Source organism: Saccopteryx leptura, chromosome 3 (assembly GCF_036850995.1).
Source record: "Saccopteryx leptura isolate mSacLep1 chromosome 3, mSacLep1_pri_phased_curated, whole genome shotgun sequence".
NCBI lineage: Eukaryota > Metazoa > Chordata > Mammalia > Chiroptera > Emballonuridae > Saccopteryx > Saccopteryx leptura.
This window is the reverse complement of record NC_089505.1, coordinates 248,901,793-248,973,881: the sequence shown is the minus strand read 5'-3', so window position 1 is coordinate 248,973,881 and position 72,089 is coordinate 248,901,793. Positions and strand designations below refer to the sequence as shown.

The window sequence follows — 72,089 nt, the reverse complement described above, 5'->3', positions numbered from 1 at the left end:
CGCCCTTCCAGTCCCTGTGGCTTCACTGTGCTGAGTTCAGTCTGTCAGGAGAAGCAGACGCTGCACAGAGCTGGGAATTTCAGAGCCCATTTCCAGGAAAGGTTTGTCCTGAATAAGATGGGCAAAAGCTGAAATGTGTGGCTACATCATAAGGGACCACTACTATCTCTCCTGCAAGCTCAGGCCTCACTATTCTCCCAATGGGAGACTTATTTGGCCTATCTCTCTCACAGCTAGTGGCCCTGCCTTGCTGAGCTAAGTCCCACGAAGATATTAGAAAGCTGCTCAGAACAGGACCTTTCTTGAAGGCAGAAAGATTTTGCTTGGGAAGAGAAAGAAGTGCCCAACACCCCCTTACAGACCTGCTGGTTCTGCCACAAATGGTAGACTAAATATGCCTTCCAACATCTCATCTCTGCAGGGATCAGTATTACACAGAGTTGAGACATTCTCAGTGTGTATCTCTCAGAAGCTATTGTCTGAGACCAGGACAAAGTGCTTAGCCCTTTCCTGTGGGGTCCTTTAGTACCACCCTCAATAGGAGACTCTTTTGATATCTTCTCCCTAGTCCCAGGTGGTATCACTCTTTTGAACTTGCTCCTGCAGAGGGGATGGCGAGTGGCACCCAGTTTTTCTTCAGAACGTTCTGGAGGAAGACCAGGAAACCCTGAGGGGTGGCAGTGTAGCTGTCAGGTATCAGGTAGAGGTGGACCTCAAATACCCTTGGAACTTTCATAAATCTGTTCCCAGATCTATGCTGGAGGAAGTCGACCCTCCTAAACACACCCAGGCTCAGCAGATGCCACAAATAGTGAATAGCATGATAATTCCTGACAGGTAGCTCAAAGCCAGTTACACCAAACACCTGACACAGATCTGTCCCTGAACCCTACATAAGCACACCCAAAAACCAACACAATCAGTGTTGGGCTACAGGAAATACCAGACCTTGACCCAACTGGCCATACAAGTGGCACACCCAAAGAAAGAGACTGGCAAGCACCATTCCCTCCTGGGAACAACGCTGCCTCGGGGGGCAGTCCCTGCACAGGGACCCAACACAGTGATTGAGGTTTATCCTTATTATTAAACAGCCTAAAGGGTTAACTCCTCCCAAGAAATGGCCAACAGCATTCAAGAATAACTACAACAGCACGTACACAAAACCCAGAAGAATCATTCCTGGAACAATGTGCTCAGGTGATCTGGAAGACAGCAGCACTGAGCCCACCAAGACATCAAATTCATAAACCCATCATAACAAGTCTGAGAGCCATAGCTGATCTACCTATTACACAGAGACAAAATGGGGGAGACAAAGAAACATACCTCAAAATAAAGAACAAGAGAAATCTTGAGAAAAAGAATGAAATGAAATAGAAGTAATTAAAATATCAGAAGTAGGGCTTAAAACAGTAGTTATAAGAATGCTTAAAGACCTCAGGGGAAGAATAGGTGATCTCAGTGAAAACTTAAACAAAGAAACACTAATTTTTAAAAAGGACATAAAAACCATAAAAAGAAGCCAATCAGAAATAAAGAACACAGGATCTGAAACAAAGAATACTCTAGAAGGAATCAGTAACAAGTTAGATGAGGCAGAGAATCGAATCAGCTATTTATCGAAAAGATGAAAGCAAGCACCCGAGCAGAGCATCCAAAAGAAAAGAATATTAAAACAAAGAAAGTCTGCCTGACCAGGTGGTGGTACAATGGATACAGTATCGGATTGGGACATGGAGGATCCTGATTAGAAACGCAGAGGTCGCCGGTTTGAGCTTGGGCTTATCTGGTTTGAGCAAGGCTCACCAGCTTGAGCCCAAGGCCGCTGGCTTGAGCACGGGGTCACTTGATCTGCTTCCCAACCCCCCATGAAGGCACATATGAGAAAGTAATCAATGAACAACTATGGTGCTCCAATGAAGAATTGATGTTTCTCATCTATCTCTTCCTGTCTGTATGTCCCTATCTGTCCCTCTCTCTGTTTCTGTCACACACACACACACACACACACACACACACAAACACACACACACACATAAAAAAGAAAGGAAAGAAAAACACCAAAGAACGTCAAAGGGATCTTTATAACAACATCAAGTGTAATAACATCCATACCATGGCAGTACCAGAAAAAGAAGGAATGAGGAGGGGATCAAAACCTGTTTGAAGAAATAATGACTGTAAAATTACTTAAGCTGGTATAGGAAAATGTTACACAAATTCAGGAAACACAGAATTGCAATTAACAAAAATGTAAAGGCCTTGGCTCTTGGCTCAGTGAATAAAGTGTTCATCCAAGTCCAGATATCATAGTTCGATTCTCAGTTAGGGCACACATGAGAAGCGACAATCTGCATCTCTTCCCCTCTCTCTTCCCTTTCTCTCTCTCTTCCCCCTTAGAGCCAGTAGCTCAATTGCTTTGAGCGTTGTCCCTGGGTGCTGAAGATAGCTCAGTTGGTCCGAGTGCTAGCCTCAGGCAATGAGGATAGCTTGTTTGGTTTAAGCATCAGCCCAGACAAACGTTGTCAGTAGATCCCAGTTGGGGTACATGTGGGAGTTTATCTATCTCCCCTCCTTTCACTAAAATATAAATCAATAAAAAATAAATAAAGATAAATAAAGAGACCCACACTTCAGAGGCCCTGGTCAGAGGCTCAATGAATAGAGTGTTGGCCTGCTGTATAGATGTCCCAGGTTCAATTCCTGGTCAGGGCATACAGGAGAAAGACCATCTGCTTCTCCCCTCTCCCTCTTCCCCTTCTCTCCTTCTTCCCCTCTGGCAGCCAGTGGCTCAATAGGTGCGAGCATGGCCCAAGGCGCTGAGGATAGTTCAGTTAGTCACAGCTCGTCAGCCTCACATGCTAAAAACAGCTCAGTACTTGAGCAGCGGCTCCAGATGGGGTTGCTGGGTGGATTTCATTTGGGGCAATTGCAACAGTCAACTTCACTATCTCCCCGCTCCTTACCCAAAAAATAAAAATAAACACATCATAATTGCAATGGCAAAGGATAAAGACAAAGAGAATCATAAAAGCAGCAAGAGGGACAAAGTTAGTTACCTACAGTGGAGCTCTCATAAGTCTGTCGGCTGATTTCTCAACAGAAACAAACTCTTCATACCTGAAGGGATTGGCAAAAAATAGTCAAAGTGATGAAAATCAAGTACCTATAACCAAGACTACTCTTTCCAACAAGGCTATCATTTTAAATTGGAGGCCAAATAAGGAACTTCCCAAGCCAAATAACCTCAAAAAGCAAACGTAGTTCATTACCACCAAAGTAGCACTGCCGGAAATGTTAAAGGATCTGCTTACAGCAGAAGAGGAGGAGGAGTAGGAGGAGAAGCAGGAAGATAAACAAGAGGAAGAAGATGAAGAAGTAGGAGAAAAAGTAGAAGAAGAAGAACAACAACAACAACAATAACAAAGAGGAACATATATATATATAAAGAATAAAATAGCAGTAAATATTAATAATAACTATTAAGCTAGGCCCTCGTTGGTTGGCTCAGTGCTAGAGCATCAGCCCAGCGTGTGGATGTTCCAAGTTTGTTTCTCAGCTAGGACACACTGGAGAAGCACCCATCTGCTTCTCCACCCTTCCCCCTCTCCTTCCTCTCTATCTCTCTCTTCGCCTCCTGCAGCCAAGGCTCCACTGTAGCAGAGTTAGCCCCCGCACTGAGAATAGCTCCATGGCCTCCACTTCAGGTGATAGAATGGCTCCCATAGCAGCAGAGCAAGGCCCCAGAGTAGCCGAGCATCGCCCCCTGGTGGGCATGCAAGATTGATTCCCCCCCCCCCTGCTTCTCACTTTGGAAAATACAAAAAAAATAATAATAAGAAGAAGCATTAATGCAAGTGAATTAAATCATCCAATTAAAAGACACAGGGTAGCTAAATGGGTAAGAAAACATGACCCATGTATATACTGTCTACAAGAAACCCACCTAAGAAGAAAAGATATACACAGACTGAAAGTGAAGTTATGCAAAAGAATATTCCATGAAAATGGAAAAAAATAAAAGCTGGCATAGCAATGCTTGTATTCCTACAAAATAGAGTTCAAAACAAAGGTTGCAACAAGGAACAAAGAAGGTCACTACATAATACTAACAGGATTGATCCAACAAGAGAATATAACCCTTGTAAACATACGTAACCCAACACAGGAACATCTAAATATACAAAGAAAATATTAGTGGAAATTAAGTGACAGACAGACAACATTAGAACCATAACAGGGGATTTTAGCACTCCAATGAATTCAGTGGCTAGATCTTCCAGACAAAAAAATCAACAATGCAACATTGACCTTAAATGATGCACTGGATCAGATGGATTTAATTGATCTTCACAGAACATTTCACAACAAAGCAGCAGAACATATATTCTTCTCAAGTGCACACGAAGCATACTCAAAGACAGATGACATGTTAGGACACAAAATAAGCCTTTTTTTTTTTTAAGAGAGAGGAGGGGAGATAAAGAGCTTGAGTCCCACATGCACCCTGACCACGATCCACCCAGCAAACCCTATACCAAGGCTAAGCTCAAATCAATGAGCTATCCCTAATGGCTCAGGTCAAACTCAAAGCAATTGAGCCACCGGCTCGAAGAGGGGGAGATAGAGAAGGGGGAAGGGAAGGGAACAGAAGCAGAAGGTCGCTTCTTATGTGTGCCCTGACCAGGTACAGAACCTGGGAAATCCACACACCAGGCCAACATTCTATCCACTGAGCCAACTGGCCAGGGAAGGACACAGAATAAGTTTTAATTAATTCAAGACAATGCAATAAGCCTTAGCCGCATAGCTCGGGTGATTGGAGCATTTTTCTGAAGTATAGAAATTGCCAGTTCAATTCTTGTTCAGGGCACATACAGAAACAGATTGTTACTGTCTGTCTCCTACTCTCTCGCTTTCTCTCTCTAAAATCAATAAAATATTCATTAGAAAATGTATAAAAATCATATCAAGCATCTTCTCTGACCACAATGTTGTGTATAAAACTAGATATCAATTACAATAAAAACATGACATTCAAACACACAGTGATGAAATAACATGTTATTAAACAATAATTTGGTTAACGATATAAACAAAAGAAATCAAAAGTCACCTGGAGACAAAATAAAATAAACACACAACCATCCAAAATATATGGGATAGAGCAAAAGCAGTCCTGAGAGGGAAGTTCATAGCATTACAAGGCCTACCTCAAGAAGAAAAATCTCCAAAATACAATCTAAGTTTATACTAAAGGAACTAGAAAAAGAACACCAACAGAGCCCAGGGTAAGTTGAAGGAAAAAACATAATAAAATCAGAAAAAAGCCTTGACCCATGCAGTTGCAGTGCATTGAGCATCAGCTGGCACACTGAGGGTCCAAGATCAGAATCCCGAGGTTGCTAGCAACAGGAAGGGCTCGATGGCTTGAGCGTAGGCTGCCAGCTTGAGCATGGACAGGCCAGCCTGAGACCTGGGTTGCCAGCTTGAGCACAGGATCATTACTGTCATTTTAAGGTTTTTGTCTAGAGCAGGTGTCGTAAACCTACAGCTCGCGAGCCAGTTGTGGCTCTTTTGATGGCTGCACATGGCTCGCAGACAAATCTTTAATAAAAAAAATAATGTTAAAACTATACAACATTCTCATGTACTAGGATCCATCATTTCCTACCGCTCATGTTAATCGTTGAGGGTGGCTGGAGACAATCACAGCTGTCCTCTGGGACAACACCAAAGTTTATTGCATAATGCATAACATACATGAGTCGTTGTGAGGTCAGGAAGTAAACTTCCCTCCTTTTAATCAAGTAGTTAGCTAGCTAATTGCAAAAACCCTTTTAACAAAGAAGGTGGTTAAAAGAAAAAAGATGAGAAGTATAGTACTTTTCAGCAGGAATGGACAGAGGAATTCACCTTTGTGGAGAGAGCACGTTCTGTAGTGTGTCTAATATGCAATGATAAAATGCATCGATGAAACGGTCAAATATAAAGCGGTACTTCGACACCCATCATACTACATTTGCATTGAAATAACCAGTGGGGAACAGCAGGAAGAAAGCATGTCAAGAGCTACTGTGCACACTGCACGCTAGTCAGCAGCAACTCCGTGTTTGGACCCAACAACTTTTTTTGGACCTAACAACTTTATCTTTTCGGATAAAGACAAGATAATAAAATGAAATATGTAGGACATGCCTCTGTCTGGCAAAGAAACTGTTCAACCGATCGTATAACATCATTGATGGCAAATCAAGATTGAGGGCAACACAAGTGAAGGATATAAATGCAGGACATTCTTTCTCTTGCTTTAGTTGAGGTCCACAGACGTAAGCCATTTATCCCAAGTTCAGCTGTGATTGCAAGGTATGCTGTCGTGACCACACTATGTGAGGAAGGTCTTGCTGTTTTGCCTATGAAAATACAACAACAGAGGAGGAATTTTTTCAAGTCTTTCACTGAGTTCGCTAAAAAAAAAAATCTACCGATGGGATAAACTTATTTCGGTGTGTCCCTGATGGTGCTCTTCTTGCATGGTGGGAATAAACAGGGGAGGATTTCATTAGTGGCTCTCTTATGAGAACATGAAAAGAGTCCCATCCTAAGTTTTCACTGCACTCCTATATCAGGAGGCGCTTTGTGCTCAGAATGTGCGTTGTGAGACAGCTTGGTGAGGTGCTTGTCACTGGTCATTCAGGTGGTCCACTTTATTGTTGCCCCTGCGTTTCAAATGCTCGCCAGTTTAAAACACTGCTGCATGAATGTTGAGAATAATATCCTGGTCCTGCTTCTGCACAGCAATGTGCGTTGGTTGTCAAGAGGAAGGGTGCTCAAGACTGTTTCGCGGTTTTTGTGCTGAGTCGAAATCAGCACTTTTATTGAAATGAAAAACGTCAAGCAACCTGAAGTTAGCTTACGTCAAGCTACTGATTTAGCTTACACTGATGGTGGCTCTTAACATTCTCTCTCATGACTGACTCGAACCTCCTGAACCAGCTCAATGTGAAAATACAAGACGTTGGAAATTCAGTCATATCGAATTCAACAAGGCACGTGTTTGCATTTGAAGCAAGCTGGAACTCTTCATGCCTGACATTGAAACAGTTCGTTTACTAAACTTTGAAAAACTAGGAGAGTTTAAAGATGCCATGCACAGCAAGTGACCCTGCTCAACATCTTGATCTCCAGCAGCTAGCAGCTTCACTTCTAATCTCCTACAGTCATTCAAAGCTCGCTTTGGAGAATTTCGTGAGGCACCTCGTCTTTTTAAGTTCATCACCCATCCACTCGAGGTGTGCAGTGGACAGCGCCGACCTGAGTTACATCCCTGCTGTCTCCGTCCAGATAATTAGAGCTACAAACTGCTGACCTGAAGGCCTCAGACATATGGTTGAATAAGCTCAAGTCACTGAATGAAGATTTGAAAGACTATGCACGACAGCAAGCAGGAGTTGGCGAGCAAACACAAGTAGGGAGAAATGAAAAAACTTCAACCCATGGACGGCCTGATTGTCAAAACTTGGAATGTGCTTCTGTCACATACCACACCTGCAGCCTGTGAGTACTGCTGTACTGGACGAATGTTTGGCTCTACGTATGCATGTGAGCAGTCTTTTTCACAGCTGAAGAACTGTTTAGACCAACCTATTATCACGTTTAATGGAGTAGAAGTCTCAAACGCCTGCATGAAGCTTAAACCTCACCCACTTATCAAGCAGACCTACAAAGTAATCCTGCAAAAACCACGCAGTAGTATCAGAAGTCGCTATACATGGTAAGAGAATACTTCATTCATCATTGGTTAAAAACAGCATAACAATGTTATTAAAAAGAATTCGAAGACTTATTCTACTTTAAAAGTGTTGATCTTACATTAAATGAACACATTTACTTGTATTTAGTGTTAAACACATTGTATGGCTCTCACAGAATCACATTTTAAAATATTTGGCATTCATGGCCAAAAAGGTTCCCAACCCCTGCTTTAACAATACTCCTAAGGAAAAAAGGACAAAGCATTCAAATGAAACAGAAAAACTGACACCACAGAAACACAAAGGATTGTAAGAAAATACTAGGAACAACTATATGCCAACAAAATGAATAAAATACTAGAAACATGCAATCCTCCAAAATTCAATTACACAGAATAAGAAATCTGAACTGACCAATTACAACTTAAAACACTAAAGCAGGAATCAAAGAAGTCCCAGGAAATAAAAGTCTTACACTGGAGGGCTTCGCAAGCAAATTTTACCAAACATTCAAAGAACGAATACATACCCTTTTCAAACTACACCAAAAATTTCAAAAGGAGAAAAGGCTTTCTGTCTAGGAGGCCAGCATATTCCTATTTCCAAAACCAGATAAAAACACTACAAAATACAAAAATTATACGCCAAGAATATGTGTGATTAACATAAGTGATAAAATTCTTTTTTATTTCCTCTTTTTAACAGAGACAGAGAGTCAGAGAGAGGGGTAGGTAGGGTCAGACAGACAGGAAGGGAGAGAGATGAGAAGCATCAATTCTTTGTTGCGGCACTTAATTTGTTCATTGATTGCTTTCTCATATCTACCTTGACCTGGGTACTATAGCAGAGCGATTGACCCCTTGTTCAGCCAGCAATCCTGGGCTCAAGCCAGTGCCTGTGGACTTCAAACCAGTGACCTTTGGCCTAAAGCCAGTGACCATGAATCATGTCTATTATCCATCTCAAGGCAGCGACCCCACACTCAAGCCAGTGAGCCCGCACTCAAGCGGTGACCTCAGGATTTTGAACCTGGTCTTCTGCATCCAGTCCGACATGCCTTATCCACTGCACCACTGCCTGGTCAGGCAGATGCTAAAATCTTAACAAAATAAGAGCAAACTGGATCCAGAAATATATTAAAAAGTTCAGACACATAATCTACTAAAATTATTGTGGTGATTCAAGGTTGGAACAATATTTGCAAATCAATAAACATGATATATCACATAGACAAAACAAAGGATAAAAATCACATGGTCTTATCAAGAGAGTCAGAGAAAAAGCATTTGTAAAATCCCAGCACCCAGCTTAAGATAAAACATCTCTCAGCAAAGTGAGAGCTTAGAGGAATCATAGCTTAATAAAGGACATATAAAAGAAACCCGCAGCCACCCTCATACTCAATGGGAAAAAACTAAGAGCAATTCTCATAAGATCAGAAAAAATACAAGGATGTCCACATTCACCATCTTATTCAACATAGCCCTGGAAGTCGTAGCCACAGGGATCAGACAAGAGGAATAAAAAGCATCCTACAGAATAGGAGAAAGTAAAACTCATCATTTCCACAGGGCATTATATTGTACACAGAAAACCCTAAAGACTCTACCAGAAAAGTAGATATAATAAATAAATTTGGCACAGTACAGAATACAAAACTAATATTCAGAAATTGGTGGCATTTTTATACACCAATAATGAACGATCAGAAAGAGAACTAAGAAAACAATCCCATTTACTATTGCAATCACAACAATAATAACAAAAAATAAGGTACCTAGGAATAAATTTAACCAATGAGGTAAAAGGCGTGTACATGGAAAATCATAAGATGCTCAGGAAATAAACTGAAGAAGAGACAAATAAGTGGAAGCATATTCTGTGTTCATGAATAGCAAAATTGACATAGTAAAGCCCATACTACACAAAGTAATGTACAGGTTCAACATAATTCCTATTATAAATACCAAAGGCGTATCTCACAAATCCAGAACAAATATTCCAAAAAATTTATGACACCACAACAGATCTCAAATATTCTCAGCAATATTAAGAACAAAGTTGGAGGTATCATATTACTTGTTATTAAATTATATGAAAAGGCCTAGGGTTCCATACAGCATGGTATTGACACAAGAAATGGCATATAAATCACTGGAACAGAATAGAGAGCACAGAAATAAAGCCAAGCCTTTACAGACTATTAATATTTGACACACCAGGCAAAAACGTACAATGGGTAAAGAAAGTATCTTTAATCAATGGTGTTAGGAAAATTGAACAGATACATGTAAAACAAAACAAGAAATTAGACTACCAACTCATACCATACACATGAATATACTCAAAATGAATTTAAGAATTCAATTTAGTCCAAGAAGAAAAAATACGCAGTAACATTTCAGATATTTCTCATTGTAATATTTTTGCCAATATATCTCCTTGGGGAAGAAAAACAGGAAAAAATAAACAAATGGAACTACATCAGACTAAAAAGCTCTTACACAGCAAAAGAAACCATAAATAAAATAGACAGGGAACCCACTGAATGGGAGAACATATTTGCCAATAATATATATAATAACGGGTTAGTGTCTAAACTACATAAAAAACATATAAATAAACAGTAAGAAGACAAACAACTCAATTAATGGGCCAAGGACCTAAGAGATACTTCTCCAAAGAGCACATACAGGTGGCCAACTGGCCTATGAGAAAATGCTCAACATCAGTAATCATCAGAGATGCTAATTAAAACCTCAATCAGATACCATCTAATGCCTGTCAGAATGGCTGTCATCAAGAAATCAACAAACAAGTGCTGAGGAGGATATGGAGAAAACATTCTCACACAGTTAGTGGGAATGTAGACTGATGCAGCCACTATAAAAAGCACTATGAAGTTTCTTCAAAAAATAAAAATGGAACTGTGTTTTCATTCATCAATCCCACTTCTGGGAATGTATGTGGAGAAAACTGCAGTACTAAATTCCAAGGAACATACGCACCCCTATGTTTACTGCAGCATTATTTGCAACTGCCAAAGTACCCATCAGTAAGGAGAGTGGATAACAAGGCTGTCATATGTTTAAACAATGAAATACTACTTGAAAGCAGTACGTGCTGGAAACAGCAGGATGAGATTCACTAATAGAAAATGTTTAGGCTCTCAGAACAAAGATTAGAAGCCAGCATGTTGCTTGTCCTTTACTTCACCCCCTGAAAACTTGTGCAGTTTCCAAGAGTTATTTGTACCGGCTAATAAATATCTGAGTAAGGCTAGGGACTGGACTTCCGTCCTTCATTCTGCTGACCGAGGCTGTTGTTTCCCCTCCACCCCTGGAGCATGTGCTCTGGTCTCCAAGTAACTTGTTGTCCCTGCGGCAGGAGAGTATTTTGTTAAGTGAAATAAGCCAGGCAGAGAAGAACAAATACCATACAGTCTCCGCATATGTGGAACGAACAATCTAATGAACTTACCAACAAAATAGAAATGGAGTCAAGATTACTTAGAATGAGAGCTGTCAGAGGGAAGGTGGTTTGGGGGGGAACTGGATGAAATATGAAGATACCAAGCAAAAAAACGATATCTAAATAATGCATAGACATAGACGATAGTGTGGTGATAGCAGGAGGGAAATGGGTGGGGGCAGGTGCACATGGGCACAGCTGGGATAAATGGGGACAGAACTTTCCCTTGGGCATTGGGTGCAAATGCATGTGGAGATGTTTTATTGACTTGTACACTTTAAACCTGTATGGTTTTGTGAACCGTCACCCTGATAAATTCAAGAAAATAAAAAAAGGCAAAACACAACAACCCCCTCTTTAGAGCTCATGGAGAGAGGACATCTGGCCACCATGAGAGGATGAAAAAGCCTGTGGGCAGGTGAAGTCTACAGGAAGGCTCTGCTCAGGAATATATATTATTTCCTTCCCCTCTGCCTCTACCTTTACCTTCTTTCCTAAAATTTAGAAAACAAAATCTCCCCCATCTGTCACCTTCCCAGCAAAACAACATGGAGCACATATTGCACAGAAGCCTTGAGCAGACTGGGTCCCTGAGTCACAGCAATGAATCGTCCCACTGACTCACACTGGCCCTGGAGAGTGAGCAAGACAAACTTTTGTCACATGAAGTCAGTCAGCTTCAGGGTCCAGGACTGCAGCCTAATCAACCCCAGAACTTCACACACATGGCCCTTGGGTCATTCCTGACACTCATCATTTATGTATTGTGTGGATACTTCTGCACTACAACAGCAAGAGATGAGTAAATGCAAAACAGAGCACACAGAGAACAGCCAGTCCTTCATAAAAAGATTTGCTCAACCCTAACCTAGTTCACCTTGATTGACACAATAATAACAAAGTGAGAAAAAACCCAAAGCATTCAGCAAACAGGATTTGACACTAGCAGTAAGACCTTGAGCAAGTTACTGTTATTTTAGTCTCTGTGTGCAAAATTCGGGTATTAACAGTATCTATTCCCTAATGTGTTGTGAGATGAAATTAGTTCTTTCATGTAAAACAGAACCAGGAGGCCTTGGAAGAGGGATGCTGGAGTATCTGAACTAAGGGCAGGGATATGAGCTGGTGCATGGAAAATCACTAAGGCAAAACCTAGCACCATCTAGACATCTAGTAAATGTTTGTAATTACTATTCCGATTATATAAAAGCAAAATACAATTTAATGGAAATAGACTAGAAGTAAAATAACACATAATATTGACAGTGATTATGTTTTTTTGTTTTGTTTTGTTTTGTTTTTAATAATTTTATTTTTTTAATGGGGTGACATCAATAAATCAGGATACATATGTTCGAAGATAACAAGTCCAGGTTATCTTGTCCTTCAATTATGTTGCATACCCACCACCCAAAGTCAGATTGTTCTCTGTCACCTTCTAACAGTGATTATGTTTAAAACTATGAACAGCCTGACCAGGTGGTGGCGCAGTGGATAGAGCATTTGAATGGGATGCTGAGGACCTAGGTTTGAGACCCCGAAATCGCCAGCTTGAGCGCGGGCTCATCTGGTTTGAGCAAAAGCTCACCAGCTTGGACCCAAGGTCGCTGGCTCGATCAAGGGGTTACTTGGTCTGCTGAAGGCCCACAATCAAGGCACATATGAGAAAGCAATCAATGAACAACTAAGGTGTTGCAATGCTCAATGAAAAACTAATAACTGATGCTTCTCATCTCTCCATTCCTGTCTGTCTGTCCCTGTCTATCCCTCTCTCTGATCTCTGTCTCTGAAAAAAACAGACAAAAAAAAACAAAAACCTAAGAACAGGTAGGATATGAAGGTTTTTTCTATTTTTTTATGGCATTTTGTGTCATAAATTTTTCTATGATGAACATATATACACTTTATAATCAGAAAAAAATCAGTTTTTTATAAATGCTAAAAAATTTTAGTATTTGTCATTTCACAAAACATCTTTAGTTGACATTCTACAAATGACACCATCCAATATTGTCCCAATATTTACTTCTTGTGAAAATAAAAGATAAAATATGCTAATTATCCATGAACTACTAAGTTTTATTATACAAACATATGTAAGTGAAATTTAATATCCTTCAATTATTGGGATAATGGCATGAAATTACAAATGTGATGAAAATAATGCACAGTAGATGGCAATTGGTCACTTAGGCCAAAAGTGCCCTTTAAATTGCAGTTATGGTGGTAACTCTCTAAACAAAGAAATCAAATCTGTACCTATTTTAAAAGCATGCATCTAGACATTAACTTCATACTTCATTTATTTATATTACAAATGTACTCTGTAAGATTGATATTTAATTCTCAGTTCATTCTTAGAGAATGCTTTTTATCAAATAAGTTTTTTCCTTTTTTATGTTTACTGAGGTGACAGTGGATAACAAAATCATACAGGTTTCAGGTGTACAAATAATTCTCCAAGACAATACCCAAAATATCTGTCCATCAACATTTATCCCAATCCCCTCCACATAAGCCTGCATCTTCCAATTTTGTGTATGTGATATTATTTATGAAATAATTTTTATTATATTAATCTTTCCTAAAAGTTAAAAAAATAGCAGCATTGGTGACAACAGCATCACATTACTACTAGACCTCATCTATCCCACTCTACAAATGTGGCCTTACTAACCTTTTTGCACCTGTAATATTTATTTCCAGAAGACTTTTCAGAGAAACTGGATGACCCTCTACTTGAGATATTAGGTCTACTTGATCTATTTGTTTTTTTCCATCTTCAATGTATACAATCAGAATTGAGTGTCATTTGCTGAGATACCAAATGATTTCAAAGCTCATGAAATCTAGGGAAACAAAAGACAAAAATCAGTAGTTTTATTTTAGAAGCACCTTCCCATTTGCTGTCTTCCCTGCTGGGGTTCTTATTTTCATATCCCAAGGGTCTCTGCCTACCGTTTATATCTTACGACTCCTTCCTAACACCACCAGTTCCCCTCTAGAGCACTCTGCTCTAAGGGGCACCTCATTCCTATGGAGTCAAGCTCAGACTTCCAGCTTGACACACAAACAACCCCTGCCTCTGGCCACAGAGCACCCTCAGCCACATACTCCCGAGTCCCAGCCAGTCAGGACTATTTGGAGATCCCATCACCATTTCACACTTCTCTGCCTCTGCTCACACTCTGTTCTCTGCCTGGAATGTCCTCATTCTTCAAAGTCCAGTTCAAATGTCACTCCCCACAGCACCCTCCTTACAGAATCAGTTGTTCTTTGCTGTTCCCAGAGATGTGATGTTCTTCGCTGTTCCCAGAGATGTGAATTATTATTCCCATTAACCATTTATCATTATCAACTGAACTTCTATCTTGTTCATCTGCCTATCTCAGAAATACACTTGTTTCTTCTCTTTCTGACACTGTAAGTGCAATGGGAACAAACTCAATAGATGTTTATTAAGTTAGTTTATTTCAAATGATATAAAAAAAAACAGTAACTACCTGAAGAATTCTATTACCATGCATTTTGTAACTATTTCAAATATCTATATTTTAAACCGTACTACACATTTCCAATTTTTTCTTTTGATGATATCTGTACCTAATGGTGTGAATAAGAGTAGATTAGAAATATGAAAACTTTATCAGCAAAGTTTATTTTTTATTTTCATGTGCCACAAAAGAACAGTCTTTAGCTCAATAACTGATTACTATCAGTATCTCAACCACAAACTTCTTGTGCACTGAGTGTGTGAATAAGCATGTGATAAGGGCTGTTCTATGTACCAGGCTGGCTTCTGTTATATGGAAAAGACATGAATTCTATCCTTAAAGAGATTAAAGGATGCATATGACAGCACAGAAATATCCACACCTACTGTTTTATCAGTTTTATTTCAGTATCATTTAGAGAAATCTTTCTGTTCCTATTTACATAAAATTATCCACACTTCACTTAGTGAAACTTTTATCATATGTGTAGTGACTCCAAAGCTTATTTTTCTAATAAAGGCAGTGCTAAACTTCAACTCTATGTCAACCTCTCTTCACTATTATTCTGTTTTGTTATTAACAATAGGCTTATGGGAATTTAGCCCACCACTCAACGCTGAAGAACTCACGCCTTATTATGACAAGGTCAAGAAAAGTCAAAATGAGTAAAAATCCATATTAATTACATTGTTATTGGGGACAGGTTGAAAATAATTTCAGTAGCTAGAGCTCTCGTCTTCATTTTTCCTAGTTTGTAGAGATGAACTGCTTTGTTTGTTGCCACAAGTATCTGAAATTGATCGATGATCTACTGAAGAGAACACAGAGAATTAGTTACACACAGAATCTGGGGTACTCTGCAGATGCACACCCCTCATTCCGATGGTAAACTCCGTGGTCAGGCTGTTATAACCTCATCAACAATTCCTATAAAACTCATAAAATTCAAAACAGATCGCAACACCTGGGTTTCAGAAAATCATAGAATTTTAAAGCTTCAAAACTCTTAAACAGTTAAAAATTTAAATATAACATTTACCAAGGCCTAGTATTATCACAAAGATTACATTCTAAACATTTCATACTTGCAATGTCTTTTTAAAATCTTAAATTAACCCTATGAAATCTGTATTCTTACTCATCAGCAGTGGATGAGGAAATGAAGGCGACGGATCTCTGGGTATGAATGCCAGTTCTGACACTCACCAACAAGAGAACTCGGGCAAATTCTTTAGTGTTTCATCTGTCAGATGCAGGTAATCAGCACACACTCCATGGATTTAGGTGATCAGTACATCTAAAGCCCTTAGGATGATGCCGGGAACAGAGTAAACACTGTATATATAAAGGTGGCTACCATCTGGGCAAAGTCATATAATCGGCAGAGTGGAGATGAAGTCTGTGTAAGCTGACTCCACAGTGTGTGCTCTCGGCACCATGCAATGCCTTCTTTGCAGAGATGGGCACCTGTCATTCTGAAGCCAGGCCACTACCTTTCCTATTTCCTAGCGTAGGGGCCTGACCCTTCAGCTTCTATTCAGTTTAATTCAAGGCTGCCTCAAATCTGACTCCACTCCACAGCTTGGACAAAAGGACAAGACTTCTGTGAAAAATAACCTCATGAAAAACTAACATGTTCTGAAATGTCCCGAATCAATAGTACTTACCATTGTAGGGTTTATTAATGAACCATCAATAGAACCTTCCATGGCCTTTCACCTCGAGTCTCCAGCATTTTTCACATCTTTAAATAACAGAACAGTCACCCTGCATCCTGGAAAGAGGTCCAGCTGATGTGTTGACTGCATTTCATAGGTAAGCAGGATTCTAAGACACACAACCAAAAACTGAAACACTTCTCTTGGTTAAGTTAACACTACCGTTTATAACAAAACATCCCTGTTAACAAATAAATGGAAATAACTTTAATACTGGCACGACACAAATGTTATCTAGAAAAATTTATCCTCATAGCACATCTGGCAGCTTCATGAGATATTATCTTTCTAACACTGCTGAGCTTTCTGTAGCTTCCTCTCCTTGGCAAAGGATCAAGGTTGCTGCCTGATCCCCGGTTGGACAGATGAGGCGAGCTCAGAGACACCTCTGAGGAGCAGCTTCCCTGTGCACAACAGGGAGAACACCAGAAATTCTTAGACCACAGTTTACCTACAGTATTAACGAAACCGCACTTCCACTCAGCCTTTTCACCTTTGGAGCTCATCATTTTACTTGTATTTTAGCATAACCTCCACACACATATAAAGGAAGAAAATTACTTTACACAAAAGGTATGGCACGACCCAACGATCAGTATTTCACACATGGATTTTAGCACAGAGGGCAGACTATTAAAGAATCAATAATATTAGACTTAAAAGAAGCATAAGACACAACTAAAATACTAGAGAGACATAACTATAACCTTGGATGGAAAAACAAAGCACAGAAAAATTTGAATTCTAAAAAAATTTCAATCAAAGTCTTAATAAGTTTGAGTGAAGCAATTTGATAGGTTCATATAATCAATCGATTTCGATAGTTCCCTTTCTAGAACTCTTTCTCAGTAATCAATTAGAAATTGAGAATTTATGTAATAAGATATCCTTATTCTAACAGAAAAATATTGAAAAACTATTATCTAATAACAGGGGACAGTTTGTGTCTAAACAACCACTGAAAACTGTAGTCTATTAAAATGCTTGACCTGTGGTGGCACAGTGGATAACACATCAACCTAGAACACAGAGGTTGCCAATTCAAAAGCCTGGGCTTGCCTGGTCCAGGCACAAAAGGAATTGATGCTTTCTGCTCATCCCCCTTCTTTCTCCCTACCTCCTTCTCTTTTCTAAAAAGTATTAATAAAGTCTTGAAAAAAAAAAACTGTAGTCTATTAAAGTAATTAAAGATGTGTCAAAACAGCAAGAAATAACAAAACAGCTCCAGGAGAGGAGTAATCCCATAAATTTAAGGCTGTATTATTCAATTAAATACAGCATTCCAGGCAACAAAGGGAATTTAAAGAGACTAAAGAGACATAAGGCCTTAGCCTATTTAAGGACTTGCAAAGAGAAACATGTGACTAGAACACGGTATGTAGTGTTTGGCATAAGTTTGGTATGTAGATTATATAAAGAACTCCTAGAACGCAAAAAATAAAATAGGAGAAAACCTAATTCAGAATGTTTCAAGCCCTAGCTGGTTTGCTCAAACAGCGCATCCTCTGGAACTGCCAAGGTTGCATATGGCATCCTGGTCAAGGCACATACAGGAAGCAAATGAACACACAAATAAGTAGAAAATGAACTGAGTGTTTCTCTTTCTCTCAGTCTAAAATCAGTCAATAAAATATACATATAAACAAATTTCAAAAAAACGACTGAGTGACATTTGAACAGACACTTCAACAAAAGATATATGAAAGGTCAATAAACACATGAAAAGATGACAATCATGCCTGACCAGGCTGTAGTGCAGAGAATAGAGTGTGGGACTGGGATGCAGAAGATCCAGGTTCAAAACCCCAAGGTCACCAGCTTGAGCACAGACTCATCTGGCCTGAGCACAGGGTCACTGGCTTGAGAAAGGGGTCACTTGCTCTGCGAGTAGCCCCCAGTCATGGTACATATGAGAAAGCAATCAATGAAAAAGAAAAAGAGCCACAAAGAAGAACTGATACTTGTCATCACTCTCCCTTCCTGTCTCTCTGTCCCTATCTGTCCTTCTCTTTATCTTTCTCTGTCTCTGTCTCACAGACAAAAAATTATGCTGATCGTCATTAGTCTCAGAAAAATGCAAATTCCAAAAACCAATGGGATACTATTATACACCCATATGATGACTTTTTTAAAAAAGCAAGACTTTAAAATCATGTTACTGTATCATCCTAACTTTACAAAACTCTCAAAATTACTAATTTATTCTAGAATGAATAAAAGCAAATCAGTACTTGTTACGAAAGGGGGAGTGGGAGACAGTGACAGGAAAGGACCCCGTATCAATCTCTTCATTGAATCCAATATTCTGTATCTTGTTATTGTGTTACTGGGGAGTATGAATTTGTCGAAAAGTATCAAATCATGTACTTTATTATTTACTTGTGGGGTTTTTTTTAGGTGAGAAGATGGGAGATAGTGAGGCAGATTCTTGCGTGCTTCCCGACGGCGATTCACCTGGCCAACCACATCCAGGGGGATACTCGAGTACTGATTAGTACCTGAGGCTGATGTGCTCCAACAGAGCTATCCTCAATGCCCAGGGATATGCTCAAGTACTCGAGCCACTGGCTGTGGGAGGTGATGAGGGTGAGAAAAAGGGGAGAAGGGGCAGAGGGAGGGAAGGGAGAAGCAGATGGTCATTTCTCCTGTGTGCCCAGACAGGGAATTAAACCTAGGAACACCATACACCAGGCTGATGCTCTATCCACTGAGAAACCAGCCAGGGCCAAATTATTATTTTTAAAAGAACATTTTACAGACTAAATTATATATCTATTAAATATAATCTATTCAATAAACTGGATTTAAAACAGACATTAAAAACATTCTCTCAGTTCATAGCAGCTTGTTCATAAGTGCCAAAGCTGGAAGCAGCCCAAATATTCATCAAATAAATGGATAAACAAGTCCTGGCCCGGTAGCTCAGTTGATCATCCCAACCTGCACAGCTTTTTGATTCAAAGCTAAGTGACGGCACATACAAGAGTTGACCAATGAATGCATAAATAAGTATAACAACACTGTTTCTCTTGTTCTAAAAATTAATACATAAAACGCAAAGGAAAAGTAAATGTATAAGTTAATTGTAGGTCCATACAATGCACTTCACTTGACAATAAAAAGGATCAACTGTTGCTAAATACAATAATGGAGAAGAATTTCAAAATATGTAATATGCTGATTAGAAAAGGCCAGACATAAAAATAGTGCATGTTGTGTGGTTCACTATAAATCTATTCTATAGAGAAACAAAGCAGATCAGTGGTTACTTGGGTAATAGGTCTGGAGTGGGAAAGGGGAATACTTGGGGGGAGGATAATAGCATCTTTGTAAAAGTCAGTAACCGCTGCCTGACCTGTGGTGGTGCAGTGGATAAAGCATTGACCTGGAATGCTGATGTCCCTTGTTCGAAACCCTGGGCTTGCCTGGTCAAGGCACATATGACAAGCAATCAATAAACAAAAAGGGTGAAGCAACTATGGGTTGATGCTTCTCCTTCTCCCCCCCACACCTGTAAAATCAATAAACAAAATCTTTAAAAAAACAGTCAAAGTCAGTAAGTGAAAATAATCCAATCCTTCAACTAGTAAATGGATAAACAAATAGTGATATAACCATAGAAGAATTCTAACTCAGCATTAAAAGCAGTGCCATACTGATCCACTCAGTGACATGAATCTTAAATTAATTATGCTAAACAAACTGTCATGTTCAAATGACTATAAGTACTGTCTGGTTCCATTTACATGACATTCTAGGAAAGGTAAACACATTGCGAATGAAAGTAGATCAGTTGTTGCAAGGGTCTGAGGTTGGTGGGAGCAGTTGGTTACAAAGTGACGTGACAGAGTGATGAAACTGGTAACTGTACTACAAACCTGAATGCAATGGACAAAACTCACAGAACTATACACTAAAAGAGGAGGAATTTGGCTGATGCTGCAGTGGTGCAGTGGATAAGAGCATTGGACCGGGACGCAGAGGAACCAGGTTCTAAACCCTGAGGTCGCTGGCTTGAGCATAGGTCATCCGGCTTGAACTTGGGCTCACCAAGTGAGCACAGGGTTGCTGGCTTGAGCGTGGGATCGTAGACATGACCCCACGGTCGCTGGCTTGAACCCAAAGTTTGCTGGCTTGAAGCCCAAAATTGCTGACGTAAGCCCACGGTCTCTGGCTTGAGCAAGGGGTCACTTGCTCTGTTGTAGCCCCCCCCAGTCAAGGCACATATGAGAAAGCAATCGATGAACAACTAAAGAGCTGCAACAAAGAGCCACAACGAAGAACTGATGCTTCTCATCTCTCCCTACATGTCTGTCTGTCCCTATTGTCCCTCTTTCTGTCTCTGACACACATACACACAAAAGAGGATAAATTTTATCATTTTTCAGAAAGTTATCTCAGAAGTAAAAATGATTTTTTTTTACCTACAAATGCAGAGGAACAGAGATTATGCATCATAAAATTAATTTAAAAACTGATCTGAAGTGTTAACTGAGAACTTTCATAAGAATATCAACCTTGTTTTCCTTGGCCATATATAGACTTTCTTGGAAGTGCTAGCTGAACAAACGAGTCATGAAAGACATTCAGGTTCCAAAAACTATTCCCATGCCATTTGAAAATAACTTGTACTTCTTAAAAAACTGTTACTTTGGATGTAACTGATATGTCTGTATTTGAAGAGGTATATAAATCAGGGGTCGGGAACATTTTTGGCTGGAAGAGCCATGAACACCACATTTTAGAATGTAATTTCGTGAGAGCCAATACAACAACCAGTGTACGTTACACATTATCCAATAAAAATTTGGCGTTGCCCCTGAGGACAGCTGTGATTGGCTCCAGCCACCTGCAACCATGAACATAAGTGGTAGGAAATGAATGGATTGTAATACATGAGAATGTTTTATATTTTTAACGTTATTATTTTTTTATTAAAGATTTGTCTGCGAGCCAGATGCAGCCATCAAAAGAGCCACATCTGGCTTGCGAGCCATAGGTTCTTCACCCCTGGTATAAATATTGGTAGGATCTCAATGTCTAATCAGTGGGAGAGCTCTAATACTTTCCACTCTCTTACGCATAGGTCAAATGAATAAAACTATGACTGCCATATTTATTAAGAAATAATCTAGAGGGCAGAGCCTGAAGCAATAAATTGCCGGGTTTTTATTTGGGTGGTTAGGGTGAGGAAAAAAGAGAAGAAAAGTAAGAAAAGATGCAAACCATTATGGCATAATTGGGTTATCTCGCGGCAGACTTCACACTGAGCCAGAGCCAAGACACTCAGCAGGTGGACTCACCCTGGAAAGGAAAACCATCCTGAGTGGTCCACAGAAGGGGGGAAGGGTGAAAACTAGCCTGCCAAGCTCCTCCTATTATTGGGATCCATTAACAAAGTCGACTACACACACTCCTACTCCTCCACTCTGGGAACTGACTCCTCCACACTACTGATCATCTCCCTCTTGGGCAGCAGCTCAGAGAGCCAGATTCTGTGGCCTGTAGTGTGACATTTACCTCTAAAGTGAAGGTGTGACTGAGAAGAGAGGGTTTGATGTGGGATTTCAAGGCAATGCAGGTCCAGTTTAACCTAGGCTCTAGTCAATTCAGGGAGTGCTATATGCTTTGCTGCTAAGGCAAAAAAAAAAGAGTGTCATCAGGTGGTAGAAGACACCTTCAGGGAGGAGGAGAGTGTTGAAGGAATCTGAGACCACACTAAGAACCTCTTTCATGTAACAGGAGATAAATGAGATAAATGCTAAGCAGTGACACAGGTATTTTTTAGAAAAAGAAAGAAACCTGTGGGGAAGCATTGCTGGGGAGTAATCTTTCCTGGAAAGGTGGGGCTTCAAAAGCGAGCATGATTTGCTCAGAGACAGCACAGGGAGCCATTTCAGCCAAGCAAGCAACCTGAACGTTGAGGACACAGCAGCATAAATGCGCACAACACAATGGACTCAGGAAATAGCTGGCAGAATGAAGAATGTAGTGGAATATAGCAGAGGCTTTTAAGAAATCAGCTTGAAAGCATTCACTGAAGCCTCGATGATTTGTTAGAGGTGGATTCTTAAGGCCCTTAGCCATTCAAGATTTCCAAAAGGGAAATAACATGAAAGCTCGTTACTAGGACCTAATTCTGGGGCATTCCTAGAAGTATATGACAAAGGTGGTTCGACAGAATCCTGGATGGGTTTCGCCTCCACAGTAGGAGTGTGTGTGGTCGACATTGTAGGACCAAATAATGACTCAGGGTACTCAACAGTTACACAACCCAGGAAAAATCAGCCGGAGAGTCACGGCTGCCCCCAGATTTCCTCTGGGTCCCTGGGGGCTCTGCCCAGCCCTACTCTCACCCTGACATAGGTGGTGAAGATCATTCAGCTCAGTGAAAATGCAGGCAGGTACATTATTTACCAGCTGATATGGTAGTCACCTTTTGGCTCAAAAGCCTCCAGAAGACAGACAAACGGACTGTGACCACCCTATCTGGACAGTTGGGGTTTTGGAGTCCTGCACTGAAGGAATCTGCTCAACCCATTAACCTGCCTGATGCCCTTCCAATCCCAAGGCAGACTGTGTTTCCCTATTCTGGGCCGAGGGCCCTTGTGGCCTCACCTTGACACAGAGCCCCACCTGGAATCTCACGGAATGGTGCGTCAGGAATGAACATGAAGCCTAGGGCACGCCAGTGGTCCAAGCAGGGACCAAGACAATCCTAGGCAATGCCTGTACCCCCAGCCACCTCGAGGGGCTCACTACAATGGGCCTGGGTCTGAGTCTCCTGTCAGCCTACACTTCCTCCCATCTTTCTGTGTCTATGTCCCTCCCACAGTGGCCCTCTCCCTGACCCACTGTGAGCACTGTGTGCACTGTAGGCAGGGAGATTAAAATGCATCTGAATTTTGAGTTGAGAGTGAATGCTGGATATTTTAAAATTAAAACACATTTTGAGTAAACAATAATTAAAAAAGAAAAAGCTGTTGGAAATCAGATCACAGATGGCCTGGACAAGGAGTTGTAAGTGGATTCTGAAAGCCCAGACCCATTCAAGATTTCCAAGAGGAGAATAACATGAACAAGCTTGTTTCTAGGATTTAATTACAGGGCAGTTATTGGAAGTATATGAGAAAAGCGGTTCAACAAGATCCTAGATGGGGTCTGCCTCAACAATAGGAGTGTGTGTGGTTGAGACTGTAGGACCAAATTATGACTCAGGGTATTCAATGGTTACACACCCAGGAAATGACGCATAAAAATCAAGCTTAACGCCTGACCAGGCGGTGGTGCAGTATATACAGCATCGGTCTGGGATGTGGAAGACCCAGGTTCGAGAACCCGAGGTCGCCAGCTTGAGCCCGGGCTCATGTGGTTTGAGCAAGGCTCACCAGCTTGAGCCCAAGGTCGCTGGCTTGAGCAAAGGGTCACTCAGTCTGCTGTAGCCCCCCGGTCAAGGCACATATAAGAAAGCAATCAGTGAACAACTAAGGAGTCACACAAAGAATTGATGTTTCTCACCTCTCTCCCTTCCTGTCTCTCTGTCCCTCTCAGTCCCTCTCTCTGACTCTGTCTCTGTCACCGAAGGAAAAAAAATGATGGTAATGGAATTTCTTCTTTCCTTTTAGAGAGAAGCTGTTCCTCAGCTGTTCCTTTATATGACCTGAGCAAGGATTGAATTGGCAACATATGCGCTTTAGGATGACGCTCCAACCAACTGAACTATTCAGCCAGGATTTATAAGGAATTTTTACAGATTAAAAACTCACGCCTGACCAGGCGGTGGTGCAGTGGATAGAGCATCAGACTGGGATGCAGAGGACCCAGGTTCAAGACCCTGAGGTCACCAGCTTGAGCGCGGGCTCATCTAGTTTGAGCAAAGCTCATCAGCTTGGACCCAAGGTCACTGAATCGAACAAGGGGTTACTCAGTCTGCTGAAGGCCCACGGTCAAGGCACATATGAGAAATCAATCAATGAAAAACTGATGATTGATGCTTCTCATCTCTCTCCATTCCTCTCTATCCCTCTCTCTGCTCTCTCTCTGTAAAAAAAAAGAATTTATCAAAGATGGTAACAGACTAAAGAAAAATGAAACCTAAATGTGTACAGCAAGGGGACAGTAAACAACAAGCAAGCCTCCCACTTTATTACAAATCTACCATGACACAAACAGGGCTCCCATCAGCTTTGAGTGGCTCAGTCCTAAGTACAGAATGATGAGCAGAGGTTACCAGATATTTCAATGACATCTCCCGCATGAGAGACAGGCATCAACAAACAAGACATAAAAGGGGAAAGAGCTGATGCAGGGAATGGAAGAAACCTAAAAATAATTGATAACTTTAGAGAGAGGACAGACAGTACATTCAATAAAGAAAGAGAATCAATTTACAAGTATGTCTTCCTATAGTATGTACATCATTGGCCTTGTATATCTTTCCTCAATAAAAAAAATTAGTCAGTTGAACTTCAAAGAACTTTTTAGATATGTAAAAACAGGGATGAGGACTAGGATAGGAAATAGGGGTATTGATGAGTACTTGTCACAGTTAGTAGTAATAATTACTTGATAAAAATTTTTCTTGCCAAATTAATAAAATTATTTAATATTTAAAATAATAAAGTACCTGAAAATATAACATGTGAAAATTTTATATATATATATATATATATATATATAGAGAGAGAGAGAGAGAGAGAGAGAGAGAGAGAGCAAAAAATCTAAACAGTCAATAGAAAGGTAGAAAATAAAGCTGAAGAAATTCTCGTGTTTTTTTTTTGGTTTTTTTTTTGTATTTTTTTGAAGCTGGAAACGGGGAGAGACAGTCCTGACCAGGATCCATCCGGCACGCCCACCAGGGGCGACGCTCTGCCAACCAGGGGGCGATCCTTGCTCCAATGGAGCCTTGGCTGCGGGAGGGGAAGAGAGAGACAGAGAGGAAGGGGGGGTGGAGAAGCAAATGGGCGCTTCTCCTATGTGCCCTGGCCGGGAATCAAACCCGGGTCCCCCGCACTCCAGGCCAACGCTCTACCACTGAGCCAACCAGCCAGGGCTCTCTTGGTTTTTTAAAAAGGCAGAAAGGTTAAAATTGGAAAATATGGAAAACATGTAATATTAACATAGAGATACAGTTCAGAAAATTCAATATTCAACTAATAGAAGTTCCTGAAAAATAAAATAGGATGAAGCAAAAAAATTTCTCAGATGCACATAAGGTGGCAGACTGAAAGGGCTAAGAATCTAGTATTACAAATAACAAAATATCAACACTAAGGCATATCATGACATCTGAGATAAAGATCCTAAAGCGTTCAGACAGAAAAAATGCATGTCACAGATAAAAGCTCTGAGATCAGAAGAGCACAGGGTTTCAACAGCAACGATTGTAGCAAAGAATAATAAAAGTGTCTACTTATACTTTTATAGCCTATCAAATTATCAATGCAGTGAAAGAATAATAAACCCATTTCAGACACGCAGAAGTCTCAAAAAGCTTACAGCCCATTAATTCTGCTTGGAAAGCTACAGGAGGATATACTCCAGCAAACAAGAAATAAGCCAGGAAAGCAACAGCCATGGGGTCCAGGACACAGAAGAGGGCATAATAAATGACCATGGTGAAGGTGAGAAGAAATCCCAGGGCTAGAGCTATACCCCAGGTATAGAGAGGTGCACATCATGAGCTAAGTGGTGCCTTACCTAAAATTCATGCCGTAATCACACTAACCCCCAGGACCTCAGAATGTAACTGTATGTGGAGATAGGGTCTTTAAAGAGGAAGTTTAAATGAGGTTATAGGGTGGGCACTAATCTAATATGACTAGAGTCCTTATAAGAAGGGGAAATCTGGACACAGATACAAAGGGAAGACCACGTGGGGACAAAAGGAGAAGAAGGCCATCTATAAACAAGAAGAGAGGTGTCAGAGGAAACCCACCCTGCCAACACCTTGATCTCAGACTTCTAGCCTCCACAACTGTGAGAAAAGAAGATTATTCTTTAAACCTCCCAGTCTGTGGTATTTTGTTATGGCAGCACTACAAACTAATATAGAGCCCAAGCTGGAACAGGTCAGGAGGGTTCAAGGAAAGATCTATTTATTTATTTATTTATTTATTTATTTATTTATTTATTTATTTATTTAATGAAAGAAAGGGAGGCAGAGAGGCAGACTCCCGCATGTGCCCTGACTGGGATCCACCCAGCAGGTGCTCTGCCCATCTGAGGCAACTGCTCTGCTGCTTGGCAACCGAGCTATTTTTATCACCTGAGGTGAGCCGATAAAGACATTCTTAGTACCTGGGGGCAATTTGCTCAAACCATTTAAACCAAAGCTGTGGGAAAGAAAGAGAGAGGGAGAAAGGGGATGGGTGGAGAAGCAGATGGTTGCTTCTGTGTGCCCTGACAGGAAATCAAACCTGAGACTTCCACACACTGGGCCAACTCTCTACTGCTGAGCCAACAGGCCAGGGCAGAAAAGCTCTCAAATGAAAAAGAATCTAATGTGTTTATCTTATCCACATTAAGAAAAATGTTACAGTCTGACCCGTGGTGACACAGTGGATAAATCATTGACCCTGAAATCTGAGGTCACAGGTTTAAAACCCCGAGGTTGCAGGCTCCATCAGTGTGAGGTACTGGCTTCAGCAGGGGAATTGTCCAAACGATCAAGTCTGCCACCTCGATCCCAAAGGGCACTTGCATGAAAAGCACAAGGTTTCTGGCTCGAGCAGAGGGTCACTGGCTCGACCCCAGCCAAGGCACATAGGAGAGGCAAAAAATTCACTGCTAAAGTGAAAACAACTATGAATTGGTGCTTCTCACCCTCACTTCCTGTTCTCTCTCCTCCCTAAAAACAAAAGAGAGAGAAAGAGTGAAATGTTACAGTGGTGTAAAGAGATTTGGAGGATGAATTAATGATAAGCAAACAAATGAGGCAAGAATGGGGGGTGAGTGGTATAAAAAAGGAAATAATCATGGTATACTATGGCTCAGAGGTGAGTGGTATTTACCTAGTAAATAACTTTCCATTAGCAGGATTTAACCAAAAGGTGGAAATTAACTACTGCAAAACTGAGGTAACAGAAGCATGTATTGTGCGTAGATGATGAGAAAAGGCTAAATCCTAATTTTCCACAGTAAGAAGTCAATAGATAATATCATATTGAAAAATCAGGAAGTGGAAATACAAGCATAGTATTTAAGTAAGGAAGCAAATACTAGAAGATAATGCAAAAATACTTAGTGACTGCCTTTGGGGAGTGATAATCAGGTATGGCAGGGATGGTGGCAGGAGACATTTCTTTTTTTTTAAGCAAGAGAGAGACAAAGACAGAGACAAAGAGAGACAGAGAGAGGACAGAGAGGGACAGACATACCAGAAGGGACAGAGATGAGAAACATTAGCTTGTTGTTGCAGCACTTCAGTGGTTCACCAATTGCTTTCTCATAAGTGCCTTGACTGGGGGGACTCCAGCTGAGCCAGTGACCCCTAGCTCAAGCCAGCGAACTTGGGGCTCAAGCCTGTGACCACATGGTTATATTTATGATTCTACACTCAAGCCAGTGACCCTTCAGCTCAAGCTGATGAGCCCGGGCTCAAGCCAGTAACCTTGGGGTTTTGAAGCTGGGTCTTCAGCTTCCCAGTTCGATGCTCTGTCCACTACACTGCCACCTGGTCAAGTGAGAGAGTATTCTTTTTCATGGTAATCTTGGTAGAACTATTTGAATGTTAAATTACTAAGTTACTTTTAATAAATATACATTCAAAAAGCTGAAATAGAACACTAAAGACCTTTTAAAAATGGGAGTTGCTGGCCCTGGCCGGTTGGCTCAGCGGTTGAGCGTCGGCCTAGCGTGCGGAGGACCCGGGTTCGATTCCCGGCCAGGGCACACAGGAGAAGCGCCCATTTGCTTCTCCACCCCTCCGCCGCGCTTTCCTCTCTGTCTCTCTCTTCCCCTTCCGCAGCCAAGGCTCCATTGGAGCAAAGATGGCCCGGGCGCTGGGGATGGCTCTGTGGCCTCTGCCTCAGGCGCTAGAGTGGCTCTGGTCGCAACATGGCAACGCCCAGGATGGGCAGAGCATCGCCCCCTGGTGGGCAGAGCCTCGCCCCTGGTGGGCGTGCCGGGTGGATCCCGGTCGGGCGCATGCGGGAGTCTGTCTGACTGTCTCTCCCTGTTTCCAGCTTCAGAAAAATGAAAGAAAAAAAAAAAATGGGAGTTGCTGATCCCCTTACTAGAAAACATTCAACGGTATTTTGTGCGTAGAAGACAGAAGTATAGTGTGTTGAAGGATAAAGGAGATCAAGATAGAAAATGGAGCCTAGTGTTTAACAGGCCATGCTGGTAAATGAAATAGAAGAGGAACAGGACAGAGGGGACAATAGGGTAAAGAAAGATTTTCTGAGGGTTGCAGTGTTGATATGATAGCACTTCTACTGCCAATGTCCTCCTTAGAAACTGCTTACTGAAGAACTCCTTACAACTAATAGACTAGCTGGATTCCAATACCTGTCCCTGCTTGTTCTTTTTTGCCTCACCAGTTCTCTTGCTCCCATTTCTTTTCAAGTGAGCCAGCCTTTTAGCAACAACACTTGCATCTCTGTTAAATGTGGCAGGCAGAGAAAAACTTTATGAGCCATCACCTAGATCAGGGGTTGGGAACCTTTTTGGCTGAGAGAGCCATAAACGCCACATATTTTAAAATGTAATTCCATGACAGCCATACAATGATCTGTGTATGTTATGCATTATCCAATAAAAATTTGGTGTTGTCCATAAGGACAGCTGTGATTGGCTCCAGCCACCCACAACCATGAACATGAGCGGTAGGAAATGAATGGATTGTAATATATGAGAATGTTTTATATTTTTAACGTTATTATTTTTTTATTAAAGATTTGTCTGCGAGCCACATGCAGTCATCAAAAGAGCCACATCTGGCTCGTGAGCCATAGGTTCCTGACTCCTGACCTAGATGAAGAGTAGCAACTTGACTGAGCTAATTAGACACAGCCCAGGGAGTAGCTGAGTTATAGCATTTCCTTAAGGTCAAGTTCAACATATTCATATAAAAAAGAGAATGGATAAAACAACTGTTACATGTAGTGTAAGACATTCTGATACAAATTTTCAAAATAAGAGGCTTTAGAAAATGAAGCCAAGTTGCTCAAGTATTCATCAAATATCTACAGACACTTTTGATGTCATGGTGGTGACATTTGCTGTAGCTAAGATTTCTGGCTTCCTCTGCAACTAAAAATAATTAACGACTCCCAAGAGATCCATGTGTGTTCTAGAAGTAGAGGAGCAGAAGAGATAACTCAGAAAGAGTCAAGGTGAAGGGACTACTCCACTGTGAGAGGGATGTGGAGAATGATCCCAGCAAGTTCTTTTCAGCAGAGAATCAAAAACACAACGAGCCATGCAAGTCTTCCCAGAAAACCCAGACTTTAGATGTCATCTTCTATTCTGTTCCTTAAGCAACCATTTTTTATTATATTCATTCATTTATAGACAGAGAGGACAGTGAGAGGAGAGAAAGAGAGAGAGAAGGGGGGAGGAGTAGCAGTAGGCAGCATCAACTCCCACATGTGCTCTGACCAGGCAAGTCTGGTGTTTCATACTAATGACCTCAGCATTCCAGGTTGATGCTTTGTCCTCTGCGCCACCACAGGTAAGGCTCAACCTTTATAAAAGTTTTCAAGTTTTCTGAATAGTTTTACACAGTTGATAACATTTACCCTGTTAGGTAAACGACCAGGATTCTGGTTTACTAGTCTCTTTCCCAATTACCAATCGATTCCTAAAAGTTTATCCACTCCTGTGTTTGATGGCAGACAATTCAGTGAGAGAAAGTTGATCAAATCCCAGAATAGAATGCCAAAGAAATAAATGTATAATCACAAAAATACTGCAACTATTGAAAATAATGATTAGGTTCCAAAGAGATTGTCTCTTAGGTAGATTTTAATAGAAATCTTGAAGTCAGAGGTAAAAAACCAAAAAGACCCTTTAAGATTGGATTAGTATACGGCATGGCAAAATAGAACATGACTAAAAATTTTTGTACACACATAATCATGTGACAAGCCCAGTCAAAAGAAATTCGAAGGAAAGATAGAATTTTTAAAAATGATGTACAAGGAATGTTCTCATTACCTTATCAGTTCCAAAATAACATCTTTTAAAAAAAATTAAGACTGGAACAACAAATCATTTTCTTTACTATTGCAAATACTGCAAATTTATCAGAAAAGTATCAATATATTTTTTCATGATCATTAAACATTAGGGAGAAACAAACAGATTATAATCCTCATATGACCTGATCTTATAAAAAGTCATATGAGCTGTCTTCAGTTCTGCAGTCTGCAGACAGATTTCCAGGGTGGTAACTGTCACTCGGTCCATTCGTAGTAGGTTGGTATGTGCAACAAATTTGGAAAATTTAAATTTAAATATGTTCAGAAGCAAGACTGGTAAATGTAATACAATCAAAAAAAAAAAAAAACCCTGAAATCTGAGAAAAGAAAATATACCCACCACTACTCCTATACCTCTCAATCTTACCTAATCTAATTTCCCTGGTTACTATATCCTTTTTTATCTTTTCCCCCTAGCGTCTTTTCCATTTTTCTTTTTACTGTTAAATCATAACCAATTATTTTGACTTACCGTGAGTTATCACCTTTCATAGCTTTATAAAATGTCATAGTATGGACATAATTTGCATAGCTATTCTTCACTGTTAGAAATGTAAGCTACTTTTCAAGTGCTCATGGTACATTCTCTAGGATAGACCACATGTTAGGACACAAAACGAGTCTCAATAAATTTAAGAAGATTGCCTGACCAGGCGGTGGCACAGTGGATGGAGCATCAGACTGGGATGCAGAGGACCCAGGTTTGAGATCCCGAGGTCGCCAGCTTGAGCGTGGGCTCATCTGGTTCGAGCAAAAGCCCACCAGCTTGAACCCAAGATTGCTGGCTCCAGTGAGGGGTTACTCGGTCTGCTGAAGGCCCACAGTCAAGGCACATTTGAGAAGGAAATCAATGAGCAACTAAGGTGTTGCAACGCACAATGAAAAACTAATGATTGATGCTTCTCATCTCTCTCTGTTCCTGTCTGTCTGTCCATGTCTGTCCCTCTCCCTGACTCACTCTCTGTCTCTGTAAAAAATAAATAAATAAAAATTTAAATTTAAGAAGATTGAAATTGTATCAAGCATCCTCTCTGATCACAATGGCATAAAACTAGAAATCAACTACAATAAAAAACTGAAAAATATTCAAACATTTGGGGCTAAATAGCATGTTATTAAATAACAAATGCGTTAACAACAAGATCAAGGAAGAAATAAAAAATTTCCTTGAAACAAATGAAAATGAACATACAACAACAATGCAAAATCTATGGGAAACAGCAAAATCAGTCCTGAGAGGGAAGTTCATAGCATTATACGCATATCTTAAGAAGCAAGAAAAAGCTCAAATAAACAGCCCTGCATCTAAAAGAACCAAAACAGGCCCTGGCCGGCTGGCTTAGCGGTAGAGTGTCGGCCTGGCGTGCGGGGGACCCGGGTTCGATTCCCGGCCAGGGCACATAGGAGAAGCGCCTATTTGCTTCTCCACCCCCACCCCTCCTTCCTCTCTGTCTCTCTCTTCCCCTCCCGCAGCCGTGGCTCCATTGGAGCAAGGATGGCCCGGGCGCTGGGGATGGCTCCTTGGCCTCTGCCCCAGGCGCTAGAGTGGCTCTGGAGCAACGCCCTAGAGGGGCAGAGCATCGCCCCCTGGTGGGCAGAGCATCGCCCCTGGTGGGCGTGCCTGGTGGATCCCATTCGGGCGCATGTGGGACTCTGTCTGACTGTCTCTCCCCGTTTTCAGCTTCAGAAAAAAAAAAAAAAAGATTTCAGGCCACCTCATTTGAACTCTAGACTTCTCTTAGGTCTGCCTCGAATGTTCTTTTAACAAAAATAAAATAAAATGAAATAAAATAAAATAAAAGAACCAAAACAAGAACAACAAATAAAACCCAAAGGAAGTGGAAGGAAGGAAATGAAGATCAGACCGGAAATAAATGACACAGAATCTAAAAAAATACAGAGGATCAATGACCCAAGAGCTGGTTCTTTGAAAAGGTAATCAAGAAATGGAAGTGGAGAGGTAACAACGGACACCCAAGATATACAAAGTATTGTAAGAAAATACTATGAAGATCTGTATGCCAAAATATTGGACAATCTAGGTTGGGGGGGGGGGGGGATTGATGCTTTTCATCTCACTCCCTTCCTGTCTGTCCCTATCAGTCTGTCTCTGACTCTCACCCTAAAAAAGAAAAAAGATAAGAAAGAAATGTAAGTTACTACATGCTTTCTCACTATAACATCTCAGAACATATACGACTGTATCCAGAGCACCTAGTCAAGTGTCTGCTATGTAGTAGGGAGGTTTGAGAAATGTGCTGAATGATTACATAAATATAACTTTACTACATTTTAAATTATATCTTTAGTCTCAATGTGGAATTACAAAGTAGGAGCATTTTTTATGGCTTTAAAATACTGTTTCAAAAAGACCATACCAATTTTCAGTGCCATTGTCAACATAAGCAGCATTTACAAAAAAAAAAAAAACGGTTTACATCTTCTCAAAATGATGACATCTATTTGACCGGTGAGATAACGTATTATTTTACTTCACATGATAGTCAAAAACAATCTCTACAAGGTAGGTATTATTAAAATTTCCATCTGACTGATGAGAAAAGAGAAATTTAGAAATCTTACCCCAGATCAAACAGGGAGTGACGGCAGGAATGCTGTGCAAATCCAGGTCCAGCCTGGCAACCTCTATGCTGACTGCTCTATCAAAACCTTGCTAAATTAACAGGCAAAGAACTGAACCTTGCTATTTTAACTGTACTGAGACTTTTTTCTATATCCCAAGGGGAAATATTTTTCTGATTTAACTGTTCGAATCCCTTCCAAGTTTCTGAACTGGAATTTTTACTACTTTCCCTGTAAGTTATATTTACTCTTTAAATCAAACTTCTTTATGCTGAAAACTATACCACTATTACCATAGCCAAAGAAAGCAAGAATCTCTCTGGTAGTGACATCAAATTGTTGGCTTAACCTGAGTTTAGAAGCAATAAAAATTTCTAAGTCTCCTTCCCAACTGCTTCTGAAAAGTCATATATTTCCCATCCCACATTTGATTTTCTAGCCAGAAATGCAAAATGTCAGTTCCTAACCATTATCACAATGTGTTTGCACTAATTTTTAATGCTATTGACTTCTATTTCACTTCTAGAAACAGGGATAGCAGAGATACCTTACTGACTGCTGCAGACCTTGGCTCTGGGTGTGGAAATGCCAAGACGGTGTTGGGTAACCTTGGCTCTGACACATGCTATTCCTAGGTCCTCGGTGTACAGCCTATTAGCAGTGCGGACTGGTTCCATCAAATACTTTGAGTTTTCAAAACCACTTGATCTGGAAGCCCTGGATCTGGAATCTCAATCCCTCAAAGAGAATGGTTTTACACAGAATATTAACTGGTTTCCAAAGTCAGTAGCCAATCTAGTATATATATATTTTGACCCATAAAAATAACAATCCCATCCTCTCCTCATTCCTATCTGTTTAGGTTTCCCTGAGCAAGTAAACAAGCTACAAGAAGAATAGGCATGTGCAACTTAAATGACATAAAAACGGATCTCCCTAACCACAAACCTCACACAAAAAAATGCAACTTACTTTCTGAAGGGACCATTTCGAAGATCTTCAATGTAGTTCTGTCTTTCTATGCAATGACCCCGGCATCTACTGAATACTGAGGAGTGGAAGAACTGTTAGACATAACTACAAAAAGCACTTCTCTCCCAGAGAAAGCAGATCAGAGCTGAAATCCACTGTCTATCTATTAAGTCTGTTCTAGATCAATTATTTCAGATACATCCCAACATAGTGTTTTGCCTAAAGATAATTTCATATCAGAAGAAATAAATTACAAACTTTTCTTTTCTTCCAGAAATTGAGAATTTCATCTACATTTCTACCTCAACTTCTACAAAAAGGAAAGAACATCTATAACCCTCATACTTACATTCAATTGCAACATCTGGCCTCATGCCTTCTACATCAATCAAATATCTAACAAAACAACATAACTTGAGTCATTTATATACTTAAAAAAGCAACTTTTTCAGAAAATGTCTAATTTCACTTACCAATATAGTATAAAAATCTTAAGAAAATATTAGCACATCTAATCCGATAATTAAAGATAATTAAGAATGATATACCATGCTCACAAAAAGGCTTTGTTCCAAGGATGAAAGAAACTTTAAAATCTATTAATAAAATTTCTTACATTAATGTAACAATTTAATAAATAAAAGAGAAGAAAATACCAAACAGAATTCGCAGATGTTAAAAATGTACTTGATAAAATCCAAGTAATTTTTAAAATCAAAATATGAGCATATTTACCAGGAAATGAACATATAGCAAAAGAGAAATTAAGGAAAATATTAATAGCATCCCTAAAAAATATTATTTAACCAAGTGATGGGTCAGAAGATTACGAGTCACCATTACTTCATTTTTCCTTACATTCATTTTCAACCCACCACAAATCTTAACAATAACATCACTTAAAAAGCTCTAGAATGTCCAGATCTTTCTCCCAAAATGAACACCACACCAGGACCAAACCACCATTAGGTTCAATGTCCACAAAAGCCTCCTAACTTGTCTACGTGCTTTCTCCCTGTGCCTCTGAGGTGTATTCTCCACATAGTACAAAATAGATAGGTTGAGAATGCAAATGATCATGTTCTACATTAACCCTCAATGAAAAAAGATCAATGATTTTCTATTACTCTTTTTTTTTTCTTATTTTTTTTTTTTCCTGTATTTTTCTGAAGCTGGAAACGGGGAGAGACAGTCAGACAGACTACCGCATGCGCCGGACCGGGATCCACCCGGCACGCCCACCAGGGGGGAAGCTCTGCCCACCAGGGGGCGATGCTCTGCCCCTCCGGGGCTTGGCTCTGCAGTGACCAGAGCCACTCTAGCACCTGGGGCAGAGGCCAAGGAGCCATCCCCAGCGCCCGGGCCATCTTTGCTCCAATGGAGCCTTGGCTGCAGGAGGGCAAGAGAGAGACAGAGAGGAAGGAGGGGGGGGTAGAGAAGGAAATCGGCGCTTCTCCTATATGCCCTGGCCAGGAATCGAACCCGTGTCCCCTGCACGCCAGGCTGACGCTCTACCGCTGAGCCAACCGGCCAGGGCCTCTATTACTCTTAAGATAAAGTAAAAAACCTTAAGTATAAGCCTGCATGATCTAGATCCTACCCATATTTCCAGTTCTATTTCAATGCCATACTTCCACCATGGCCTAGCCTTCCTAGCCAGACCCCGTTATAGGGTCTTACTTTTCCTTATACCCATAATTCTTTCCCCAATGCCCCTGTCTTCTTAATATCTACTATTCCTTCAGATAGCAAATCAAACCTCCCCACAAAAAGCTTCTCTAATCTTCACAGAGAGGTCAAATCTTCCCCATTAATATGCATCTTCATACCATGTTCCCCTCCACCTTGGCACTTGTCAAAGTTTAATTCTATATGCATTTCTGTGATTCGTGAATAGCTATTCTCTCTAGACTGTTAGATTCCTAAAGGGCCGGTCAAGTGTATTTGCTCACAAACTAACAAGTGTTTTGGCTAGCACCCTGCACTGTGCTTACAACAACAAATTCTCAATAAATATTTTCTGAATAAACAAACACAAATCAGTATACTGTAGCAACAACCACAAAAAATAATATGAACATCAGGTTTTTCATTAAGAATTTCCCTCTTGCCTGACCAGGTAGTGGCACAGTGCTGGAAGAATGGCCTGGGATGCTGAGGACCCAAGTTCAAAACTCCAAGGTCGCTGGCTTAAGCGCGAGCTCATCCAGCTTGAGTGCAGGATCACCAGCTTGATCAAGGCCGGCTTGAGTACAAAATCACAGACATGAACCCATGGTCACTGGCTTGAGCAAGGGGTCACTAACTCGACTGTAGCCCCCTGGTCAAGGCAGATATGAGAAAGCCATCAATAACAACTAAGGTGCCACAACTATAAGTTGATGCTTCTCATCTCTTTCCCTTCCTGTCTGTCTGTCCTTGACTGTGTCTCTCTCTCACCAAAAAAATAAATAAATAATAATTCTGTCTCAGTGAAAAATTAGCTGAGACAATAGCATATGTAGTTGAAAATGTTCATAGAATAATGTTCATTAATTTAATGGGTTTTTTGTTTTTTTTTTTGATTTTTCTGAAGCTAGAAACTGGGAGAGACAGACTCCCGCATGTGCCCGCCCGGGATCCACCCGGCACGCCCACCAGGGGGTGACGCTCTGCCCACCAGGAGGCGATGCTCTGCCCCTCCGGGGCGTTGCTCTGTTGCGACCAGAGCCACTCTAGCGCCTGGAGCAGAGGCCAAGGAGCCATCCCCAGCGCCCAGGCCATCTTTGCTCCAATGGAGCCTCGCTGCGGGAGGGGAAGAGAGAGACAGAAAGGAAGGAGAGGGGGAGGGGTGGAGAAGAAGATGGGCACTTCTCCTGTGTGCCCTGGCTGGGAATCGAACCCGGGACCCCTTGCACGCCAGGCCGACGCTCTACCACTGAGCCAACCGGACAGGGCCTAATTTAATGTTTTATAATATCAAAATCTTCTGATTTTATCTTCATCAGTAAACAAAGGAATAATGCAGCCTTTTAAATATGCACTAATATATATGCATTTTTAAAGTCTGAAAAAATATGCTCTAAATTACTACTGGTGATAATTTGTGGGTGGTGGGCAATATTGCTTTCTACTCCATACATTTATATAATGATTGCACTTTTTGCAACTAATTGATATCAGTAATTAAACAAAACTTAGATGTGATCTGCCTGTAGTGGTTACAACTCACCTGCACATGAGGTAGCCAGTCCTGTTTAAACCATGGGTGCAGTGGACACCAATAAGTCTGTCTATAAAACAGAGAATGTAGAATTAAATAATTGAAGCACATACCCTAGAAAAAGTTATATAATTTTCAGAGTAACATTTACGAGTTACCAAACCACAACTGCAATGTAAAAATAAATAAGTCTGAAGAGAACAGTGTTTTCTTAGGAACATACTATAAAGAATCATCTAATAGGAAATCAAAATTCATTGTCTCTGGGAAATTTTGCATAGTCTTCAATTAGATGCAATAGTGGAACTTACAAAAGGCCTGCTCAGATACTTATATTAAAATAAAACTCTACTTTCCAAAAGCAAAAATAAATAAAATAAATAAAACTCTACTGATAAAAACTCATTTGTCTCATCAGTAACTGATGGTATCTAGAAAAAGGGAATTAAAACAACAACAAGCTGTAAGAAGAATGAAATTGAAATTCTCTCTCCCTTCCTGTCTGTTCCTGTCTTTCTCAGTAAAAAAAATAAATAAAAAGACAGTTTCTGTAGTATTGCTGAGTTCCCAAGACACGTCCATAACTTCCCTCATTTTCTGCCCATCACCTGCCATGGCTTCATGATCCCTGTGAGGTACACCCTCCCATAAACAGCCCTGGTGGTAGTTTACAATGAAAAAGCAAGACTTGGAGATATAAGCGCAGGCTACGCAGCAGGCAAACTGAACAACACAAGAATCACTTCTAAGGCTTTTAACCACTATGCCATAGGATTTATTAGCCCATCATTTTTTTTTTTTTTTTTGTATTTTTCTGAAGTTGGAAACAGGGAGGCAGTAAGATAGACTCCTGCATGCACCCGACCAGAATCCACCCAGCATGCCCACCAAGGGGTGATGCTCTGCCCATCTGCGGCATTGCTCTGTTGCAACCAGGGCCATTCTAGCGCCTGAGGCAGAGGCCATGGAGCCATTCTCAGCGCCCAGGCCAACTTTGCTCCAATGGAGCCTTAGCTGCAGGATGGAAAGAGAGAGACAGAGAGGAAGGAGAGGGGGAGGGGTGGAAAAGCAGATGGGCACTTCTCCTGTGTGCCCTGGCTGGGAATTGAACCCGGGACTCCCGCACGCCAGTCCGATGCTCTAGCACTGAGCAAACCGGCCAGGGCAGCCCATTATTTTTTAAATTATGTGAGAAATTACAAACAATAGCGAGAGACTGATTTCTGCAAAATATGTTCCTGTGAGTAGGTGCTGTCTGGTAGAAAGATACTCAGCATCTCCGGTCTGGATTACTACTTCCCCACTTTAATCTCTTCTGATTCATGATCCTCCATATGGAAGATGTCATCTTTCTAAGATAGACACCTGGATGTGTTTTTCCCTTGTTAAAAGAATAAAACCCAAATGCAAAGCATAGCATTTAGACTCTTAATAAACAGATATCAATCTGCCTTTCCAACTAAACTGGAAGTCCACAATGATTTGAACTATGAATTACAAGGACCTACATGAGCCACCTCCCTCCTGGCCCTTGCCATCATCTCTGATCCCATTTTGTATTTCTCTGATCTCACTCACTCTCCCCATTCCAATGACACTGGCATCCTTGCTATTCCTCAAACATGCCAAGGAGAGTCGAGCCTCAGGGACTTTGCACTCCCTATTCCCTCTGCTTTAGAACACTACCTACCCTGTCTTCCCCAGATATCCAATGGCTTGGTTCCTTCCTTCCATTAAGGTGCTGCTAAATGATATCTTAATAGATCAATTCCTGGTCATCTGCCACATTGTCTCACCTCTTTATTCTGTTCTGTTATTCTCCAGAACTCTTAACACCACCTGACATTCCACACATTCACTCGTTTATTTGTCTCTCTGCCACTATGATATGAAATATAAAAGGACAAGAAGAACTTTTTTCTGTTCCTATCTCCTAGAACAGTGATGTCACCTTTGAGGGCATTATATAAACATTTGTTGAAAAGGAATACATGAATTCTGTGCCCTTTCACACTCCCCTCGGTGGCACCAGAGACTGACCCTCCACGACACAAGCTCAAGCCCTGTGCTTTGTACCTGTTCCCAATACCTGAGCTGTCCTTTCCTCAATTTGGTCAAATCCTGTTCCCTGCAGCGCAGCCCAAACACTGACTCCTCAGTAAGGCCTTCCTCAATCTCTCCTCTAAATTCCCAGTGCACTTAATTTATTCTTTTATTATAATTAACTCACTGACTCATAGTTACTGCTTATTTATGTTCCTAGATAAACGTCCATTTCTAATGAACAAATATTGTTATTCACCTCTAAATACACATACCCTAATAATAGGCCCCAAAAGCTCTCAAGTGTTTATTCAATCAATTTATTATCTTATTCTACCAGTTCTAGGGAGTGGATTGTGTAGGGTTGTCCTCTTCTTCAGTGAGCCTGGCACCTGTGGGAGGGACTTACAGCACAGGTAGCAAGTGCATCATAAGAGGTGTTTATAACCTCCCTTACTCGTACCCAAAGTACACAGAGAAAACATTTTAAGTATAATACATATAATGACAGTGCAACTTCACTAATCCACTCCGTTTAGTTCTGCTATTAGCGATCTGTTTCACTCCGATCCTTTGTCTTCTGTTTTCTCTTTTATACACTCTAAAACACTAAGATTCTAAACTTTCCTTCCACACACTCACCTCACCTCTTAAGCAATAAATAAAAAAACCGAAAAACTTATTTTAGTTTCTTATATATTTCCTATCCAAGTATTTAAAAAAAGAGATGAGCCAGTTCCGTTCGTGTTTCTCACTGAACTCTCCTTCCAAACAAAATTGTTTATTTGTAGCAATAACAAAATAAACACTTTATTACCACAACCTGCTATGTCCGCATCATCAGATACAACAAGCCTAATATAGAAAATATTAAAAATCCACAGTCCCACTAAAAATGCATGCCAAAGTGCAGGTAAGAAAGATAACCAACTCACCATTATCTTCATTTTCCTTCAAGAAGCCCTTAACAGCACATATGAATTTAGAAATAGTGTCACCATCAGGCACCTGATGACTGACTGTATAAATGTTTAAGTAAGGAACAGTTTCTGGTAAGTTCTATGAAGCAAAGCCATAAATATGTATATTATTAATTTGCAGAAAAAGAATTAAAAATTAATTAAATTAGCCAGAATATAAACCAAGAGAATATAAGAAATTTCATGTCAGTAATTCTGATAAAAGATCCATTTTTCCCAAAGCTGCTTCAACCAGGAAGTGTCACTTAATTTCTATTAAATTGACAGAATGGATACTAAATAGATATACGAAGCTGAAAGCAAAATTCATGTGAATGAATGCACATGTAACTAAAAACTGTATAAATAATTCTACTTAATATTTTACATTTCAAGGTCCATAAGGCAGCTGTGTTATAAGTATAATACAGTCAGAAGAATTAGGGTTTCCATTGTGAGACACAGCAAACTTCAGGCACTGGTGAGAACTGCTATTCTTTCAGAAAGAGGCAGCCAGTTATGTCTCCATGGAAGAACACATTATCACCTACAAAACTGTCCTGCAAAAAGGAAAACAATCAAGACTGATTCTAATCAAGCCTAGAGGACGAACTTCCAATGTACAATAAAAGGACTGAAAATAGGTTACAACACGTGGGGATGCAATCATCAAAATCTTATGAACAAATTACCTTATTTCTTCAAAAAATAAAAGAGAAATTAAGAGATTCATGGAGGGAAGACCTATAGATTAAATAAGACTTCAGAGACATGACAACCAAATGCAAAGTGTGGACCTTATTTGGATCTAATTCAAACTCTTAAAAACAATTTTAAATAAGATTTAAAGACAACTGCAAATCTGCATGCTGACAGAATATTTAATATTAAAGAATGATAATAAGATATAAGTTCTATGTTTTAAGAATACACCCTAAAAATAAACAGGTAAAATGATATAACTGATATCTGGGGTCCATTTCAAAATAATATGGGATGGGTGACACAGGGAGAAGTACAGTGCATAGACGAAACAAGGAATCAGCTGGTAACTATTAAAGCTGGATGAGTTTATGGCTGTTCAACAAAACCCAGACTATTATGTCCACTTGTATTTTTACCTGAGTGTGAATAAGGTAAATTTAATAGTTTATTAATTGAATTTATTGGGATGACATTGCTACACAAACCACACAGGTTCCAAGTGAAACCTCAGTAAAACTCCACTTTCCTCTGCCCAAGCAGTCTCTTTCAGTCCCCTTCGCCCCCGCCCTTTGCCCAACTCCACTAAGCCCACACCACCCTCCTCTGGCTAACACCCACTCTTGTCACATAGACAACAGTATGGATATAGGTTTTTTGGCTAATTCCTTCACTTTCTTCTACTTCTATGCATGTTTAAAACTTAGGATGATTGTTTAAAAACAAGAAGACACTGTGAAAAACAAGCTGGCAGTTTCTCAAAGGTTAAACATAGAATTACCATATGGTCTGGCCCTGGTGGGTTGGATCAGTGGTAGAGTGTTGGCCTGGCGTGCGGAAGTCCCGGGTTCGATTCCCGGCCAGGGCACACAGGAGAGGCCCCCATCTGCTCCACCCCTCCCCCTCTCCTTCCTCTCTGTCTCTCTCTTCCCCTCCCGCAGCCAAGGCTCCATTGGTGCAAAGATGGCCCGGGCGCTGGGGATGGCTCCGTGGCCTCTGCCTCAGGCGCTAGAGTGGCTCTGGTCGCGGCAGAGCATCGCCCCCTGGTGGGCATGCAGGGTGGATCCCGGTCAGGCACATGCGGTTGGGAGTCTGTCTGAATGCCTCCCCGTTTCCAGCTTCAGAAAAAAAAAAATAATAATAATAATAATTCATGACTTTAATCTCATTTTCAGACAGCAATTAAGAATGTTTAATTAAAGAAACCACTTGGTTCTCTCTTTCAGTTGTCACATGGGACAGAAGGCCTGGATTCACCTTAGCATAAGGTGTTAATTAGTTACTATGAATTATGACAGTACAAGAAGGTTCTTTTCAATTAAGATTTTCATTTACCTCTGGTTTGTAATAGCGGTGTGTATATGTTAAATCAATAATCAGTCCAACCTCTTCATTCTATTGGCAGATTCGGTTAAAAAGTTCCAAGGCGGGCCCTGGCCAGTTGGCTCAGTGGCAGAGCATCGGCCTCGTGTGCAGGAGTCCCAGGTTCAATTCCGGGCCAGGGCACACAGGAGAAGCGCCCATCTGCTTCTCCACCCCTCCCCCTCTCCTTCCTCTCTGTCTCTCTCTTCCCCTCCTGCAGCCAAGGCTCTATTGGAGCAAAGGTGGCCCGGGTGCTGAGGATGGCTTCATGGTCTCTGCCTCAGGTGCTAGAATGCCTCTGGTTGCAACACAGCAACGCCCCAGATGGGCAGAGCATCGCCCCCTGGTGGGCATACCAGGTAGATCCCGATCAGGCGCATGTGGGAGTCTGTCTGACTGCCTCCCAGTTTCCGACTTCAGAAAAATACAGGGAAAAAAAAAAAGTTCCAAGGGGGAAAAGCATTCTTTTGGAGCAAATTTCCAAACAGAACTCCGTCAGAAAGAATGAAATATGAAACCGCGAAGCTGTGCTTAAAATTCTGTATTATGGAGGGAGAAAAAGATGGCAGCGGAGTAGGCGGACGCCCAGACACCCAGCTCTCACCACCAAACTGGAATACAAATCAATTTAGGAAAAATCAGCATGAAAAACCAACTCTGAACTGCAAGAACAGCTTTCCAAAACCAAGGAGCAAAGAAGAAGCCACAAAAAACCTGGTAGGGTGTAAAGCCAGGAGCCCGGGCCAAGGCCACTATCACAGCAGCCTTCTGGCCCATGCAGGTTCACATTGGATTTGGACAGTCGGTAAAGAAACAGTGGAGCCAAAAAATGATGGGCCATGGTCTTTAATTCTAGCTTGCACCTGGCGGGCAAGTAAAAATACACACTGGGCTCCAAAACCCAGTCACATTCAGTGCTCACAAAGCTACTGACTTATCCGAGTTTCCTAGAATAAAAGGTTTCTAGCTCACCAGACTTATTCACCTCTGTTCCCCATCTCCTTCCTTATCCCAGATACAAACTCTACACAAACTGGCATCTCACTCAGCACTCCGCCATCATGGCTGCTTCTCCTGGCCTCCTCCACGTGGCCTTTCTCTGCTCTCCTCTGCTCTCTCTTCTAATGATAATCTCCCAGGAACCAAGAACCCCCATTTTATATTGTAGCTTCACAACCTCTAATCCAATATACAAAATAGGGAAGTCTCTAATACAGTCATGTCTCTGAGGCATGATTGGATTGTACCACCCCACATCAAAAAAGGGTGGGAAAGGCTTACTCCCAAAACCAAGCCCTAGGCTACAAGGATTCTCAACACACATTAATATCACCTGGGCGACGGCCTCCATCTTTAACAAAGTGAGCATAATACATTTTATCTGCCCTATATAAGGAGCACCTGAATCTCCCCTGCTTACAGAAACGGGGGGGGGGGGGGTGAGGCTGAGAGCCCAGAGGGGATCTCACACAGGGAAAAGAGCAGAAAGTACTGCTCACAGCCACTTGCCTGGCGACCAGGGAGCAAGGTGTGTTGAAAAGACCAGCTTATGTCCCAAGTGGAAAGGACAGGGAGAGGGACAGACTGTGAGGGGCTAAGGAATGCAGGAAACAAACTAAAAAAGCTGACTCATCCGTGCTGGAGGCGGCCATAGCTGGGGGAGGGACTGAACCTTTCACAAAACAGAGCTGACGTGCTTCCGATCAGAGATCTCCGGACATCTATCCAGCTCCAATCAGCGCAACAAGACATAGCTGAAAACAAGAAGTGGGGAGGAGGGGCAGTAACTCAGGTCTCCATGGAGATCTAGGATACACCTCCACCAACTGAAGCTGAGAAAACACCCTGCCCCCAGTGAGATTATCTGGCTAAAGAGGCCTTCAGAGTCTCAGGTTACACCCATTGCATTCCTGGATACAGTTTCAAGGAAGCCCCCTGCTGAGATCAGTAAACAAGACTATCACCTGTTAAGAAAACAAACAAATCAAGACTTCAAAGCTGCCCAAATCAGAAAGTGGATTACAGATAACAGCTGATACCAACCCAAGAAGACCTAGAAATAACACAACTGAAAACTGGAGGCAGACAACACCAAACTTAGACTCAACCAACACTACAAATAAAACACCCAAAAACATAATGAGAAGATAAAGAAGTGCAATCCAAATGAAACCACAAGAGACACCTTCAGGAGATGAACTGAGTGATATGGATATAATCAAACTTCCAGATGCAGAGTTCAAAATAATGATTGTAAGGATGCTTAGGGATCTTAGAACAACAATAGATGGTCATTATGAACACCTAAATAAAGAAATAGCAAGTATAAAAAAGAATCAGTCGGAGATGACAAATACAATATCAGAAATAAAGACCATAATGGAAGGAATTAAAAACAGGATAGATCGGTGTTTCCCAACGTGCGTACCATGCCCCAAGGTGGGGCAATTCAATAGTTAAGGGAGGCAATTTGAAAATGGCCTCGACATGACTTTAACTCTTTCGCCCTGGACCATTTAAGTGCAATGCTAGATATCGGTGCCAAATTTAACAAAAAATGCAATTCTTAAATAATTGTGGTAAATAATTATTAAGTATAATTTCGTTAGACGAGACCAAAATATCAACTGGGTGATTGGCGTCATCAAGTAAACTTCGTCCTGGGTTCACCGTGGAGCGTGCTGTCTGCAGCGGGGAACCCCAACGTTTTAAAAACTCGCTAAACAACGCAGTTATTCTCACCTAATTGGCCCATCACAACTTCTGTAGTGTTTCACATCATTCAGTTGGTGTTAATTTGAAATAAGTGTCAGTCAAAACTGTTGTAAAAGCTCGTTGATTTAATAAATATACATATATATATTGTATAGATATAATTGGTATTTGATTTTTATCAATATTAAACTCTTTATTAAGTACTACTTGCATCGGGGCTAAAAAGCAATAATATTTTATAAATATTATTGGGGCTATAATAGTGCATGCATGACAATTTTAATTTTAGAAGCATAACTTTCCAGAAAATTTTGTCAAGTGGAAAAAATATAGATACCTTTTGATTTGCATTGGTAGTGTAGTAAATGTGTTATATACATTTAAATAAATATGAATTTTTAGTATATGTTTACTCTATGTCACATTGAATATATTTTAACACATTTTAATATTAGTTTTTAATTGATCTTATTTTTATTATAGCCCATAGTAAAATGGTGCAAGAAAAAAACTCGTCAATATTTGGAGGAATATTTAAAATTTGGGTTCATGCCCGCTGTTCATGATGAGCGGATTCCTTTTTGTCTTTTATGCCAGCAATGCTTGACCAACGAATCAATGAAACGAGGTCATCTTGAGGCGCATTTGAAGGCGAAACATAGTGCTCATATTAATTCAGATTTGAGTTACTTTAAAACTTTAAAGAAAAATTTTGAAAAAAGAACATTAAAGTCTCTATTTTCTGCTCATACTTCAACTAATAATCGTGTTCTTGAGGCTAGTTATCAAATTTCTTTATTCTTTGCTAAAACTGGAGAAAATCACACTATAGGAGTGAATTTAATAAAACCGTCAATATCAGCATTTCTTAAAACGGTTCTTGAAAAAGATGACAAAGATGTAAAAGCTATGCCACTTAGTAACAATTCTGTTAGCAGAAGAATAGATGAAATGAGTGAGGATACTGAAAAACAACTTATTGAAAAGCTGAAAACAAGAAAATTCTCCTTGCAAATGGATGAATCAACTTTGAGAGACAGTGAGGCAGTATTGAAAACTTATGTAAGATATATTGATAAAGGACATTTTGCTGAAGAAATGTTGTTCTGTCAAAGATTAGAAAGCACCACTACCTCCAAAGATATATATAATAACCTAAAAAACTACTTAGATGTCAATGATATACAATGAAAAATATAACATCTTGTGCTGCAGATGGTGCTCCCAATATGATGGGCAAGAAAAATGGCTGCTTAAAATTGATGAAAGATGCGAATCCAGAAATGATTCTTGTGCATTGTGTTATTCATAGGGAAAACTTGGTAGCTAAAAACATCTCGCCTGTTCTGAATGAAGTATTACATACAGTAATAAAGTGTGCTAATGCTATTAAAGCTAGTGCCAAATGTGAGCGTCTTTTCAAGCTATTTTGTGAAGAACAAAATGAAGACAATGTGAGACTTTTACTTCATACTGAAGTCAGATGGCTATCTAAAGGAAACTGTTTGAAAAGATTTATGGAACTGTTTGACACTCTTAGTGATTTTTTAAGCGACAAACCTGAAATGAAGTATCTGTTAACAATAGATGGTAAAGCATTTGTGAGTTATTTAGCCGATATCTTTGAAAAACTAAATATTATATTAAATAAGCAACTTCAAGGAACAAATAAAACTCTTGTCGATGTAAAAGCAAAGATATTTGGTTTCATTACCAATATTGAGTTATGTCAGAAACATATTAACAACAAAAACTTTAAACAGTTTCATTGGCTCCAAAAATGTGAAGTAACTGATACCGCTTTACTTGTTATTGTCAATCATTTGAATATTCTATCGGCTGATTTAAAAGAAAGATTTTCTGATTTAAAACAAATTGATTTCCCAACATGGATGATGCAGCCAATGTTAGTGGATTTGTCTGATATATCAAATATGCAGTATCAAGAAGAACTTGCAGAATTGCAAAATGATGAGTCAGTTAAAGCTTTATTTAATATCAAAGGAGCGATGGCATGGCTTTGTGAGGAAACAAATCAAATACCCAAATTCAACCAAATGTGCAAGAAAACTATTGCTACCGTTTCCGTGGATTTAGTGCTGTAAATGATTTACTGGAAAAAAAAGAAATCGGCTGGATATAACACAACGTGGAGACTTGAGACTAAAGCTAACCAAATTGGAACCTAATATAAAATCTCTGTGCAGCAAGCATCAAGCGCAAGGATCACACTAAATGAAAATAATAAATTAATATAGAAAAATCTGTATTAAAATTATTTGGAATTTAAATTTCTGTTTTTCATTATATGTTTTGAAATTTTACTTACAGTGTTTTCTTAACAATTTCATAGTGATTTCTTCCTAGAACCTATCATTTATGTTTATTAAGTGAACAAATCAATTTTTTAATGTTAAAAATTATGTATGTTCCATAGGGGGGGACATAAAAATTTTAGAAAGGTTAAGGTGGGGCATGGCACAAAAAAGGTTGGGAAACACTGGGATAGATAGAGCTGAGGATTAAATCAGCGAATTAGAGGACAACTGGAATGAAGGCATGAAAGCAGAGAAGAAAAGAGAAAAGAGACTCAAAAAGTCAGAGGAAACTCTTAGAGAGCTCTGTGACAACATGAAGAGAAATACCATCCGCATCATAGGGGTTCCTGAAGAAGAAGAAAAAGAACAAGGGATAGCAGGCATCCCCAAACTACGACCCGCGGGCCGCATGTAGCTGCCTGAGGCCATTTATACAGCCCCCTGCAGCACTTCCGGAAGGAGCACCTCCTTCATTGGTGGTCAGTGAGAGGAGCACTTTATGTGGCGGCCCTCCAAGGGTCTGAGGGACAGTGAACTGGACCCCTGTGTAAAAAGTTTGGGGACCCCTGGAGAGATTTTTTCAATCATAATATAGCTGAAAACTTCCCTAAATTAATGCAAGAGAAACTCTCACAAGTCCAAGAAGCACAGAGAACTCCATCAAAGAGAAACCCAAAGAAACCTGCACCAAGACACATCATAATTAAAATACCAAAGCTAAGCGATAAAGAGAAAATATTAAAAGCTGCAAGAGAAAAAAAAAGTTATCACCTACAAAGGAGCCCCCATAAGGATGACATCCAACTTCTCAACAGAAACACTTGAGGCCAGAAGGGAATGGCAAGAAATATTCAATGTAATGCAGAACAAGAACCTACAACCAAGACTACTTTATCCAGCAAGGCTATCGTTTAAAATCGAAGGAGAAATAAAAAGCTTCCCAGACAAAAAACAACTCAAGGAATTCATTACAACCAAACCAATGCTGCAGGAAATGTTAAGGGGCCTGTTGTAAACAGATCAAAGTGGGAAAAGAATATAGCAAAAAAGAAATACAACTTTAAAGAAGAAAATGCAATAAACAACTACGTATCAATAATAACCTTAAATGTAAATGGATTAAATGATCCAATCAAAAGACATAGGGTAGCTGCGTGGATAAGAAAACAGGACCCATACATATGCTGTCTACAAGAGACACACCTTAGAAGAAAAGATACAAATAGTGTGAAGGTAAAAGGATGGAAAAAAACATTTCATGCAAACGGAAATGAAAAAAAAGCTGGGGTAGCAATACTTATATCAGACAAAGTGGACTTTAAAACAAAGGATATAGTAAGAGATAAAGAAGGCCACTACATAATGATAAAGGGAGTAATCCAACAGGAAGATATAACCTTTATAAATATCTATGCACCTAATATAGGAGCACCCAAATATATAAAGCAGACTTTGATGGTTTTAAAGGGCGAGATCAACAGCAATACTATAATAGTAGGGGATTTCAATACCCCACTAACATCACTAGATAGATCCTCAAGAAAGAAAATTAACAAAGAAACAGCAGACTTATTGGAAACACTAGATCAACTCGATTTAATAGATATCTTCAGAACCTTTCACCCTAAAGCAGCAGAATATACATTCTTTTCAAGTGCTCATGGTACATTCTCTAGGATAGATCACATGTTAGGGCACAAAAGTGCTCTCAACAAATTTAAGAAGACTGAAATCATATCAAGCACTTTCTCCGATCACAACGGCATGAAACTAGAAATGAACCACAACAGAAAAGCTCAAAAATTCTCAAACACATGGAAACTAAATAGCAGGTTGTTAAATAATGAATGGATTAAGAATGAGATCAAAGAAGAAATAAAAAAATTCCTAGAAATGAATGACAATGAGCATACAACAACTCAAAATTTATGGGACATAGCGAAAGCAGTGCTGAGAGGGAAGTTCATAGCACTACAGGCACACTTTCAGAAGCTAGAAAAAGCTCAAATAAACAACTGAACCCTGCATCTAAAAGAATTAGAAAAAGAACAGCAAGTAAAGCCCAAATGTAGTAGAAGGAAGGAAATAATAAAGGTCAGAGCAGAAATAAATGACATAGAGGCTAAAGAAACAATACAGAGGATCAATGAAACTAGGAGCTGATTCTTTGAAAAGGTAAACAAGATTGATGAGCCTTTAACTAGACTCACCAAGAAAAAGAGAGAGAGGACTCAAATAAATAAAATTAGAAATGAGAAAGGAGAAATAACCACTGACACAACAGAAATACAAAATATTGTAAGAAAATACTATGAAGAACTGTATGCCCAAAAACTAGACAACCTAGATGAAACGGACAAGTTCCTTGAAACATACAATCTTCCAAAAATCAATCTGGAAGAATCAGAAAACCTAAACAGACCGATTACAACAAATGAGATCGAAACAGTTATCAAAAAACTCCCAACAAAGAAAAGTCTGGGGCCTGATGGCTTCACAACGAAATTCTACCAAATATTCAAAGAAGAACCAACTCCTACCTTCTCAAACTATTTCAAAAAATTCAAGAGGAAGGAAGACTTCCAAGCTCCTTTTATGAGGCGAGCATAATTCGGATTCCAAAACCAGGCAAAGACAACACAAAGAAAGAAAATTATAGGCCAATATCTCTGATGAATATAGATGCTAAAATCCTCAACAAAATATTAGCAAACCGGATCCAACAATATATGGAAAAAATCATACACTATGATCAAATGGGATTTATTCTGGGGAGGCAAGGCTGGTACAATATTCGTAAATCAATCAATGTGATTCATCACATAAACAAAAGTAGGAGAAAAACCATATGATCATTTCAATAGATGCAGAAAAAGCATTTGATAAAATCCAGCACCCATTCATGATCAAAACTCTCAGCAAAGTGGGAATACAGGGAACATACCTCAACATGATAAAAGCCATCTTTAACAAACCCACAGCCAACATCATACTCAATGGGCAAAAATTAAAAGCAATACCCTTAAGATCAGGAACAAGGCAGGGGTGCCCCCTTTCACCACTCTTATTTAACATGGTCCTGGAAGTCCTGGCCACAGCAATCAGACAAGAAGAAGAAATAAAAGGCATTCAAGTTAGAAAAGAAGAAGTAAAACTATCATTATTTGCAGATGATATGATATTGTATAGAGAAAACCCTAAAGTCTCAGTCAAAAAACTACTGGACCTGATAAATGAATTCAGCAAAGTGGCAGGATATAAAATCAATACTCAGAAATCAGAGGCATTTTTATATACCAACAATGAACAGTCAGAAAGAGAAATTAAGGAAACAATCCCCTTCACAATTACAACCAAAAAAATAAGTACCTAGGAGTAAACTTAACCAAGGAGACTACAGACTTATACTTGGAAAATTACAAAGCATTGATAAAAGAAATCAAGGAAGATACAAACAAGTGGAAGCATATACCATGCTCATGATTAGGAAAAATAAACATCATTAAAATGTCTATATTACCCAAAGCAATCTATACATTCAATGCAATACCAATTAAAATACCAATGACATACTTCAAAGATATAGACCACATATTCCAAAAGTTTATATGGAACCAAAAGATAACACGAATAGCCTCAGCAATCTTAAAAAAGAATAATAAAGTGGGAGGTATCACACTTCCTGATATCAAGTTATACTACATGGCCATTGTATTCAAAACAGCCTGGTACTGGCATAAGAACAGGCATATAGATCAATGGAACAGAACAGAGAACCCAGAAATAAAGCCAAAGTTCTATGGACAGCTGATATTTGACAAAGGAGGTAAGAAAATACAATGGAGTAAGGACAGCCTCTTTAACAAATGGTGTTGGGAAAATTGGACAGCTACCTGCAAAAAAAATGAAACTAGATCACCGGCTTACACCACTCACAAAAATAAACTCAAAATGGATAAAAGACTTAAAATGTAGGCCGTGAAACCATAAGCATCTTAGAAGAAAACATAGGCAGTAAGCTCTCGAACATCTCTCGGAGCATTATATTTGCTGATTTATCTCCACGGGGAAGTGAAGTAAAAGACAGGATAAACAAATGGGACTATATCAAACTAAAAAGCTTTTGCACAACTAAAGACAACAAGAACAGAATAAAAAGACAAACTACACAATGGGAGAACATATTTGACAATACATCTGATAAGGGGTTAATAACCAAAATTTATAAAGAACTTGTAAATCTCAACACCAGGAAGACAAACAATCCAATCAAAAAATGGGAAAAAGAGATGAATAGACACTTCTCCAAAGAGGACTTACAGATGGCCAATAGGCATATGAAAAAATGCTCAACATCACTAATCATTAGAGAAATGCAAATGAAAACCACAATGAGATATCACCTCATACCAGTTAGAATGGCGCTCATCAACAAAACAACACAGAATAAGTGCTGGCGAGGATGTGAAGAAAAGGGAACCCTCCTTCACTGCTAGTTGGAATGCAGACTGGTGCAGCCACTGTGGAAAACAGTATGGAGATTCCTCAAAAAACTGAAAAATCGAACTGCCTTTTGACCCAGCTATCCCACTTTTAGGAATATACCCCAAGGACACCATAGAATGTCTCCAAAAGGAGAAATGCACCCCCCCCCCCTTTGTGGCAGCATTGTTCACAATAGAGAAGATCTGGAAACAGCCCAAGTGTCCGTCAGAGGACAAGCGGATTAAAAAGCTTTGGTTCATATATACTATGGAATACTACTCAGCCATAAGAAATGATGACATCGGATCACTTACAATAACATGGATGTGTAAGGTAGGTGGATAGAGGGATGGTCACGTAGGAACTCAGACCCGCCCACTTTGGCTAGGACAGCCCACAATCAAGCCCGCCAAAGGAAGCTTCCCAGGAACCATTTGGAAAGAAGCGATTGTCTGCCAGCCAGTGAAATTTCACCACGTCATAGTAGCTCCACTTCCCTAGAGGGACCCTTTAAATATCTCCCACGCGGTTTAATCTGTGCAACTTCCCTGACCTCCATTTCTCCTTCATCTTTCTTTCTTGGGGCCAGGGAACCTTGCCGGGTGGGGTGTGCACTCTGTACTCAATAAAGCCGTTTACTTATTCCACACTTTGCGGCTCCGGCCCCATTCCTTCCTTCTCGGCGGGGAAAAATACCTTACAGGATGGACCTTGATAACATTATACGGAGTGAAATAAGTAAATCAGAAAAAAAACTAAGAACTATATGAATCCATACATAGAAGGGACATAAAAATGAGACTCAGAGACATGAACAAGAATGTGATGGCAACAGGGGTGGGGGGTGGGGGTAGGGTGGATGGGGTGAAGAAGGAGAGAGGGGTTTGGGGAGGGGAGGGGCACAAAGAAAACCAAATAGAAGGTGACAGAAGACAATTTAACTTTGGGGGAGGGGTATACAGCACAATCAAATGTCAAAATAATCTAGAGATGTTTTCTCTCAACATATGTACCCTGATTTATCAATGTCACTGCATTAAATTTAATAAATAAATTTTAAAGAAAGAAAAAAAAATCCTGTATTATGTAAATAATTCATTTAGTCAAGCCCTATGATGCTGACATAGAATAAGTTTCAAGGGAAAGTTTTTACTTTCCTGGAACTTACAAGCAATATTTCAATTCTTTTATCCAGAGAGACTAAAGCAAAGAAAATAAGCTCCTGTTATACTGATTTCTGTGTTTGTTTCATGTAGGTCTCCCAATGAAGACTGTAAACTCCCAGAAGGCAGGGACTTCCAACTGAAGTGCCTATAAACAGGCACACATAAATACTGATTAAATATGTGTGTACACACACACACACACACACACACACACAAGGAATGGCTTTTATTGCTAAATGTTCTTTAGGTATTTGGCTTATTTGTGTCCTCTGCTATATTGATCTTATTAGTTATTTCAGAGCCAACAACATATATAAATTTTAATGAATACAGTCGTTTTCAGAGCACTTTTAGGTTCACAATAAAACTGAACAGAAAGTACACAGTTCTCACTCATACCCTCTTTCATTCACCTCACAGCCGTCCAAACGCAAACATTCCATACCAGGGTGGTACATCTCTTAGAATCAATGAACCAACTATGACACATCATTGTCAATTAAAGTCCATAGTTTACATTGAGCCACTCTTTTTATTGTAACTCTTGGGATTGACCTATTTCTACTGACATGTACTTACCCTTACAGCATCGTACAGAATAGTTTCACTACCCTCAAATTTCCTGCACTCCAGCAACACCTTTTTTGTGTGTGACAGAGACAGAGACACAGAAGGACTGATAGGGACAGACAGGAAGGGAGAGAGCTGAGAAGCATCAATTCTTCATTACAGCTCCTTAGTCTCCTTAGTTGTTCATTGATTGATTTCTCCTATGTGCCTTTGATGGGGGGGGGGGGGCTGCAGCAGAGCTAGTGACTTCTTGCTCAAACCAGCGACCTTGGGCTTTAAGCCATGATCTTTGAGCTCAGCCAGCAACTTTGGGGTCATGTCTATGATCCCATCCTCAAGCCAGCAACCACACGCTCAAGCCGAATGAGCCTGCACTCAAGCTGGGGGGGGGGTCTTAAACCTGGGTCCCCTGGGTCCCATTCTGACGCTCTATCCACTGCGCCACCACCTGTTCAGGCTCCAGCAACATTTACAATCAGGCTTAATTCCTACTAGGGCTCCATGACATCCTTCCAATATTATTATTATTTTTCAGAATTTTCCTGGCTATTTAGGTTTGTTTTTGTATATGATTTAGAATCAGATTATTTAAGATGATTTTAAGTTTTAGAATTAAGTTAAAAAGACTTAACAGGTTTATGATGTCGAGTCTTCTAAAGCAGTTGTCCCCACCCCTGAGCCTCAAACCGGTATTGGTCCGTGGGCCATTTGGTATCGGTCTGCAGAGAAAGAATAAATAACTTATATTATTTCCATTTTATTTATTTTAAGTCTGAACGATGTTTTATTTTAAAAAAAATGACCAGATTCCCTCTGTTACATCCGTCTAAGACTTATTCTTAACACTTGTCTCGGTCACGTGATACATTTATCCCTCCCACCCTAAAGGCTGGTTCGTGAAAATATTTTCTGACATTAAACTGGTCCATGGCCCAAAAAAGGTTGAGGACCAATGTTCTAAAGAATATTGTAAAAGCTTTAAAGAGTAAATTAATTACTACAGGGTATAAAATCTCCCTAGTCAGTTTCTTTAAAGATTTGGAGCCGATGGATCAATGGTCATCCCTAGCTACCTGAACAGTAACTAATTTTTGATAACTAAGTCACAGGCTTTTAGAAAAGCCTTCCTTGATAAACCCTGTTATTATTTCCCCCCCCTTTTTTTTAAAGGTTTTTTTTTTTAATTTATTCATTTTTAGAGAGGAGAAAGACAGAGAAGGAGAGAGAGGAGAGAGAGGAGGGAGAAGCTGGAAGCATCAACTCCCATATGTGCCTTGACCAGGCAAGCCCAGGGTTTCGAACCGGCAATCTCAGCATTTCCAGGTCGACGCTTTATCCACTGCGCCACCACAGGTCAGGCTATTTCCCCCTTTTCAATTCCTGGAGATTTTATTGTCACGGCATTTTTTGATACTTAACATATTCTAGTTTCTATATCAGTGTGCTTAAGAAGGGTCTGTCAAGTAGTGAGGTGACTCCATTGACTTCCACAAAACACACAGGAACCAATGTCACATGTCACTTTCACACAGGGATAATCCATCTCCCTAATTCTGCAGGAACAGGTACTATACTGGGAGTGGTTATACAGCTCTGTGGTGTCTAATGGGTCTTAAACCATCCTAACACTGAATAAAATCACTTAAGTATCAGAGCTAAAAGAGGCTGTTTATAATGATATCATTGTAAGGTCGGTGGATAATGGGAAAGGTCAGACCAGCAAACTTTGGCTAGGACCGCCTACAACCAAGTGGGCCAAAAGAAACTTCCCAGGAACCCTTTGGAAAATAGCCACCGTCTGCCAGCCAGTGAGATTTCACTACGTAATATTAACACGACCATCCTAGGAACTCTTTAAATATCTCTCACATGGGTCACTCCTTGTGACTTCTCTGGCCTCCATCTTTCTGCGGGGCTAGGGAACCTCGCCGGGCGGGATGCACACTCTGTACTCAATAAAGCCTTTTATCACACTTTGGGGCTCCGGCCCCTTCCTTCTTTCTCGGCAGGGAAAAATACCTTACAATCATCATACAGGAAAGATCTGTATGATGGAGGAAAGCAAACTAAAGAGTCTTCCTATTTTCTCTCTTGCTGATATACTTTCAGGCAAGGAGCTGAACAGAGGCCTTTGTAAAATCCCAGGAATCCACTTCTAGAGGCCACTGAGTAGGGACTCAAAGAGTTAGAAAAACTGCACAGACATAGGAAGAATATAGGAGAAAACTCACAGGAACTGCAAATGTGGCTGGAAAGTCATTGATTCATTCATTCATTCATTCAACAAAGATTTGTTAAATACTTATTATATGTCAAACACTATGCTTGGTGTTGGTGGATGTAAGAAATGTATATTTTTTGTGTGACAGAGACAGAGAGGGACAGATAGGAACAGAAAGACAAGAAGGGAGAGAAATGGGAAGCATCAATTCTTCATTGCAGCACCGTAGTTGTCTAGCACCTTAGCTGTCCATTGATTGCTTTCTCGTATGTGCCTTGACCAGGGGGCTACAGCAGACTGAGTAACCCCTTGCTCAAGCCAGTGACCTTGGGCTCAAGCTGGCGAGCCCTGTTCAAACCAGATGAGCCCATGCTCAAGCTGGCGACCTTGGGGTTTCAAACCTGGGTCCTTTGCGGCCCAGTCCAATGTTCCATCCACTGCACCACCGCATGGTCAGGCAATACATTTTGTTAACAAAACTGTTAGCCTGTCTCTCTGCACAGACTGCAGACTCCTTAAACCCCTCTTCTCTTTGCATTTTGCTACTTCACTTATTCAACCCGCCTAGAAACCTGTACTTTCCTTCTTCCTGTTTCCCCACCTTGAAAACAGATAACAGGCAACAAAACAGTGCAAAGGCCTCAACAAATAAGGCAGACCTCCTGTATCCCTGGTAGAATCAACACGGTAATGAACACGAAGGTGCCTTTAATACATACCTGTGGACTGAAATAGCTTAAATTCAATTCTTCCACTCTGCTATTGATTTTTAGTCCTCTTACAACTCATACCCCCAAACTGATCAGTAGGAATATTCGAGTTTATAATTGAAAAGAAAACCTGATAGAAAACTTCCCTTAAAATGCTAAAAGTTACAGTGAACATTAGTATTTGAGCTGACTTCTGTCAGATGAGTCAGAATTAACTAAGGTTAATCCAGTCTATCTGAAGTGTAGCAAGGGTGAGCAAAAGTAGCACAAGTTGGGGCTGGGAAAGCCAACTGGACTCGAGACAGCACAGAGTCTTAAAGGCTCTGGTAAAGAGTTTGTTTTCATTCTTCAAGCACCGTGTTCCAGTGACGTTTATGAGCAATGTTCCAATTTCCCATTCCATCATTTCTTACGTGAAGAATGGATTAGAAGGAAACAAGAGTAGGCAGATATCCGCACACTACTTAGGACTTAACAGCAATGGATCCTGCAAGTTCAGTTTTAGGATACCGACAGAGAACAGCTGAAAGGCTCAAAACGGTTTCAGGAGAGAAAATGAAGGAAACTTAAATGAGGTATCAGGTGGAGGAAAGCAAGGCCTCAAGGAATAAAGCAGCGTTCTCTGCACATATGAGCCGTCTCAACACTAATCATTTGAACCCACAGAAGAAGAGCTCTCAAATGAGGCCCGTCACAATGCACACTACGCCCCGTGATTTCTGTAGACAATACCAACCATTTCGGTTAAAATTTCAGCGATACCGGTCGGTTTTTTCACTCAAACTTGCACTCAATAATCACATTTTATGCGCAAATATAACACAGCTTTCGGCATTCGAGGGGGCTTTGTTTTGGGGAAATAAGAGGTGTCCTCAACACTGGCAGACCCACGAATGAAGAAGCAGCCTCTCCCCATTGTATCCGAGGGGCAACCGCCCGAACCCCGCTCTTGAAAGCGTGGGAGGCCTCAGCGCCGCGGGTGGGGCAGCGCCTCCCAGGGACCGCGGGGCCCGAGGATTGCGCGTGGCCGCCACGGCGACAGGCAGGGGTCACAGGAGGGGAAGCCCCGGCACAGGAGCTACGAGCTGGAAGGGCCACGCCCAGGGGTCAAGGGCGTTACCTTTCGGGGATGTGGGTTCCGCCCTCTTCTTCTTGGCCGAGGACTGTCCACAGAAGACGCGCCCCTGGCTCCAGCCCCCACGGGATCCACGTTGTTGGCTCATGTGGGACCAGAGAAACCGCCCACCCAAGCCAAGAGAGCCCTGTCCAGTCCAACAACCCCGGAGCCGACCCCAAGCTCCTACACAGAAACCCACAGAGCTCGCACTGGCTCCTTATAAATGCGCAAGCGCCTCCGCCGGGTTCATGACGTCATCAGGTGGGCGGACTAAATAGCTTGATTAGTAGACAGGGCTCACTAGGGTGCCCGCCTCAGCCCGGGGCAGGTAGCACAGGTGGATGAGTTCCTTTAAGCACCCTTCAGATACCCGACACTACAGCAGGCAGAATGGAAAGTTAAGTCTCACCTGACCAGTGGTGGCGCAGGGATGAAGTGTCAATATGGAAATGCTGAGGTTGCTGGATCAAAACCCTGGACTTGCCTGGTAAAGGCACATATGGAAGTTGATACTTTCAGCTCCTCGCCTCTTCTCTCTCTCTCTCTCTCTCTCTCTCTACCCCCCTCTCTGAAATGTATAAATAAAATCTTTAAAAAAAAAAAAAAGGAAAGTTACGCTCCACTCCCCAGTTCCTGTGTGGTCCTTACAGATAATTTCCAAGTGCTTATATTCATATTCATTGTATAGTGCATATAAATATTTATTTGTACAACTACGGATATTCTCTCTTTTATATAAAACCCCATACTGCACATAGTCTAGTATGTGCCTCAGAACAGCACAGCTCGTAATCCCGAGTCTTGAGGGAGAACGGTGCGGAATTAAAAGAAAAACTTGACTTATTGAGAAAACAGAATGGGATTGAGAGGCCTCTTCAATGCTGATGGCAATATCCCAGTGCCCCATAGCCCCAGTTTGTTTTATTAGATAGCCGTATGCAAATAAGGAAGTCTTAGATACAAAGTTAAACATCTGAGGCAAAAACAGGAATTCTTCAAGGCATAAACAGGCATCCTCCTAGCCTGCATAAGCGAAATTAACCAACATTAGAACAAAGAGAGAGAGGAAAGGCATGTAAATTGTTTCCAGCACTTAAGCAAGCAAGTGAAGTGGGTGCAAATACTCAGCATCATAGCCAATATGGAGGTGGAGGGGGGAGAACTTAGCCTTTTGCTAAGCTTTGAATTTACAAAGGCTTTTATTTAGCCACTTGTAGTCTACAACAGTATGGCTATAAAAATTTTATAAGTTTCCCAATCAATTTAAGTGTACATCCATTCTAGTGTTTTTAATGGTAACATAGTATCCTATTGGTAAGCACCAAAATTTATAGAATCAGTCCATTATTGATGAACTTTTGTTTTCAGTTTTTTGGTTTGGTCTTCTGTTACAGATAGGCTGCAATGTAACATCCCTAAACATGTATACAAGTATATCTCAAGTCCTGGAAGTAGAATTTCTGGAATGAAGGATACACAAACTAAACATTTTGAAAAATAGGCATTATTACCCTTTAAACATATTGTTGTTTAAAGGGTAATAATATGTTTAAACACTTCCACGCACAATGAAATTTTTATTTGGTTCCTATCATGTGTCAGGTAGTATGCATTTAGATTTTAGAAATACCAAACAGTAATTGAGGCAAAGGTGGATGTCAGGTCTAAGATTTCCACAGAGTATCAGGCAGAGGGAAAATCTATTAATTTTGCTATGATTGAAACAGCAAAGGACTGCAAGTCCTACATTGGTCCAAAGGCAGAATAGAATACCAAATTTCAGGTTAAAATGTACATAATTATAATAGCAAATGTATTTAGTTTTTAAATTTTAGTTTCAAATTTCTGAATTTATCCTATCCACACTGTTAATAATAATCTCCACAAACATTTCAGATCTGGGTAAACTGGGGGCCATAAAGGTCAATTATTGAATAAATGAATGAATAAATGGGTCAAAAGATCATTAGTTTTAATATTCCTGCACAAATCATATTCTAACCAAGTTTATATCCATAAGCATTTGCAATTCTGAAAACTTCCATGTAATTAAAAATGAGCTACTATTAGTAAATTGCTATTTAGAAAAAAATATCTAAGTTAGCACAGCACAATTTGAAAATTTACAACTAGGCATATGCAAATTTGGTTCTAAGTCATAAAATAGTCATTTGGAATTTAGGCATGTAATGGTGAAAAAATACTATTGGTACAAATATCTGTAGACATGAAAAAATACAAAATGTGACATAAATCTATCTGAAACTAGAAAAATGGCATTGGTCTTATACTTCTAATTTGCTAAAACACACAAACTTGAGATGGGAAGAAACTCAGTTATAGTTGATACCAGAAAATCTCTTCTAGGCACAATAGGGTTTCCAGAAAGTATGAGAATTAGCAAAGAGTAGGCCTTTGGATGGGAGTAAATCCAACATGAGGTAATATAATGCCTTAATAGATATATAGTACACTGGACAAAACAAATAAGAGCAAGGGATTTTTGGAGCTCCAAACAGCTAAGTAGTTGCTTCTATAAAATCTAGCAGTATCTGGTAGGGCCCCATGTACCAACCATATAGGGGGTCCAGTGATTCCAGTCTTTAATGATTCAAAAGTGAGAGTAACAAATAGTCCAGAGGTAGAGTGACTAGATATGTTTCCTCAAGACAAATCCTAGTTATTATCCTTCTGGATAAAAAATGTGGGTAGTTGGTCCATGGGACAAGACAATACCCTAACTGTACAAAGAAGGCTGTCTTTAGGTCAGGGTAGAGCTTGATTCTAAGTTTCAGTGTGTTGGACTAAACTTCTTTAGGTTCCTCCTCTGGCATTTAATATTTTTGTAGAGGTTAAGATGATGGTGAGCCAGCAAGCTAAAATTAAATGGCTGGAACTATAGAAAGAAAACAGCTATGGAGACGGTGGGCCAGAAAATCCTAATTAAGTGTTTGTCTAATAGAATTCAATGTTGGAACTGAGTATTTTAACATGTAAACATTTTATTGCTCCCACACTTTATGTTACCACATTTACGCCAACCTTACACCACCCATCCTAAGTTGTAGTAGCTATGGAGCCCTTGATTTCTCAGGGAACACATTAAGAAGACAGTGGAATGGCTTGTAGATATTAAGCACAGATTGTTAACCTCAAAATACAAACTGGTATCGTGGAACCTGGCATGAAGCTAAGAAGAAAATTTTTTTAAAAACTTGTAAGTTTAAGCTATATCTCTACGCTGCAACACCCTCACAATTTCTCATATCAGCATCATACATCATCTTTGAAAGGACTCATGTATTATAATAGGAAAAGTAGGTCTATAGATGAAGTATGTTTCTTTGAAGATCCCATCAATGAATTCTGTGGGGTCTTGGCACTTATATCATAATCTTCCCAATCACTGGTACTAAAAAAGACCCCAAGGAGATTGATCTAGGTTTCCTTCAAAGCTTACAATAAAGAAAAATTACAAGTGCTCTAGCCAATGGCAAAGTGGAAATAGCACTGTCCTAGAGTGTTGTTTCTGGTCACGGGATCAAGCCCTGAGGGTGCTAGTTCTGAAAAAAAAATGATTTGATGCTTCTCTCTCGCTCTGTCTTGAAAACAAACAAAAACAAAGAAAAATGACCTAGATCCACAGATTTCTTCCTCAAAACCAACTTATTCTATATATGGGGGTGAGGGGAACTACAAAAGTAGGTTTACAGTTGTTAGTACTCAAAATAGAGTTTATTCATCTATTATTAATTACTGTACTCTTTTCTATGTGAATACCATACACCTACTTTGCCCCACCCCATATAAGTCATTAGCAACCCAGCTCTCACTCACAGTCACAACAGTGGTTAGTAAAAAAGGATTGAACAGGGGAAAGAAAAACAGAGGCAATCCAGGCCACGCCTGGCTAACTGCACACATCAGTTCTTGTGCTTGGGTGCACAATGTAACACTACAATGGCTGATTCTCCACAACATCCATCAGGTCAAGTTAGTCCATGATCCTTCTAAGTAAAGTCATCAAGAAAAAAGCATGCAGATCTGACTGGTTGTCACAGAGGATAGAGCACCGACCTGGGACACTAAGGACCTCCGTTTGAAATCCCAAGGTCACCGGTTTGAGCTTGGAATAACTGGATTGAGCATGGGATCATAGACTTGACGCCATGGTCACAGGCTTGAACCCAAAAGTTGTTGGTTTGAATGCCAATGGTGCTGGCTTGAGCCATGGACACTGGTTTGAGCAAGGGGTCACTGACTTGCCTGGTGCCTCAGAGTAAAGGCACATGTGAGAAAGCAATCAATTATCAACTAAGGTGCAACAACTATGAGCTGAGCCTTCTGTTCTCTCTCCCTTCCTGTTTGTCTCTGTCTTCTCTCTTATAAAAAAAACAAACCAGAAAAACCTTTTTTAGATTTAAAAAATAAATCCACATGTATCTTTTTTTGCTGTCCACCTCCACCTTCCCTGTTCCTATTCCTCATGAATGTCCTTGTCTTTGTCTAAGTATTCTCTTCTTTCTACCAGGCCAGGCACCAGCATGGCTGACTGAGAACCCTAGAGGCATAAAGTTCTACAGCGCCTGTTGGCTAGAGGGCAGGAGACTACAGTAGTTGCCACACAGGATGGAGTTTAGGTGAGAAGAATAAAGGCAAATCTCGTGAATGCCTCACATGTATGAGAGAGCAAAATGGCAGGGTGACTACATAACCCAAGGAACCAGATGTAGAGAATTACGGGCAGCGGAACTGCAACCAAAGGCTGCAGGAGGAAAGGCTTGCCATCAGCTGCCCTCCTGCCCTTTGGTACTATGTTTGCTCTGTTTGTGTGTGTGACACAGACAGAGAGAGGGACAATAGAGACAGACAGAAAGGAAGAAGAGAGATGAGAAGCATCAACTTGTAATTGTGACACTTTAGTTGTTCACTGATTGCTTTCTCATATGTGCCTTTACTCTGGGGCTCCAGCCAAGCCAGTGAGCCCGTGCTGAAGCCAGCGACCTTGGGCTCAATTTGCTGAGCCTAGCTCAAACCAGATGAGCTCGTGCTCAAGCCGGCGACCTCTGGATTTCAAACCTGGGTCCTCCAAGTCCCAGTTTGATGCTCTATTCACTGCTCCACCGCCTGGTCAGGCTGTTATTTGCTTTTAATAAGCAAAGTCCATAAGGGGAAGCACTGGACACTGAAAATAAGACTCTTGCTGCTGGAAGCTGACAGGAAGCAACATTCCTGAGTGTAAGAATGCACGATCAAAGCTGGTCTCAGAAACAATGCCTAAATGAAGAAGAAGAAAAAGGTGAGCAGGAGGCAGATGCAAGCCCAGCCCAGCCCAAGAAAGGGAGACTCAAGAACAAACTAAAAGAGCCTAGGACCACATCATTCTCCACAAAACACACTCATCAAACTTCAGTTGATTTTAAGAAATTGACAAAAAGAACTCCTGAATCCAATTCCTTTGCTCCTCAAATGTTGCTGCAAATTCACTAGAGATGGACTGACATCATTTCAGGACAAATGTAATTGTGCAAACTAGATGTCCCATTTTTTTCTAAAGATATTAATAATATACATAATGATAAAGATATATTTTAGACACTATATTATAGAGATTATAATTAATTACTAGTTAATTATGTTAATGAATGTCATTATGAGACTATTTCCCTAACATAAGAGCCTGGGGAACATGAGATAATCACAGGTGTCTTGTTGAGGATCATGTCACACTCCAGAGCTCAGCCATAAAGGTGTTGGTTTAGTTCCCCTACCGCTCCCTCTGTCCAATCCTGTTCTCTTGTTGGCAATCTGACCAACATATTGGCTCTCTCAGCCCTTTCAACTTTACTGACTGCTTTGTGACATCATTCTCCACCAAACCTATCACCACCTGTGAGAATCATAGGGTTTCCATGGATTTGTAAATACATTTGGATCATCGCAACTGGCCAGTGACCATGAGCCAGTGACTAGTGACCAGTGTTCAGTGTCACCAATAACCTTTGTACTGGACACATGTGCTCTTTGCCTCTAGCCAGTCAGACATCTAGTATTGTCTTCTCATCCAATGAATCTATTACTGATATATTGACCTCTTCTTTAATCATGTCAGGTAAAAAAATGACTTTCTAATGTTTTATTAGATATTACCCCCCTAAATTAGCAGTAGAGCCAAAAATAGCAGAGAAAAATGATGAAAAGTATTGATCTTGAAATTGGAAAAACTGATTTCAGTTTTAATTTTGACATTTACTAGCTATGTTACCATGGACAAGTCAGTGACTCTCACAAAAGTTGTTTTTCCCTCATCTATTAAATAAATCACCATGTTGGATTGGTTGTTCTCGCTAATCCCTAACTTTTCTACCAAAGTGTCATAAAAGAGCACCTATGTAGAAAATGAAATCAACACTTCTTGACATGTTTTAAGAGAAGCAGAGAGAAAACTGGCATAGTGGAGAAAAGTAGCACTATATATACCAGATGTCTCATGTGTAATCGTCTCCCATGATGAATGTTTCAACGTATTTTCAGTGTAGTGTTGTTCAAACTATAATATTTACCTGATTTTGGAATTTTCTATCCAAACTAGGTGAGAAGAGAAAACAGGGAGAGAAGATGGAGAGTAATGGGCTATAGGGAGACCAGTATTTAAATGTAAGAAACTTGAGGATTGTGTTAATCAGCACAAGCCAACGGTAACCAGGAAGGAGGGGAAGCAGAAGAATGAAGGAGGGGAAGCTGAACAGATGAAAAAGAGAGTTTGGAGGAGCTCTCAGGAGCCAAAAAGGTGGTTGGAACGGAATGTGGAGGGGAACCAAAGCTTTTCAATTGTAGCAGAAGAAGAGTATACAGTCTAATTCTCAGTGGATGGCAAAATTAAGTTGATTTTAGCAAATGCTTATGTGACTAGACTAGGACACAAAAAGTAAGAACAAAATAGGGTATCACTAGGAAACGGAATTTACAAAAAAATTATTCAGCTGTCCTTGTCTATAACTCTTTGAACACACACTGCACAGTTTTGAACATAAACATTTAAAAAATATTTTTAGAAAAGATGTTTCCTATAAACAGGAAACTCACAAAGCTGGCTATCTAGGGGTTGGAGGAAACAGAAGATTGTGTTGCACTTCATGTCTTTTTTTAATTGATGTCGATGCTTTGTCTATTAAAATAAAATTGAGATTTTTGTTAACAATGAGATGTCCTAACTTGAATAAGAAAGAGTAATTCCTGTGTCTGATAAAGATGTTCCACGTCAAAGCTGCTGTTCATCCTCACAGTTATTGTCTTCCTAACGCACACAGCACACTGATAAACAGTCACCACCTCTTCGTAGATCTTAGTTTCCTAAGAAGAAAATGAAAGTATCAAGTTCCACATTTCTGAGTTTATTTATCTAAAACCAATTCTGTGGAGACTCTTGGGAATTCCTTAATTAAGTTTCCTTAAAATTGGATTCTCGCAATACTTGGTTTTTTAGGTTTTCGGTATGACAGTTTCCAGTATGTTGAAGATGATTAAAGTCTATATTTTAAGATAACCACAAAAACCATCATTATACTTTTTAATAGTTCTTTTCTGTTTGTTCTGTGTTTATGTTAATTGAAATACATATTTCTATTAGACCTTTATTAGTTGCCAGGTAATATTCATAAAAGCATGAATAATTGCAATAATGAAATTCCTTTACACTTAACTTACCTATTCTGTTTTATACCACTTTTTACTGAAATATTTGTCTACAACAGGGGTACTTGACCTTTTTATACCTACTGACCACTTTTCTATTTCTGTTAGTAGTAAAATTTTCTAACCGCCCACTGGTTCCACAGCAATGGTGATTTATAAAATAAGGAAATAACTTTACTTTATAAAATTTATAAAGCAGAGTTACAGCAAGTTAAAGCATATAATAATAATTACTTACTAAGTACTTTATGTCAGATTTTCACTATGTTTGCCATAATAAATCTTTATAAAACAACTTACTATATAGTTAAATGTATCTTTTATTTATAGTTTGGTTGCTCTGCTACCGCCCACCATAAAAGCAGGAATGCCCACTAGTGGGCGGTAGGGTCCAGGTTGACTACCACTGGTCTACACACATTGGGGCTAGCTATACACCCCCATTTACTGCATTTCACTACTTGTTGTGCATATTTTACTGAATACCTTCTCTGTTCATATGTACTGGCTAGGAATTCCTTCAGTGTTACATGCCACTGTTGGCTGATTTTCGGTTTATAGTATTCACTAAAATAAAATACCCATATTCAATTTTAAAGTGTTATATGTATAAAACAGAACTTAAATTATTAGTGAATTATTGTTCTTCGGTGCTTGCTGCATGCCTGAGCTCTCATTGATATCTATATTTTTATTTCCAATTCTGTGATTTTTCCATGATTTTTCTCTGTCTTTCCAGTACTTATAATATCTCCACCTGTATAAAATTAGATGTAATTCATCACTTATTGATGTCTGATTTATTACTGCTATTATAACCATTTGATAGATGAGTAAGCCACAGCTCAGAGAGTTTATATAACACTTTCTTTCTAAATTCACTTCTGGGGCCTAAGCAAGGAGTGGCACAGTGGATATAGCATCAGCCAGGGATACTGAGGAACCAGGTTAAATATTCTGGGATCTCTGGCTTCAGCGTAGGCTCACCACCTTGAGTGTGTGGTAGCCAGATAGAGTGTGGGGTCATAGATATGACCCTATGGTTGCTGGCATGAGCTCAAAGGTCACTGGCTTAAGGCCCGGGTTCACTGGTTGAGGGAAAGCAAAGATTTTCAATTGTAGCAGAAGAAGAGTATAGGGTCTAATGCTCAGTGGACGGCACAATTAATTTGATTTTAGCAAATGCTTATGTGACTAGACTAGGAGGGAAAGTAAGACCAAAATAGGGTATCACTAGGAAACGCATGCTGGCTTGACCAAGGGGTCACTGGCTCGGCTGGAACACCTGTGGTCAAGGCATGTATGAGAAAGCAGTCAATGAACAACTAAAAAGCTGCAACACAGAATTGATATTTCTCATCTCCCTTCTTTTAAGTTTGTCCCTCTCTCACTCTTTCTCTTATTACAAAAATGAAATAATAAAATTGAATTAAAATAAAACAAATGCACTTCTGGAGAACCTCAGTCTCAGACAGTCATTTGAAGTAGGGACAGAAACTAAACTCTAAGAGAGGAAGAATAACTATTTAAATTTAAAATTAAACTCAGCTATATGTGAATTTTAGCAAATAGCATGTGTACTGTTCAGGCAAAACAAAAAGCTGAAGCTGCATTTTTTCTAAGGGACAAAAAAGCACCTGTATTAGAAAAAAAAAAAAGAGCAATAACTTAACCATTACCTGTCACTCTTAGTTTCCTCCTCCCTCCAGCCCCTGGTGACCACTAGTCCTCTGTCTGTCTGGATGTGTCTCTTCTGGTGATTTCATATATGTGAAGGAATACAGTGTGTGACCTTGGTGTCCAATTCTCTCACTTAGCATGTTGTCAAAGTTCATCCAAGTTGTAGTGTCTGTCACTACCTCACTCCTCTTCATGACTGAATACTATTCTGTTGAACAGATCTACCAGTTTGTTTATTCATTCATAAGTTGATGTACATTTAGCTGTTTCAACCATTAATTTACATTTATTGAGAGTATTTTTGGTGCCAGGAAGCACCAGGTAAATTTTTCACTGCATTTCACAGATAAGAAGGTAAGCTTGAAGTGTGTCCAGTATTTGCCCAAGATTAAGAGCTAGGAATTGGGGGGCTAGGGTTTGAACTCAAGCAGTCAGACTGTACCCTTGACCAGTGGTTCTCAAACTTTTTGAAGTTGGGGCACATTTCAAATCCTACAAATAACTGTAGGCACACTATAAAGAAATTTCTGAGAAATGTTATAATAAGTCAAATAATAAAGAAAAAATATAAAGTACATGCATGCTTTTATGGTAATTAAATGAAATAAATAATTAAAAAGTAAATTTATTCTGACATTAAAAAACACTTTTATGTAACATTTTTTTAGTTAAGCTTTTTAGAATTCATAAAAAATAGGGCTTAAAAAATAAGGAAATGACAATAAAGTTATCTTTTTTATATACATATAGATAGATACATTCTTAGTAAGATTTAGTAAATTCGGCAGTCCTGGCGTGAATGTGTTAAGTTTTTTTATTCTTGTGTTTATGAGAAACATGATCTTGATGTGTCCTAGAGATTTCTTCAATGTTTGGGCATATATTTGAAAGGCAAATTCTCATTTCCTTGTCAATACATTGAAGAATTCCTCTCTTTTTACTCTTAATTGTGTTGAGTGCAGAAAACACCCACCATACATATCATCTTAACTTGACACCAAACAAAGGCTAGAAGAAACTTGCCTCCAGTCTTTCCGGGGAACATGAAGGGTAGTGTAAACAATCCAGCTCCACAGCTTAACAGCCTTTTGCCACCTGATCAGGCAAGTGAAGTGGGGGGTTGGGTAGACTGTCAGCTTATACCCAATTCCCCACACCTCTGTCCCCCAAAAATCTAGACTGCAAAAACCCTGCTGGTTTTTTGGCCCGCAACAGGCACATATTTCTCTGGAATACAACAGGGCACACCTGGAAATATTCCAGGGCGCACCACTGTGCCCTGGCACACACGTTGAGAACCACTGCCATAGACAATCAGGGAGCACCAAGGAGTCTCAGATATTGACCAAGATCGTGCAAGAAAAGATTCTTTCAAAGAATGAACGGAAACCTAGAAACATGAATGCACAGGGCCCTAGTGTGTCAAAATCTAGCAGGAAAATTGGATAAAAACTATACATCCCCCTCCTGTCAGCATAAGAGCCATGGGCTTTAACAGGAAAACCAGATGGTGTCTGAGACAGAAGTCCACCATTCTCTCAGGTTGTGGCACCTGAATAAACCACTTTCCTTTTACACCAGCACCAATCTCACGAGTTTTATTTATTTATTTTTTGGTAACAGATACCTGAACCTAGGTTTCCGTTGTTCAGTTACAGACTTCAGATGTAACTGACTGACATCATACAAACACAGAAATGTACAAATGTTTCTTTAGTGAAAATTCACCCTTTCCCTGAACATCCCCAGACACTGATTTTTCCTCCTCCCTTAGAGACACTACATTTTCCATGCTGTGTATCCTACCAGAAAACTCCTTATACTTCAAAATATATGCATCAGAGTATACTGGTGAATCTGTCCCACTAATTTGAAATGTCACTTTTAGGGTATACTAATGTTCATATGAATTATTCTGACATTCTTGCCTATCTTTTATATTAGTATATCTCTAGATTCTTCTATATTCTTTTTTTGTGACAGCGAGAGAAAGAGTGAGAGAGGGACAGGAAAGACAGAAAGGAAGAAAGAGAGATGAGAAGCATCAATTCTTCACTGGGGCACCTCAGTTGCTCATTGATTGCTTTCTCCCATGTGCCTTGACAGGGGCTGGGAGCTAAAGCACAGTTAGTGACCCATGCTTAAGCCAGTGACCTTGGTCTAAAGCCAGTGACCATGGGGTCATGTCTACAATTCGATGCTCAAGCCAGTGACCCAGCACTCAAGCTGGTGAGACCGCGCTCAACCTGGATGAGCCTGCACTCAGGACGGCAACCTCGGAGTTCAAACCTGGATCCTTCGTGTCCCAGCCTGAGGCTCCATCCACTGTGCCACATCTTGGTCAGGTGACCCTTTAAATTTATCAACTAACTGCCTATATGGGAATTCAAGGCCAAAGCATGAAAACTGTGAGAGCCAAATGAGACGTTGAAGATTACACTATTTTCTAAAGAATAAAAAACATCTGTATTAGAAGTTCTATTGCACTCAGTTTTGGGCTCAGAGCAGAGTCCTGGCAGAAAAGTCGAATCCTGAGATTATGTAATATGGCGATAATAGTACCATAATGAAAGAAAATGAACAAGTCTATCTGACTTGTTTGAGACTCAGTTGCCTCACTCATATAATAAAAATGTTAGAACAGAAGCTCTCTACAATGCTTGGTTGCAAAATGCTTCAATTCCAAAAAAGAGCAGACACATCAATACTAGTGCAGGCTCAAGGGAAAGGCAGAAAGGGCAGCGAGTGGTTGTATCAGGCCTAGAGGACAGAGTAGGAACCACACCCCTTGCGTCTTCTGCACTCTGTGTCCACATTGGGAGCGCAGGCAGTTGATACAGGGCAGAAAACTCCTCCAGCTTTCAGAACCATCAAAAGTGGTTGGATTTTTTATACCAAAGATGACTGCAATTAGAGGCTTTATGATAGCAACAAGCTTAAGACAATGCCTTTCTTCAAACATAGTGAGAGTTTATCAATCTCACTGATTATTTTTACCACCCTCTTGTTCATGCATAGACTTTCCAATATTCACTGTTACTTGGGACTTCAAATTCTCTGAGGCTCTCTTCCGGTAGTAAGCAACGCAGCTTCCCTAAAAAGAAGTGTCTCAATATCTTTGGGGTCTCTACTCAAGCTGGGAGCTGAGCACGGCTACAGCCATCAGCCTCGGCACCTCTTTCCAGCCACTCATGGGAAGTGCCACCTTTACCAGCATTCTACTAGCACAACTATGTTGTCTGGAGTTGCTGGCCAAGACATTGTCCAGGAAGCATAGTATAAATAGATCACTCTTTATGTATTTCATCAGGAAGAGTTCCCTTCTCTCTCTTACTCTATGGTATGAAATGTTCATCTTCACTCAAGAAAGTGGAGAGAATTAAAGGAATTCCATTGAGAATGCTACGCTCTTAAAACAAATTAAAAACCATCCTCACTTATTATGTGACTTACAACAAGCCTGTGAAACACAAAGAAAACCATGAAATAAAACATCAAACGGTGATCAGTAAGAACTAGAACATTTTCCTCCTATCTTTTAGTGCAGGGCACTCTCCTAATCAATAAGAGGAGTTTGTAGAAATGCCTTTCCATTGTTGGAAGGCGTATGATTGCTGCATTGTTGGTAGGCACAGCATTATACTTACACAAACTGACTTCTCCTCGATTCCTTTGTAGTGATGGAGACTTCCCTGGGATTGCAACCTCCAAGTCAAACATTCTGTCTACCATCAACTCCAGAATTCCCCAAGTGTTGCATTAATAGAAATGTCCACATACTTGAGACTAACCCATCACCTGATATAGGGGACATTTGAGTGATTCCAGTCCAGAGCTCTAGTGATCTCCTGTCACAACCTCCAGCTCAAAGCCAGGAACAAAAAGAGAGCAAAAATGGGATTATATCAAAACCAAGCTTTCAAAGCACCTGGATACATATCAAATTCCAACAGAAAGCCAAATCCTCCACTACTCCCTTTAGAAATCCCAGATATCCACCAGTTCTTGGCTTGCCTTGATCCCCTTGGCCAAGAAGAGCACCTGGGCTGTGAAAGTACTGGGATGGAAAACAATAGCTTGAGTCTGGTGGATCAACAGACATTTGCAAATGGGATTGAGCTTAATGATGGTTTGGCAGAAATCACTGCACTAGAGGAGGATATTTGTCTTCAACAGCTGTTAAGTTCCTTGTATAATCTAGATCAATCTTAAAGTCCCATGGTAAGCAAAACCGAAGACACCAGAGCCATCCAGTTCAATGAAGTGCAGAGAAGGTCAAGTGTCACACAGGCTTTCTCTGTTCAAGCCAGGAGGAACAAACGTACAGTCTCTGAGCCTAACAGTGATGCTCCCAAGGCCAAATTCGAGCCCGACTTCCCTGACTGCGTGCTCGTGGGAGAAGTGGGGATGTGCAAGGCTGCAGCCAGTGATGCGGCTCCTGAAAACATGGCCAAGGATTCCAACAGCAAACCTCAGGAACGGGCATCCAGCAGGCTCAGCACACATAATGGCCACGAGCAGGAAAAGACAAAAAGAACCAAAGAAAAAAAACCAAGGAAAGCAGAATATTGCAAAGAAGCAGAGAAAAAGTCAAGGCACAAGAGAAGCCAACCATTCCCAAGATGAAGCGAAGAAAAAATCAACCTGAGATGATGATCCAAGAACCTTCAAAAAGCCTGGAAGCCACCTAGGTATGCACATGCTGCAGTGTGTGCTGGTTTTTCATGCTCTGAGGAAGAAGATTGATAATAAAACGGAACTCTCATCTTCCCAAGTCCTGGGAAACTCAAGCAACTTCAACAGCCCCCAGCTACTCCCAGGTATCAATCCATGGCTAGATACCCTGTATGAAGCCAATGATCCTGAGAAAACTCAAGTCAAACCCCAGAAGCCAGACGGCAGTGTTAAGAAGGAGCTGCCACCTACTGGGAAGGTCAATTTGGTA

At 40.2% G+C, this 72,089-nt stretch overlaps 1 non-coding gene and 3 pseudogenes across 1 annotated transcript; 2 read left to right on the top strand and 2 right to left on the bottom strand.

The window, feature by feature from the left end:
* LOC136398479 (uncharacterized protein C2orf78-like) overlaps positions 1 to 841 on the top strand; it is a 15,402-nt pseudogene extending 14,561 nt beyond the window's left edge.
* Positions 842 to 12,680: 11,839 nt separating this feature from the next.
* LOC136400833 (EKC/KEOPS complex subunit TPRKB-like) lies at positions 12,681 to 16,709 on the bottom strand (annotated as a pseudogene).
* Positions 16,710 to 32,761: 16,052 nt separating this feature from the next.
* LOC136398478 (RNA/RNP complex-1-interacting phosphatase-like) lies at positions 32,762 to 57,058 on the bottom strand (annotated as a pseudogene).
* Positions 42,536 to 42,611, top strand: TRNAT-CGU (transfer RNA threonine (anticodon CGU)). Its single transcript has one exon. It is a non-coding gene; the product is annotated as a tRNA-Thr (tRNA).
* Positions 57,059 to 72,089: the final 15,031 nt, after the last annotated feature.